We start from the raw sequence: 72,089 nt of genomic DNA, 5'->3' as shown, positions 1-72,089 counted from the left end.
TCATAGGAATGGATTACATTTTGTGAAATATTTAATTTAGCTATTTATTTGTTTAGCAATTGACTATTATATTCACAGGCTCAGGATCTTGCAAAATTAAGCAATTCTGCCTGAAATGTCAACTGTTTATTCATTTCCATATATACTGAGATCCCCCAGCATTTTGTGTGTGTTGCTCTAGGGTTCCATCATCTGCAGAATCTCTTATGTTTATGAAGCCATCTCATTTTCCTGCAGTAGACCCCTATCCTCCTACCCTTTTTAAAGAGGTAAAAGATTGACTTTAATTGTCACATGTACATCAGAACACCAAAACATACAATAAAATGAGTCACTTGTGTCAACAGCCAACACAGTCTGAGGATGTGCTGGGGGCAGCCTGCAAGTGTCACCATGCATCCAGAGCGAACACAGCACGGCCATAACTCACTAATTCTAACCCGTACAGCTTTGGACTGTGGGAGGAAGCTGGAGCATCTCGTGGTCATGGGGAGAGCGAACAAACTGCTTACAGACAATGGCTGGATTGAACTGTAAAGGACTGCGCTGACTGCTACACAACTGTGCTGCTACCCTTCTCTGTCTAAATTTCTTTTAATTGTTGTTAGTGTACTGTATTGGTTGTCACTACTACCTCCGGCAGCTTTTTCCAAGTCACTCTCACCCTCAGTGTGAAAAATTTAACCTTTGGACCTCCTTTAAATTTCTGTATTCTCACCTTAAATCCGTGCCTTCTAATTCTGGGTTTGTCTGTCCTATCCATTCCACCTATACCTCCCATAATTTTACAAGACACTTTCAGTTCACCCATTAACCTTATATATTCCAGTGACTTAAACGTAGGCTGTCTAGTCTCCCTTTATAACCACAGGCCTCCATTCCAGGCAACAGACTCCTCTGCACTCTCTGTACGGCTGCCACCAACTCCACTGCAAACACATTCGCACACTGAGCACTGCGAACTAGTCTCTAGGGTGTGAAAGCCAAAGCTTTATTCCTTCCTTCTGACAACATGGAAGAGACAAGATAGGACTGGGAAAGGATACAGTGGTGGGTCTAAAACAACAGGCTGAGTCTGCATGTTCTTCCTGGGTTTCCTGCCGAAGGACATGTGGGGTGCTGGGTTAATTGGCCACTGTGGTGTAATTAGGTAACAGAAGAATCAGTTGGATGGGATACAAGAGAGAATAGGTCAAAGGGAAGTAATTGGCAGAGTGAGACTGATGGGATTGTTCCTACAACTAGTATAGACTTAATGCACAAAATGGCCTCTTCCCATGTTTTATGAAAGTAGGAGATAAACATTAATATCAGAAGGCAGGGGAATCATTGTTGATAGATCATCCCTCACATGATCAATGCTGTTTGATGTCACTGTGCATCATAGCGTTAAATCCATAAGACCATAAGACATAGAAGCTGTCATGGTCCAGATTGGGGTCTCTTTAAATTTACTTTGTTTATGTTATGATCCGGACCGTTGACTCTCTGTTTCCCTTTGGTTCCCTGTTTTCCCGTGTCCTTCGGCTTTGGTGATTAGAAGCAATTTACTCTCGGCTGAACCAATAGTTTATAGTCTACGGCTTTCAGCTGTTCGGGCGGGAGCGTCTGCAAAGTCACCAAAGATATGGCGTGCCAATGTCATCTGGCTGGAGCAAGCCTAGACTCCACCCGAAGCGAGTGACGGTAGTTCGCCTTTCCTCACCGGAGCATTCCTTTTAAATTACCTCGCCAAAGCGAGCCTGCAAAGTTTCTTCACCGAGGTGGGTCCGTCAGTTAACCCACTGGAGGGGATCAAGAACCGCTGTCTACTGTTCCCGGGCTGAGTCGAGAACTCGCCACTACCCGGAGGCTCCAAGTCAAGTCCTGACTCCGGGGGCATTCAAGTACCAAGTCAGGTCCCGTCCCTGGCGGCATCCAAGTTCTGAGTCAAGTCCCATCCCTGGCGGCATCCAAGTACCAAGTCAAGTCCCTGCCCTGGCGGCATCCAAGTTCCGAGTCGAGTCCCAGCCCTGGCGGCATCCACGTTCCGAGTCAAGTCTTGGCCCTGGCAGTCTGTGATTCCTGTCCTATCCCCCTGTCTGAATCCCTTCTCTGCCCCTCTCGCCTCTAGCCCTCGTCTGCAGCCCTCGCCTGCACCTCGGTCTAGTTCTATCGCCAGAGCTAGATAGGTACTGTCTGGTGTTCTTTCGTGTTAGTCTTGTCTTGTCCTCGCCTCCGTGGGATAAGTCAGGCCGTCTCGCCATTGCCCCACGGGGGTCATTTCTTGTCGTGTCTTGTCCTCGCCTCCGTGGGGTAAGTCAGGCCGTCTCGCCGTTGCCCCACAGGGAGTCATGTCTCGTCATGTCTTGTCTTCACCTTTGTGGAGTAAGTCAGGCCGTCTTGTCGTTGCCCCACGGAGTATCATGAGTCCTGGCCCTATCTCCTGTACCCAAGGAGGGGTCCCAACTCTGTGTTCTGTGTATGTGTCCACGGCTTCATGTACCTGCTCTCCCGAGACTGAGGCTCTGTGTTCCCATGTTCCTTCTCTCCCTAGCCCATGTCATGTCCTTGCCCGGTCTCTAGCTCGGCGTCCATACCTAGTTTTGGGATCCGATTCCGGGTCCAAGCCCAGACCCTTGTCCCAGCCTAGTCGTAGTCCTGAGTCCTTGTCCAGGTCGCTACTTCTGCTTCTGCCTTGCTCTCCTGGTATCGAACAATAAACTAAATTTAATTAACCTCATAAGATGTGTCTTGCATTTGGGTTCACTCTTGCTCCCAATGCCCCCCACTGTGACAGAAGCAGAATTAGGCCATCTGGCCCATCGAGTCTGCTCCGCCATTCAATCATGGCTGATCCTTTCTTTTTATCTCTTCCTCAACCCCAGTTCCCAGCCTTCTCCCTGTAACCTTTGATGCCATGTCCAATCAAGAACCTATCAATCTCTGCCTTAAATACACCCACCAACCTGGCCTTCACAGCTGCATGTGGCAACAAATTCCATAAATTCACCACCCTTTGGCTAGAGAAATTTCTCCGCATCTCTATTTTGAAAGGGCACCCTTCTATCCTAAGACTGTGTCTCCTTGTCCTAGACTCTCCCACCATGAGAAACATCCTTTCCACATCTACTCTGTCAAGGCCTTTCAGTATTTGAAAGGTTTCAGTGAGATCCTCGCCTCATCCTTCTGAATTCCAGTGAGTACAGATACAGAGCCATCAAACATTCCTTGTATAATAACCCTTTCATTCCTGGAATCATCCTTGTGAACCTCCTCTGGACCCTCTTCAATGCCAGCACATCTTTTCTAAGATGAGCGGCCCAAAATTGTTCACAATACTCAAGGTGAGGCCTCACCAGTGTCTTAAAAGCCTCAGCATCACATCCCTGCTCTTGTATTCTAGAGCTCTTGAAATGAATGCTAACATGGCATTTGCCTTCCTCACCACTGACTCAACCTGCAAGTTAACCTTCAGGGTGTTCTGCAGAGGGACTCCCAGAAGGCTAAGAACAAATTTAGTAACCCGTACAACTTCCCAGCCAATGCATATACTTTATGTAATTTCGCCTTTCACTCCTTAAGAAAAGAAGAACCATGTTAAATCTCCTACCTCATTCCTTTGTCTAACCTGTCGGATATCTGAAGCAACAAGCCATCTGCTAGAGAAACTCAGTGCAGCTGTGGGAGGAGAGGAACGGTCCATGTTCTGGGCTGAGACCCTGCATCAGTATACCCACCACCAATCTTGATGCAGTGTTTTGACCCAAAGCATCAACAATTCCTCCCCTTTCACAGATGCTGCTTGACCTGCTGAGTTCCTCCAGCAGACTGTCTGTTGCACCAGATTCCAGCATCTCAGTCCCTCTTGTCTCCTGAGAGCTCCAAGAAGGTTCATTATTACAGGGCAGCAGAGGCACGATGTATCTACTTCTGGATGGATTAATTTTGGCCTGAGCCATCTGTGATCAGTGAGAGCTTAATATAGGATAATGCATCATTTTTCAAATTATAATGCAATACACTCAGTTACCATAGCCAGAGACTGAAGAACAACGGGAGGTTCTGTTTCCTGAGCATGGAACGTTATGAAATTTTCAGAGTTCACTTTGTCTCATTTATTTTTCATCTGGTTATCCAAGTTCACTCAAGAAATCTAATGCATTGTGAAGAGATAATGTACTTGGTATGTAATCTGCAGGAAGAAAGACTTGGTACACATACTCACAGAGGAAAAGTGCATTCTATTAAAGATGCATCTCCAGATTCGTTTAGAAAGCAAACAAGCTGAGGGCGAATCTAAGTTATTCTCATTAAAAAAAATTTGCAGTGTACGTAATGGTAACAGAAACATCTTTTTAATCTCCCTCCTGACACTTATCCCTGCAAGTGCTCTAAGTGCTACACCTACCCATTCACCGCCTCCCTCACCTCCATTCAGGACCCCAAACAATCTTTCCAGGTGAGGGAACTCTTCACCTGTGAATCTGCTGGGGTTGTCTGTTGTGTCCAGTGCTCCCAATGTGGCCTCAATTGGTAAGAGGTGTCGTAAATTGGAGAACTGCTTTGTCAAGCACCTCCACTCCATCCTCCTAAAACAGAACTTCCCAGTGGCCAAACAATTTAATTCTGATTCCCATTCCCATTCTGACATGTGCCAAGATAAGGCCACCCTTAGGGTGGAGGAGCAACACCTTATCTAACGGGGGTGCTGTAGTAGTCTCGTGGACTGAGCTGTATCTTGCTGAGGCCAGACAACAACTCTCAAACACCTCTTATTTATTTCTCGAAAAGGACTCCGCTAAGGTGCACCAAGTCATTGTCTCCTGCACCATCACTGACTTTATCAACTCTGGGATCTTCCATAGTCCACCATCAATCTCATAGTTCCCTTACCCCGCACCTACCGTTTCTACCTCCTACAAAAGATCCATAAACCTACCTGTCCAGATAGGTTTCTGCCTGTTCCTGCCCTATATCTGCATACCTTGACACTGTTTTATCCCTCTGGGTTCAGTCCCTACCTACATCTGCAACACTTAGACCATAAAACCATAAGTCATAGGAGCAGAATAAGCCCATCTGGCCCATCGAGTCTGCTGCGCCATTCAATCATGGCTGATCCTCTTTTTTTCCTCTTCCTCAACCCCAGTTACTGGCCTTCTCCCCGTAACCTTTGGTACCATGTCTAATCAAGAACCTATGAATCTCTGCCTCAAATATATCCAACGACCTGGCCTCCACAGCTGCATATGGCAACAAATTCCACAAATTCACCACCCTTTGGCTAAAGAAATTTCTCCGCATCTCTGTTTTGAAAGGGCGCCCTTCTATCCTGAGTCTGTGCCCTCTTGTCCTTTTCTCATCCGCCATGGGAAACATCCTTTCCACATCTACTCTGTCTAGGCTTTTCAACATTTGAAAGGTTTCAGTGAGATCCCCCCTCATCCTCTTGAAAGTCCAGTGAGTACAGACCCAGAGCCATCAAATATTCCTCTGATGATAACCCTTTTTCTCCTGGAATCACCCTGTGAACCTCCTCTGGAGCTTCTCCAATGCCAGCACATCTTTTCTAAGATGAGGGGCCCTAACCTGTTCAAAATATTCAAGGTGAGGCCTCACCAGTGCCTTATAAAGCCTCAGCATCACATCCTTGCTCTTGTATTCTAGACCTCTTGAAATGAATGTTAACATGGCGTTTGCCTTCCTCACCACCGACTCAACCTGCAAGTTAACCTTCAGGGTATTCTGCACAAGGACCCCCAAGTCCCTCTGCATCTCAGGTTCCTGGATTTTCTCCCAATTAAGAAAATAGTCAGCACATTTATTTCTACTACCAAAGCCCAATCTGCTGCTAACGGCCAGGTCTTGGGAGATGAGGGTCGATGTGGGAAGGAGGCTGCAGTTCCCGTATATGGTGCACACAACCCTACGCCTGGACATTGTACTGTGGTCAATCGAAGACAAGAAAATAATTCTGGTTGAGCTGACTGTGCTGTGGGAGGAGGGATGGGAAAACGCCCACGAGAGAAAGGCCTTGAAATACCGGCCCTTAGTGCAGGAGTGTGAAGACAAGGGATGGCAGGCATGGTTGTTCCCTGTGGAGATCGGCTGCAGAGGTTTCCCAGTCAAATCAGTATGGTGGTTGTTGTCAGATCTGGGCCTGGACGAAAGGAGCAAAAAACAAGCAGCTCGTAGGATGGGGGAAGAGGTAGAACGAGCCTCTTGTTGGATTTGGAGTAGGCGAGAGGAGGGAAGCTGGAAGCCAGGAGCAGATGGGCAGTGACTTGGCTACCACTGCCGGGCCACCAACTGGAGAGTGTCTTGGTTAAGGATCGAAACACTCGGTGAAGGTTGGGAACCACCTGATGACATCTGCTCCTGGCTGAAGGCTACGGTTACCTTATAAGGTATCTGGAGAATGCTCCCTAACAGGTGTATGTAACAAGCAAACAAGCTACTACCAAATTGTATGACTATGCATTTTCCAACATTGTATTTCATTTGCCACTTTCTTCTTGCCCATTCTCCTAATCTGTCTAAGTCCTTCTGCATCCTACCTGTTTCCTCAATACTATCTACTCCTCCACCACCAAACTTGGCAACAAAGACATCTATTCCATTATCTAAATCATATATAGAATGATTCACATGTTCTTGATCTTTTTAATGACTTCAAGTTCCCTTGCTGTGATCATCTCATTTTCACCATGAATGTCCAGTCCTATACACCTCTATCCCCCATTAGGAGGGCCTTAGTGCTCTTTGCTTCTTTCTGAACAACAGGCCAAACCAGTTCCCCTCCACCACCACTCTCCACCGTCTGGTGGAACTGGACGTCACTCTCGATAATTTCTTCTTTGACTCCTCCCATTCCCTCCAAGCCAGAAGTGTAGCCAAGGCATTTGCATAGGTCCCAGCTATGCCTGCCTATTTGTCGGCTATGTGGAACAATCCATGCTGAACTCATTGACTTCATCAACATCGCTTCTGACTTCTACCTTGCCCTCAAATTTACTTGGTCCATTTCTGACACATACCTCCTCTTTCTTAATTTCTGTGCCTCCATCTCTGGAGACAGTCTATCTACTGATATCTTCTATAAACCCACTGATTCATAGAGCTACCTGGACTATATCACTTCCTACCCTGTCACTTGTAAAAATGCCATCCCTTTTCTCAGTTCCTCCACCCCCATCACTTCTGCTCTTAGGATGAAGCTCTTCCTTCCAGTACTGATGACATGTTCTCCTTTTTCAAAAAAAAGGGGCTTCCCTTCCTCCACCATCAGTATCAGTGCTATGCTCACCCACATCTCTTCCATTTTGCGCATGTCTGCCCTCACCCCATCCACCCACCACCCCACCAGGGATAAGATTCCTCTGGTCCTCTTCTACCACCCCACCAACCTCTGCATCCAGCGCATAATTCTCCATAACTTCCGCCATCTGCAATGGAATCCCACCACCAAGTACATCTTTTCCTCCCCCTACTTTCCACTTTCCACTTTCCACAGCGATCACTCCCTCTGCAAAACTCCCTCTCCCTCTCGTCGCTCCCCAATCATCTCCTTCCTGATACTTACCCTTGCAAGCACCTCCTCCCTCACTACCATTCAGGACCCCCCAGCAACCCTAATACTTCTCATTCTCCCATGGACCACTCTCCTTTCCTGTTAGATTCCTTCTTCTCCAGCCTCTACCTTTCCCACCCACCTGGCTTCACCTATCACCCTCTAGCTTGCCCTTATCATTTTAGAAAGGAAATCAAGGCAAAAATCCTAAGATGCAGAACAGCACAGTGGTACTGCTCGTAGATCTGCTGCTATACAAACTATCTTAACCTTAGATGCTCTCTGTGTGGAGCCTGCACGTTCTCCCTGTATAGCATGGGTTTCCTCTATCATCCCAAAGACAAACAGGTTAATCGGCTAATTAACCATTGTAAATGCTCCCTGGTATATAGACAAGTGGAGGTTGCTGATGAAAATTTGGAAGATTAAAACAGAATTAATATAGATGGATGCTTGATCATCTGTTGTGAGTGAGGGGGCTGATGGCCTGAGACTGCATTATACAATGTTACAACACTTCACACATATTATAGATCATTTGGTCCAGCTCTCTGGAAGTGTAAAGCACGCAGTTCCAAACTACAGATCTTTCTCCTTGATCCTGAAATACTTTGTTCCCTCAAACTAACCAACCCCCTAGATCAGATTACCATCTGCCTCTGGGTTCCTCAGAGAACAATGGCAGAGTTCACCTTCAATACCAAGGTTCCAAGATTCACTGATCATCATTTATCTAATTGTTTCTTGGAAGCAACACAACTTGCTTCCACAGTGAAAATGAGATTGTGACTACACGTGGATAAGTAATATCTCCTGTCACTCTGGCCGTTCCACTAATCAGAATCAGAATCATGTTTAATATCACTGGCATATGATATGTCGTGAAATTTGTTGTTTTGCAATGCATAACAATAAAAAAAATTAAATTACAATAAGAGATAGGTATTTTTAAAAATTGACTTAAGTAAGTAGTTCAGACAGAAAGGAAAAAATAATGAGGTAGTGTTTATTGATTCATTGTTCATTCAGAAATCTGATGAAGGAGGGGAAGAAACTGTTCATGAAATGTTGAGCGTGTGTCTTCAGACTGCTGCACCTCTTTCTTATGGTAGCAATGAGAGCAGGGCACGTCCTGGGTGATGGGGGACCTTAATGATGGATGATGCCTTTTTGAAGCATTACCTTTGAAGCTGTCCTTGATGCTGGGAAGGCTAGTGCCCATGATGGAGATGGCTAAGTTTGCAATTATCTGCAGCTTTTTCTGATCCTGTGAACTGGTCTCTCTATACGAGACAGTGATTCAACCAGTTAGAATGCTCCCCACAGTACATCTGTAAAAATTTGCAAGGGTCTTTGGTGACATACCAAATCTCCTCAGACTCCTAACAAAATATAACCCATACTATGCCTTCTTTGTGATTGGACCCAGGATAGATCTTCAGAGATGTAGACACCCAGGTACTTGAAGCTGCTCACCCTTTCCACTGCTGACCTCTCGGAGAGGACCGGTGTTGGTTTCCTTCCTGGAGTCCACAATCAGTTCCTTGGCCTTACTGCTATTGAGTGCAAAGTTGTTGTGATACCATTCGACCAGCTGATCTATCCCATTCCTGTATGCCTCCTTTTCACCATCTGAGGTTCTACCAACAATAGTTGTGTCATCGACAAATTTATAGATGGCATTCGAGCTGTGCCTAGCTACATGGTACTGGGTGTAGAGAGAGTAGAGCAGTGGGTTAAGCACGTATCCTTGAGGTGTGCCAGTGTTAATTGTCAGCAAGGAGGAGATGTTATTTCTGATCTGCACAGACTGTCGTCTCCCAGTGAGGAAATCAAGAATCCAGTTGCAGAGGGAGATAGAGAAGCCAAGGGGAGCTTGTTGATTGAACTGAGGGTATGATTATGTTGAATGCTGAGCTGCAATAAAAAAACAGCAACCTGATGTAGGTATTATAATTGTGCAGGTTGTCACATGATTATCGCACTTTTGAAGCTGGTGGGAACCTCCGACTGCAGCAGTAAGAGATTGAAGATGTCCTTGAACACTCCCACCAGTTGTTTTGCCCAGGTTTTCATTGACCTACCAGATACACCATCAGGGCCTGACACATTGTGAGAGTTCACCCTCTTGAAAGGTGTTCTGACATCGGCCTCCGAGACAGTGATTATAGTGTCACCAGATGCTGCAGAGATTGCAAATCTCAAAATCTGTTGTGTTGGTACTTGACCTTTCTGCCCAATGAAATAGTTTCTCCTTACACCCTCTGTCTAGACCCTGTAAAATTTAAAAAACTCTTATTTCAACTCTCAGCATTCCCTGGAGTAAGAACAATAATCAAAGTGTCAGGTAACTGAATTTCTGGCTCGTTGGGAGCATCTCAATAAATCATTGCTTGAGCTTCTGCATCCTTACTTGGTGACTGGTATGGGGCACTCTGTAGTTCTATGACAAAACTCAAGTTTTAGTTGATCCATTATTTTATAGAAGCTCAACTTTTTGAAAGGAATAAGAGAGTGAATGAGACAAGTCAAGAACTAATGGTTAACCGGTTATAAGCATAGGTGCTCCTGAGACTTGTAGAAGAATGCTAAGATGAAAAATGTTCCTTAGTTCAGCAGTCCTGAGACTGGAACTAGATGAAAATTAATGAGTGCATAAAGAGAGAAGCACTTATGAAATTGTGTGTTTAAAAGTAAATCTAGAGAGACAGTAGCAGTGAAATTGTTGAAACAGGAAAGAAACGGGGAAAAATGTTGGAAGAAGGAAATGAGGAAGGATTGCTCAGCAGGTAACAATTTTGTAGGTCTGAGAGGGAGAAGTTAAAGTGCACATTTTATGAAAAATTGTTGATTCTGAAGGCAGGGAAGGTATTTTGCACGAAGTAAAAATATTACTAAGTAATGTATTCAATTACACAGAATGCTGAAGTTGTAATCCTGTTTCCACAGTTACTACGTAAACACAAGTCACATCTATCTTTATTCTCTGGAGAAGCTGCATAATCATACAAATATATTCACAGTTTTTACCCCAAATTCCATCTTCACACATCTTGCAACTTCACAGCTTCTTGGTTAAATAAATGCTACTTCCAATCAGCTTTCAATGAATCTCCAAAACTTTAATTGAAATAGGTAATCTTTTCTAATTCTGCTTGTTTCTCTGCAGATAAGGAACTTCAGGCACCTTCGTCAATACTGCCCATTCAGTGGTAACCAGGTACCCAAATGACGGTCTTCGGTTTCGATCAGCACTGCGGCCAATTCTAGACTCAGCTTCTATGAATTCTAATGAGTGGTGGATGCCTTTTATACATTGATTATTGCTTGACGATTCAATAATGATGTCTGGGGAACTTACACTGCCAATGTTTTAACAACAGCAAATCCATTTACTATCAGTTTATGCTTTCCTTACTCTTCAGGTGTCAGCTTCCACTGAATTGCCATTAAAACAAAAATGAGGAGAATTGTTATCATCCATTTCCTAACCAATCCTTATCTGAATGCCAAGAAGGAACTGGGAGGATTACTCTCATGAGGGCATAGCGACTAGCAGAAGGCGGGCTCAGTAATGTTATGCCCATTTCTATTCAACAATGACGGCGATTATACCTCCTAGAGTATTGGTATTAATACTTGTAGGTTTCTTATTGTCTCCTGCACCAAGATATAGTGAAAAGCTTGCTTTGCATATTGTTCATACAGATCAAATCACTACACAGTTCATCGAGCTAGAGAACTCGAAGATTCAAAATGTATAAATTTTACAACCTTAAGATTTACTTCCTTACAGATAGCCACAAAACGAGAAACAAAAAAGAACCCAATTAAAAAAATGAAAAGACCAACACCCAGTGCACGAGAGAAAGGAAAAAAAACTCAAATCCTGCAAACAATAAAAGTGAACAACAACATTCCAAGCCAAACAGAGTCCTCAGATCCGAACCTCAGAGTAGCCCAAAGCCTCGTTTATCAATTCCTCATATTAGCGGGCACAGAGCACAACAGCTGGGGCAGTCTTCATAGCCTCAGCGACATGGAGAGAGGAGTGACCATTGTGGAGAATGCGCAAATCGGCTCTCGTCTCTTATCTGGCTTCTTGTCTGGGCCCGCATATAAATTGATCAAACAATGGAACAACAAAATGTTCTGATGCTCTGAAGAGAGGAGTGAATATCGCGGAGAGCGAGCAAAATCAGCTCTCGCCTCCAATTTGCGCCAGTGTCTAAACAGTGGATCATACCGCACTACTGGACCTGGCTACAGAGAAGGGCTCAGAGCCTAGACCATACTGCCCAAAAACTCGCTCGGTGCCCAGATTTTGCTGCCCAGCCCGAAGCCGCTCTCAAGATCTTCAAATCAGCTTCAAATAGAATAATATAAAACAATAATAATTGCAAAATAAGGTGCAAATGCTACCAAACAAGTGCACTGCAGGCAAATGATAAAGTGCAGGCATCAAGCAAATAGTCTACGAGAAGAACCTTGACACTTTAGTGGTAGTGATTTACCAAAACATACTTTTCCAGGGATTATAGAGCAGCACCTTCAGCCCATCATGCCCGTACTAATCATCAAGACCTGTTTTTTGCACTAAACTTGTCCCATCCCATTCCAAACGCCCCACATTCCCATCAACTCCCCATTAGGTGCTATCACCCATCTATGCACTAGGTGCATGTACAGTAACCAATGAACACACCGATCTGAAAGTCTATGGGACTTCACACCATCCACTCTCCTCTGCATATCAATGGCTCTGCCATGGAGAAAGTGAAGAGCACCAAGTTCTTCAGTATGCACAAAACAGATGATCTAATCCGGCCTCACAACAACTCCTCACTAGTCAAGAAGGCACAGCAGTGTCTACACTTCCTGAGAAGATTGAGGCGTGCAATGCTCTCTATTGGAGAGTGTCCATCTGACTGCATTGTTATGTGGTATGGAAGCTACAAGGCATCAGACCACATGACACTATGGAGGACAGTAAAAACTGCTAAAAAGATTATTGGGGTCTCCCTCCCCCCATTTGTACCATTCACCAGGGAGCATTGTATATGAAGGGTTGAGGAGCCCTACACCCATCCCACAATCTCTTTGACCAACTACCATCAGGAGCTTCAGAACCAGGGCCTGCCAGACTGGGTAATATCTTCTTCCCCTCAGACTGTGCGACTATTGAATACCCTGCTACCACTGAGGTCTTGTCACTAGGACAGCGAGATACTTACCATTTACCTGGCTACACATTTTGTTTTTTTAAATTTTATTTTTATTTGGATAAGGTATTCACAAGTAATACACAAACCTTTTTTTACGTATGTAACCTTTTTCCTTTTTTATGTGAGTAAATCTATATCAATTTGTATTTTTACAAGTGCACATTAAGATAATATAGGAAATATTATACAGGGACTCAAATAGATGTTTAGAAACATAGAAACATAGAAAATAGGTGCAGGAGTAGGCCATTCGGCCCTTCGAGCCTGCACCGCCATTTATTATGATCATGGCTGACCATCCAACTCAGAACCCCGCCCCAGCCTTCCCTCCATACCCCCTGACCCCCGTAGCCACAAGGGCCATATCTAACTCCCTCTTAAATATAGCTAATGAACTGGCCTCAACTGTTTCCCGTGGCAGAGAATTCCACAGATTCACCACTCTCTGTGTGAAGACGTTTTTCCTAACCTCGGTCCTAAAAGGCTTCCCCTCTATCCTCAAACTGTGGCCCCTCGTTCTGGACTTCCCCAACATCGGGAACAATCTTCCTGCATCTAGCCTGTCCAATCCCTTTAGGATTTTATATGTTTCAATCAGATCCCCCCTCAATCTTCTAAATTCCAACGAGTACAAGCCCAGTTCATCCAGTCTTTCTTCATATGAAAGTCCTGCCATCCCAGGAATCAATCTGGTGAACCTTCTTTGTACTCCCTCTATGGCAAGGATGTCTTTCCTCAGATTAGAGGACCAAAACTGCACACAATACTCCAGGTGTGGTCTCACCAAGGCCTTGTACAACTGCAGTAGTACCTCCCTGCTCCTGTACTCGAATCCTCTCGCTATAAATGCCAGCATACCATTCGCCTTTTTCACCGCCTGCTGTACCTGCATGCCCACTTTCAATGACTGGTGTATAATGTGTGACGAGAATACACATAAAATTAAGATGTTTGCTGACCTGGGTTAGCATCAGTGACATCAGCAAGTGGTCTGCCACCTGCCCTCAGGGGAAGGAGAGATAAGGAACAATGGAGCAGCGTCTGGAGATGTGTAATGAAGGGACGGGAGAGAGAGCTGTCTGGAGCGGCTCCCCCTTTGAACCCTGAACTGTTTGAAGTGGTGGACAGGCAATGCCCCAGCAGGGGGATAAAAAGGGACAGGTTCGCTAAGGCAGGACACACGCCACCCGAGGTAACGAGACCCTGGAAGCGGTACGCCTCTCACGAGTCGGTGGGAGGTACCAGACAACGGCCAGGGTGGAAAGGTATGATCAGCGGGAACCCAGTGTGTGTCCGCCCTTGCCTGGGTGCCGGGTTCACTGCAGAGGATCGACCGCATCTGGAGGAGGGGTCACAGTCGGTGACCTCAGGTGACATCACCAAGGACCCGCCCAAAAGCTGCTTGTGAGCCATATCGCCGGTCTGTGAGTGAAGCAGTGTCTGAATGATCAGTTGTTCCTGTTCTCTCTCTCTCTCTCCCCCCACGTTGTCCATCGCCATGGCAACGATTACTGCGAACTGAACTACTAAACTGGACTGAACTTTGAGTCACTTTGAAATTTGGTCATTTACCCCTAGACAACGATAGAGCTTGATTGATGCTGTTATCTTAATTCTGTGCACATGTGTGTTTATCATCGCTGAACTGTTGCATTTATTATCCTTTCGATTACTGTGTTGCTTGTTTCTTTAATAAAACTTCCTTAGTTCTAGTACTCCAGACTCCAACTGAGTGATCCATTTCTGCCGGTTTGGCAACCCAGTTACGGGTACGTAACAAATGACACCCAGGTCTCGTTGCACCTCCCCTCTTCCTAATCGGCCACCATTCAGATAATAATCTGTTTTCCTATTTTTGCCACCAAAGTGGATAACTTCACATTTATCCACATTAAATTGCATCTGCCATGAATTTTCCCACTCACCCAACCTATCCAAGTCACCCTGCATCCTCTTAGCATCCTCCTCACAGCTAACACTGCCACCCAGCTTCGTGTCATCCGCAAACTTGGAGATGCTGTATTCAATTCCCTCATCCAAGTCATTAATATATTTTGTAAACAACTGGGGTCCCAGCACTGAGCCTTGCAGTACCCCACTAGTCACCGCCTGCCATTCTGAAAAGGTCCCATTTATTCCCACTCTTTGCTTCCTGTCTGCTAACCAATTCTCCACCCACACCAATACCTTACCCCCAATACCGTGTGCTTTAAGTTTGCACACTAATCTCCTGTGTGGGACCTTATCAAAAGCCTTTTGAAAATCCAAATATACCACATCCACTGGTTCTCCCCTATCCACTCTACTAGTTACATCCTCAAAAAATTCTATGAGATTCGTCAGACATGATTTTCCTTTCACAAATCCATACTGACTTTGTCCGATGATTTCACCGCTTTCCAAATGTGCTGTTATCACATCCTTGATAACTGACTCCAGCAGTTTCCCCACCACCGACGTTAGGCTAACCGGTCTATAATTCCCCGGTTTCTCTCTCCCTCCTTTTTTAAAAAGTGGGGTTACATTAGCCACCCTCCAATCCTCAGGAACTAGTCCAGAATCTAACGAGTTTTGAAAAATTATCACTAATGCATCCACTATTTCTTGGGCTACTTCCTTAAGCACTCTAGGATGCAGACCATCTGGCCCTGGGGATTTATCTGCCTTCAATCCCTTCAATTTACCTAACACCACTTCCCTACTAACATGTATTTCGCTCAGTTCCTCCATCTCACTGGCCCCTCTGTCCCCTACTATTTCTTGAAGATTATTTATGTCCTCCTTAGTGAAGACAGAACCAAAGTAATTATTCAATTGGTCTGCCATGTCCTTGCTCCTCATAATCAATTCACCTGTTTCTGTCTGCAGGGGACCTACATTTGTCTTTACCAGTCTTTTCCTTTTTACATATCTATAAAAGCTTTTACAGTCCGTTTTTATGTTCCCTGCCAGTTTTCTCTCATAATCTTTTTTCCCCTTCCTAATTAAGCCCTTTGTCCTCCTCTGCTGAACTCTGAATTTCTCCCAGTCCTCAGGTGAGCCACTTTCTCTGGCTAATTTGTATGCTTCTTCTTTGGAATTGATACTATCCCTAATTTCTCTTGTCAGCCACGGGTGCACTACCTTCCTTGATTTATTCTTTTGCCAAACTGGGATGAACAATTGTTGTAGTTCATCCATGCAACCTTTAAATGCTTGCCATTGCATATCCACCGTCAATCCTTTAAGTGTCATTTGCCAGTCTATCTTAGCTAATTCACGTCTCATACCTTCAAAGTTACCCCTCTTTAAGTTCAGAACCTTTGTTTCTGAATTAACTATGTCACTCTCCATCTTAATGAAGAATTCCACCATATTATGGTCACTCTTACCCAAGGGGCCTCTCACGACAAGATCGCTAATTAACCCTTCCTCATTGCTCAAAACCCAGTCCAGAATAGCCTGCTCTCTAGTTGGTTCCTCGACATGTTGGTTCAAAAAACCATCCCACATACATTCCAAGAAATCCTCTTCCTCAGCACCTTTACCAATTTGGTTCACCCAACCTACATGTAGATTGAAGTCACCCATTATAACTGCTGTTCCTTTATTGCACACATTTCTAATATCCTGTTTAATACCATCTCCGACCTCACTACTACTGTTAGGTGGCCTGTACACAACTCCCACCAGCGTCTTCTGCCCCTTAGTGTTACGCAGCTCTACCCATATCGATTCCACATCTTCCCGGTTTATGTCCTTCCTTTCTATTGCGTTAATCTCTTCTTTAACCAGCAACGCCACCCCACCTCCCCTTCCTTCATGTCTATCCCTCCTGAATATTGAATATCCCTGAACGTTGAGCTCCTATCCCTGGTCACCCTGGAGCCATGTCTCTGTGATCCCAACTATATCATAATCATTAATAACAATCTGCACTTTCAATTCATCCACCTTATTATGAATGCTCCTTGCATTGACACACAAAGCCTTCAGGCGCTCTTTTACAACTCTCTTAGCCCTTATACAATTATGTTGAAAAGTGGCCCTTTTTAATGCTTGCCCTGGATTTGTCGGCCCGCCACTTTTACTTTTCTCCTTACTACTTTTTGCTTCTACCCTCACTTTAGACTCCTCTGTCTCTCTGCACTGGTTCCCATCCCCCTGTTGTGAACTAACCTCCTCATGCCTAGCCTCTTTAATTTGATTCCCACCCCCCAACCATTCTAGTTTAAAGTCACCTCAGTAGCCCCCGCTAATCTCCCTGCCAGGATATTGGTCCCCCTAGGATTCAAGTGTAACCCGTCCTTTTTGTACAGGTCACGCCTGCGCCAAAAGAGGTCCCAATGATCCAAAAACTTAAATCCCTGCCCCCTGCTCCAATCCCTCAGCCACGCATTTATCCTCCACCTCATCGCATTCCTACTCTCACTGTCGCATGGCACAGGCAGTAATCCCGAGATTACTACCTTTGCGGTCCTTTTTCTCAACTCCCTTCCTAGTTATCTATATTCTCCTTTCAGGACCTCTTCCCTTTTCCTACCTATGTCATTGGTACCTATATGTACCACGACCTCTGGCTCCTCACCCTCCCACTTCAGGATATTTTGGACACGATCAGAAATATCCCGGACCCTGGCACCAGGGAGGCAAACTACCATCCGGGTCTCTGGACTGTGTCCACAGAATCACCCATCTGACCCCCTTACTATCGAGTCCCCTATCACAACTGCCCTCCTCTTCCTTGCCCTAGCCTTCTGAGCTACAGGGCCAGACTCTGTGCCGGAGGCACGGCCGCTGTCGCTTCCCCCGGGTAAGCTGTCCCCCCCAACAGTACTCAAACAGGAGTACATATTGTCAAGAGGCACAGCCACCGGGGTACTCTCTATTACCCGACTCTTCCCCTTCCCCCTCCTAACCTTGACCCACTTGTCTGCCTCCCGTGGCCCCGGCGTGACCACCTGCCTGCAACTCCTCTCTATCAACTCCTCACTCTCCCTGACCAGACGAAGGTCATCGAGCTGTAGCTCCAGTTCCGTAACACGGTCCCTTAGGAGCTGCATCTCGATGCACTTGGCGCAGATGTAGACGTCCGGGAGGCTTGGAGACTCCAGGGCCTCCCACATCCAACACCGAGAACAGCAAACTGCCCTCACACTCATACTGCCCCTCTCCTCAAATAACAACAGCAAATGAATGCCAAACCTTCCTCGTCTCTCTCGTTTCCGCCTAAGCCCGTTGAGCCGAAGCCCTTAAGTCTTCACTCTGCTCCCGGCTCACTCTGCAGCCCACACACTACACTGCCCGCTCTATGAGGCTCTGTTCCTTTTAAATCTGCCGCGCTGCACTACCCGACGTCACACGCCTGCGCAGTCCCGCCTCTCAGAACGCCGTTGGAGAAAAAAAATAACGAAAATTTCAAAAATGTCTTTCTTGGCACTCCCGCTCCAACTCTCAGACTTCCTTCTTCGAATCAAACCCAAAGCAGGATGTCTGCCCTTTTAAATCTGCCGTGCTGCACTGCCCGTTTATGTGCAATTGTAATTCCACTCTATTAAAGTAAATAATGATAATAGTTGTTATAAAATATTAATAATAGTGGTTGATTACTAATTTCCATATATCTCTTCTGGTCCATTTCTTTCTGGTCCAAAATTTCCCCAGATCTTTTCTTTACTTGTATTAATTCCACATTTTCCAAAAAAAAGAACAGTAAATATTCGAGCCAAGGGTGCTTGCATTAACACTATTCCTCTGTGCTACACATTTCACATGCGTTTTGAACTATATTTTATTAACTTATTTGTGGTAATAATTTGTTTTATGTGCTGTGAGTGATATTTGTGTTGTGGGTGCACTGTGGTCCTGAGGAACGTTGTTTCATTTGGTTGTACATATGTATAGTCAGATGACAATAAACTTGAATTTGAACTTGAATGCATTCAGCCAAGCCTTGTGTTTTAAACCTTTAGGAGACAACTTTCCACAGATTTGCTCAATAACTTTACTTCATTCTTACCAGATTATACTGAGCAAAAAGCTTCACCTTTCATCCCAGAACGATAAATTGGACAAAATAATTCAGAGAAGCCTAACAAAGGATTAAAATCTATTTCAAAATAGTTAAAACCTATGTATTTTTGGGTGATACATAGCTGGTGCGTAGCCAGGTGGCTACACATTGAGGAAATGGAAGTCATCCAAAAAATGAAGGATAGATCTATGTGGAAAACCATGGTCATCAAAGTCTGCATCGGATATGGTACCTAGACAGACAGACATAGTTGGTAATCTATGAGAGTAACTCAACAATGAACATTGGCATGTTTGCAATTCAAGAGGTACCAATGGTGAAATTTAATCTCTAGATCATGGGGTGTGCAGAAAAAATGCAAAAGGTGTGGTTCAGTTGGGTGGTCAAGCCTAGCCAATTACAAATGCAAACAACAGGAATTCTGCAGATGCTGGAAATTCAAGCAACACACATAAAAGTTGCTGGTGAACGCAGCAGGCCAGGCAGCATCTCTAGGAAGAGGTGCAGTCGACGTTTCAGGCCGAGACCCTTCGTCAGGACTAACTGAAGGAAGAGTGAGTAAGGGATTTGAAAGTTGGAGAGGGAGGGGGAGATCCAAAATGATAGGAGAAGACAGGAGGGGGAGGGATGGAGCCAAGAGCTGGACAGGTGATTGGCAAAAGGGATAAGAGAGGATCATGGGACAGGAGGTCCGGGAAGAAAGACGGGGGGGGTGGGTACCCAGAGGATGGGCAAGGGGTATATTCAGAGGGACAGAGGGAGAAAAAGGAGAGTGAGAGAAAGAATGAGTGTATAAAAATAAGTAACAGATGGGGTACGAGGGGGAGGTGGGGCATTAGCGGAAGTTAGAGAAGTCGATGTTCATGCCATCGGGTTGGAAGCTACCCAGACGGAACATAAGGTGTTGTTCCTCCAACCTGAGTGTGGCTTCATCTTTACAGTAGAGGAGGCCGTGGATAGACATGTCAGAGTCCCATTCCCATTCTGACATGTCTATCCACAGCCTCCTCTACTGTAATGCACATAACCTTCCAGTTTAGAGCTTCAATGGAGACATTTCCTTTTAAACATATTAAATATGTAAGATTGTTTAATGACTTAACTCACAAACTCACAACAAATAACAGAGGTTGTTTAGGTTTATTACTTGCACTTAAACTTTCTGGCCTTCAACCCAGCAGCGGCTCTGCTGAGGGCACTAACCAAGAGGTGCATGGGTCCTTTTGATTGGACTACTGAGGCAGAAGATGCTTTCGCAGAGCTCAAACAGCAGTTCATGACAGCTCCCATTTTGGTTGCACCCAACCCAGACCTTCCCTTCATCATGGAAGTGGACTTCTTGGACATCAGAATGGGTGCAGTGTTGTCTCAATGGACACCTTCGGATAACAAACTGCACCCGTCTGCGTTCTTTTCCAGGTGACCATCCCTAGAATAGGTGATTTACAACACTGGGAATAGAGAGTTGCTTGCGGTCAAATTGGTTCTGGAGGAAAGGCATCACTGGCTCATGGGGCCAAGAGCCTTTTATCTTGAGGACAGACCACAAAAGCCTGGCTTATATTCAGAAAGCTAAGAAACTGAATTCCAGGCAGACCAAGTGGTCTCTTTTCTTTAACTATCTTAATTTCATCCTGACCTACCGACCGGGATCTAAGAACCAGAAACCAGATGCCTTGTCCCGTCAGTTCGATGAACCCAAATGAGAGGAGCAGCCAACCACCATTTTTCCCCAAGCCAAGGTAATAGTGTCTATTCATTGGAGAATCGAGGTACTTGTGAGCTGCTTCCCCACAGTAATGGCAGCAACCTCAACTCCAATGCTGCAACCCCTCATCAGTAGAGCTTCTTACATGACCGATTTGCATGTTCCTGACAGGACCCTGAGCAGGAGTGATTAATCATGGTCCAAGACTGGGGCGGGGTCCTGGCTCAGCCTAGCCCTTCTTGACCTCTTGATGTAGTCCAACTTCCGCTCTGCCAGACAATTATTGAGATGAATGGATTGGTTGATCGGTACTTTGGCTGGTTTTCCCCAGGCAAGGGTATCTTTCAGTTCATCTCGGAGTCTGTGGCAGAATAGTGCGGTCAAAGTCTCCCCATTCCAGCCTCTCTCTTGGGCCAAGGTCCAAACTTCAATCATGTAGTCGGCTGCTGACCTTCCACCCAGTGGAATCCACATCAGGCTGTCGGAGGCTTGCTGACTGATGGACACCTTTCTCATGGCAGCCACAAATCCCTCCGAATCCAAGCAAATCTTCAATCTGCATTCCCAATGCGCAGTGGCTCAGGCCAGGGCTCTTCCAGTCAAAAGAGAGATAATGAAGACCACCTTTCCTCACTACGAAGGGAGCCAAGATGGCTGGAGTTCAAACACCAATGAGCACTGGATGAGGAAGCTGCAGCAAGAACCCAAGTCACCATCGAATCTCTCCGGGATCGGAAGAGTGACCGACAGCCCCACCAAGCGACTTTGGCTTCCCTCCTGCACTAGTCAGCACCCGGCAACCTGGAGGGCGGGTATCTCCAGGCTCTGTCTTGAAATATTTTCACTGTGGCTGACCACAGCTGACAAAAGGCTCCGATACCCCGCTGGGTCCATGTTGGCTCAATCGTACCGTGACGAGGATGGCTTGGACCCAAATGCTGGAATATCCGAGGCTAGGATTAAGACGCGGTTTCAAACTGGATCAAGAATCTGAGCACACAACAAGCACTAGACGAAATCATGAGCAGGGCTTAAGACTGAGCACTGAACCTCAGTTCAGCTGCTCTTTAAATGCTCAATCCTGGGCACCCAAAACATGATTGCCAATCAGCAGCACTGTCCTGAATCTTTAAAGGGGCCTCACTGGCTATTCATACTCCGGAGAGTTAGAGCATCTAAACTTCGGAAGTTGGTGCGGATGGATGCGTGTTGTAACACCTTCAGTACAGTCATGCATAGTAAAATTTTATCACCAATTCTTCATTCACTTTAGCCAATTTTTAATCCTGACTGATTCCTCAGATCCAATAGCCGGGTATGCTCAGCACACTGTACAGACGCATTGAGTTTCTGTACAATTCTATCCTCTTATATTGGCATAACTTTATCGACTACAGCTCAGCACTCAATACCATCATCTCTTCAGAACTAATCAATAACCGACAGAGTAATCAGCAGCACTGGGGCTCCACAGTCTTGTCTCCCTTTTTCTTCACCATTTACACCTCAGACTTCAACTAGTGCACAGAGTCTTGTCAGCTTCAGAAGTTTTCGGATGACTCTGCCATAGTTGGATGTATCAGCAAGGGAGATGAGGCTGAGTACAGGGCTACGGTAGGAAACTTTGTCACATGGTGTGAGCAGAATTATCTGCAGCTTAATGTGAAAAAGACTAAGGAGCTGGTGGTAGACCTGAGGAGAGCTAAGGTACCGATGACCCTTGTTTCCATCCGGGGGTCAGTGTGGACATAATGGAAGATTACAAATACCTGGGGATACGAATTGACAATAAACTGGACTGGTCAAAGAACACTGAGGCTGTCTACAAGAAGGGTCAGAGCCGTCTCTATTTCCTGAGGAGACTGAGGTCCTTTAACATCTGCCGGACGATGCTGAGGATGTTCTATGAGTCTGTGGTGGCCGGTGCTATCAAGTTTGCTGATGTGTGCTGGGGCAGCAGGCTGAGGGTAGCAGACACCAACAGAATCAACAAACTCATTTGTAAGGCCAGTGATGTTGTGGGGATGGAACTGGACTCTCTGACGGTGGTGTCTGAAAAGAGGATGCTGTCTAAGTTGCATGCCATCTTGGACAATGTCTCCCATCCACTACATAATGTACTGGGTGGGCACAGGAGTACATTCAGCCAGAGACTCATTCCTCCAAGATGCAGCACAGAGCGTCATAGGAAGTCATTCCTGCCTGTGGCCATCAAACTTTACAACTCCTCCCTTGGAGGGTCAGACACCCTGAGCCAATAGGCTGGTCCTGGACTTATTTCAGAATTTACTGGCATAATTTACATATTACTATTTAACTATTTATTACTATTTTTCTATTACTAGTTATTATTTCCATGCTATTACTATTTACTATTTACTAATAGTAATATTACTATTACTATTTCTATTACTATTTATTATTTATGGTGCAACTGTAATGGAAACCAATTTCCCCAGGATCAATAAAGTATGATTATGACTATGACTATAAGCTTCAAGACCTTGGCCTCAATACCTCCTTGTGCAATTGGATCCTCGATTTCCTCACTTCCAGGATCCAGTCAGTTCAGATTAGCAACAATGTCTTCACTGTCCAGAAGTTCCAGGGTTGAATGAAGAGCCTATGAAATGGCATCTGCTGTGGACCAGTTGTGACGGTTGGCAAATTGGAGTGGATCCAGTCACACCTCAGACAGGAGTTGATGTGTTTCATTATCAACCTCTCAAAGAACTTCATCAGAATGGATGGAAGAGGTACTGGATGATTGTCATTGAGCAGGCATTGGTATAATTGAAGCCTGCTTGAAGTAGAAGGGTACCTCAGACTCCTGAGGCAAGAAGTTAATGATATCAGTAAGCACTTCATCCAGTCTCACAGCGGCTTCAAAGAATGAAATCGCAGGGTCATTGGGTGTTGTGGGAGTTCATGAAGTTTCCTCCATGTTTGTCAGTCAAAGTGAGCATAAAAGGCATTGAGCTCCTCTGGAAAGGAAAACTTTTTGTCACATAGGTTGCTTGGTTTCACTTTGTAGGAGGTGAGAGCATTCTAGTCCTGCCATCGCTGTTGAACATCCTTCTGTGAGTCAAGTTTGGTCCAGGATTATTACATCCCATATGAGATGGCTTTCCTGGACTTCTTGATCACCAGACCTGAGTCACTGATCCAGCCCTCAGCAGCTTGCTGATATCTTGGTTCATCCTGGGCTTTGGGTTGGAGAAGACTCTGAATGATTTTGTGGGGGCACGCTTGGCCATGAATGTGTTCATAAAATCCATGACAACCATGGCTTACTCATTCAAATCCGCTGACTAGTCCTTGAACATGGCCCAGTCCACCAACTCGAAGCAATCCCATAAATACTCTCCTGCCTCCACTGACCACTCATTGTTGTCTTTACCTCTGGTGCCCTGCTCTTTAGCCTCTGCCTGTATATAGGTAAATGGTCAGATTGCCTGAAATGCAGTCAATGGATGGCATGGTAGGCTTTCCATCACTTGTTACTTTAAAACCATGAACTTACAAAATTTCTGAATTTCAGAACATATCACACTACCTTTGCTATCTCCCAAGGGTGAGACAGACTCCATTTCCTGTATGCTCATTTGCTCATCACTCCCACTAGGCTATGCTGTGATATGTTACTTGTTACTTCCCTAATCCACTAAACGCAAAGTGGTTACCCCTTATACTTACCAGCATGAATTCCTATTTTTATCCCCAGAGACTGGAATCCTGAAGGGGTAAACTGTATGTGACAAGTGATCCGGATATGGAACTCACAGCTGCTTTGAGAACACCTGCTCCAGAATGATCTGCCAATCAAAAGTAGCCAAATACATAGACAACATATAGATTATTAATAAAGAGCTAACTTCAAATAAAGGAATAGTTTAAGCAACTTGACATTAAGACAGAAGGAAATAGTCGGCAGAACTTTTCAGTGAAGGGTTCTATCAGCGGCTTACTTGCAGGATTAACTACAGTGCAGAATGACATGAATAAATCAGACTAGTTCAGAGGTTCTAAAGGTAGTCTCAGTTACTTCACATGCCGGGGAGTAAGGGAAAAATCTGGATGAGTTCTGGCATTCCCTAGTTCTCCTCTGTTTAGCGGAGCATTGGTCTGAAGATGAAGTTACCTCAAAGTTATTATTCCAATTTTCTTTGACAGATGTCTCAGTGCTTTAGTGGTCATTCGCCAGACTTAGAGAGCCAAGACAGTGTGTGTCAGCAGATTATCTGTCCAAGATTCTCTCCAAGCTGCTGCCTCCTTATACCCACGTATTTCTGAAGCAGTCATTGGTCAGTGATCAAGTACTTTGACGCTGCGATATGTGTGATGCCTATGCGACTGCATTGATAGGTTCATCACACATAATAAAGACTTGTGGTTGAATATTGATTCTTTTGAGTTTTCATAGTATTCAATTTCTTCCTGTTGGGAGATCTCTGTCCTTTATATTTATTTATTAGTTGAGGAAAGTACTTCAATTTCATTCAACTAGAAAGATTAATAGGACTCATAGTATTGCATAGAAATGCACCCTTCAGTTACCACATACCCATTAATCCACACCAATACATTTTATTCTTCCAAAATTATATAGAACATAAATCAGTACAGGCTCTTCAGCCACAATATTTGCCAACCTCTTAACATACTCCATGATCAATCTAACCTTTCCTCCCACATAGTCCCCCCCCCAACACTTTCTTTCTTTCTAACATGTACTTATCTAAAATTCTTTTAACTGTCCTTAATATATCTGCTTCTACAACCAACCCTGGAATTGCATTCCAATCACTTACCACACTGTGTAAAAATGTACTCTGACATTTCCCTTAAACTTTCCTCCATTCACTTTAAAAAAAGATGTCTTCATGTATTAGCCATTGCTGCCCAAGGGAAAGTTCTCTGGCTGTCCACTCTATCTATGCCTCTTATCCTCTTATACAGATCTATCGATTCACCTTCAAAATTACCTTCAACTTCCCCCAGATTTTGCCACTCATCTACACTGGCAGAGAATTGATCTACAAACTTGCATGCCTTCAAGATGTAGGAGGAAAATGGAACACCCAGAGGAAACCCACATGTTCACGGGAAGGCTCCACAGAGGCAGCACCCAGAATCCAACCAGGATTCAGGTCTACCATGGTGCTGCTTGCTTTTTATTTTTTCTTCTAATTTGCCACTCTATATTAGGCTCAAGCACTTCCAGGTTTAATAAAAATGAAGCCTACAATTTTGGGTTTATCCGAATTTCAACATTTGCTACATTACTTCATGGTAACAGAACCACTGTAAATGTGTGAAAACTTCCCTTTAACATAGAGATGTTGCCAACTAGTTTTAGAGCAAAATATTTCACACATCCTTTCATGAACTAGTTTGCAATAAAATCTCTCAATTTTTTAAAAGAAGTCAGCAGCTGGTAGATGTTTGAAATAAAAAAGATAAATGCTGAAAATACACAAGAAATCAGATAACATCCAGAGAGAGTGAAACAGCTTTTGCATTTCAGGCCAAAGATTATTTGTCAGAATTGAAATGGTAATTCTGTTTCACACTTTGCAGGTGCAGCTAGCATGTGTATTTCTAGCTTTTGAATCCACAACTCGGTTCTCTTTCCAGATAATTGTACATTTCATTCATTAAACTTTTGACATGGCTTCCCCTTTCTTTTTCTCAAATTTCAAAGTTCAAAGTAAATTTATTATCAAAGTACATGCATGTCTCCATATACAACCCGAAGATTCTTTTTCTTGCAGGGAGACTTGATAAATCCAGTAACTATGAGGGAATTGATGAAAAACTGCACACAACAGGGGCTAACAGCCAGTATGCAAAATGCAACAAATTGTGTCAGTACAAAAATAGATAATAATAATAATAATAAAAATAATAATAATAAATAAATAAACAATATATATCGAGAACATGAGACGAAGAGTCCTTGAAAGTGAGTCCATAGGTTGTGGGAAGAGTTTAGTGATAGGGCAAGTGAAGTTGAGTGAAGTTATCCACTCTGGTTCAAGAGCCTGATGGTTGAGGGTTAATAACTGTTTCTCAACCTGGTGCTGTGAGTCCTGAGGCTCCTCCACCTTCTTCCTGATGGCAGTAATGAGAAGAGAGCGTGACTGCTAGTACAGGTTCCTGATGATGGATGCTGCTTTCCATGACAACGCTCTGCGTAGATGTGCCCAGTGGTGAGGAGGGCTTTACCCATGATGGACAGGGCTTTATCCACTACTTTTTGTAGGATTTTCCATTCAAGGCCATTGGTGTTTTCATACCATGTCTTGCTGCAACCAGTCAATATACTCTGCACTACACATCTATAGACGTTCATCAAAGTTTTAGATGTCATGCTGAATCTTCACACATTTCTAAGGAAGCAGAGGTGTTGCCATACTTTATTTGTAATTGCACTTACATGCTGGGCCCAGGACAGGTCCTCTGAAATAATAACACCTAGGCATCTAAAGTCGCTGACCCTCTCCACCTCTGATCCCCGATGAGGACTGGCTCATAGACTTCTGATTTCTTCCTCCTGAAGTCAATATCAGTTCCTTGGTCTTGTTGACATTGAGTAAGAATTTGTTGTTGTGGCAACACTGAGCCAACTTTCAATCTCCCTCCTATATGCTGATCAGTCACTACCTTTGACTTGGCCAACAACAGCAGTGTTGTTATCAAAATTAAATATGGCATTGGAGCTATGCTTAGCCAGACTGTCATAAATTTCTTAAGCGAATGGAGCAGGAGACTAATCACACAGCCTTGTGGTGCACCTGTGCTGATGGAGATTGTGGAGCAGATGCTGTTGCCAATCTGAATTGGCTGGAGTCAACAAGTGAGGAAATTGAGGATCCAATTGCACAATGAGGTATTGAGGCCAAGATTAGTTTTCGTAGGACGATGGTATTGAATGCCGAACTGTAGTCTATAAAGAGCATCCTGATGTATACACCTTTACTGTCCAGATGTTCCAGGGTTGAATGAAGAGCCAATGAAATGGAATATGCTGTGGGTCTGTTGCGCAAGTAGGCAAATTGGAGCAGATCCAAGAAGGCTCTCAAGTAGGAGTTGATGTGTTTCATCACAAACCTCTCAAGATACTTCATAACCATGGATCTAAGAGCTACTAGACGATAGTCATTGAGATTATTGAGTCAGGTTACCGTGTCCTTCTTAGGCACCATTATAACTTGAAGTAGGTGGGCACTTCAGACTGCCAAAGTGAGATGTTAAAGATCTCAGTGAAAACTACAGCCAGTTGATCAGCACAGCTTTTTAGTACTTGACCAGGTACCCCACCAGGGCTGAAAGCTTTCTGTGGGCTCACTCTACTAAAGGATGCTCTCATGTTGGCCTCAGAGACTGAAATCATAGGGTCCTCAGGGGATGTGGATGTTTGTGATGGTTCCTTCACGGTTTGACAGTTAGAGTATAGAAGGCATTGAATTTATATGGAACTGAAACCCTATTGTCACCTATGTGTCTTGATTTCACTTTGTAAGAGGTGATAGCACACAAGCCCTGCCATAATTGTCAAGCATTCTTCAATAATTCAAGTTTAGTCCTTCATTATTTTGGTTTCCTGTGATATTTAAAAATGAATCCATTATCTGTGGATCATTTTAAATACATCTTGTGGAAATGTTTGTTTGATGATTAATGTTTGTTAGAGGGATCTAGGAATAATGGTGCATAGTTCCCTGAAGGTGGAATCTCAGGTGGATAGGGTGGTGAAGAAAGCTTTTGGTATGCTGGCCTTTATTAATCAGAGCATTGAGTATAGGAGTTGGGATGTAATGTTGAAATTGTATAAGGCATTGGTAAGGCCAAATTTGGAGTATTGTGTACAGTTCTGGTCACCAAATTACAGGAAAGATGTCAATAAATTTGAGAGAGTACAGAGGAGGTTTACTAAAATGTTGCCTGGGTTTCATCTCCTAAGTTACAGAGAAAGGTTGAACAAGTTAGGTCTTTATTCTTTGGAACATAGAAGGTTGAGGGGGAACTTGATAGGGGTGTTTAAAATTATGAAGGGGATTGATAGAGTTGACGTTTCCATTGAGAGTGGGGAAGTTTCAAACAAGAGGACATGAGTTGAAAGTTAAAGGACAAAAGTTTAGGGGTAACATAAGGGGGAACTTCTTTACTCAGAGAGTGGTAGCTGTGTGGAACGAGCTTCCAGCAGAAGTGGTTGAGACAGGTTCGATGTTGTCACTTAAAGTTAAATTGGATAGATATATGGACAGGAAAGGAATGGAGGTTTATGGGCTGAGTGAAATTCAATAAAAAATAAATTACAAAAACGAAATGAATTAGGTTCATAATTGGTACATTCCCAAAATGATTTATTTCCTCACCCTGTAGTGTAATTCATGATGAGAGTTTCACTGAAAGTCACATGTGATAGTGATACTGCTGATCAATACCTTGTCAAACATTAACTGAACTTAACTGTCTGACTCAAGGGTTCCAACGTACTGAAACTAATGGAGATAGAGATTCCCTCCCAGTTGATGAAACTGTGAGGAGATCATTGTTTTGTATGAGCGTTTTTGTACTTTGGGCAACACTAACAGAGAAAAAAAGCATTTTATGTAAAAATCTAAGCATAGCTTAAACTGTGAAAGCTCATAATTATTAAGCTTCACCTGAACGACAAGGCAAGCAGTATTATCCTTCAAAGAGTTCACTGCACCACAGTGCAACCAATAACTATCCACACAACGTACAAAATTAATTGTGTTGCTAAGAATTGCATCATGTTTTTGCTGATATTTTTTTGGCACCTTAGAAAGGTCGATACCATCCGAACCGAAAAACCATCTCCTAGTAATTACCAGATCCACCCAAGTTCACACCCAGTTACTGCCATTTTCGTGCCGTCTTATCATTTTATGGTCTTTGAGCAAGAGGCCAAAGGTTGGGTTGCCTTTATGAAGCACACAGAGGAGGGGAGAGGTAGACGGTATCTGCACTTGGTGTGAGAGGTTCCCAGTGCTCCAACTTGCAGCAATAGAAGATCTTTGTTTCCCTGTGAATTCCTCTGTGGAAGAATACCTTATTATTCAAACTGACTATGGCAGCAGCTTTTGAGATTACTGGTTTCTTGATGGGGCTAGCAGGGTGGATGCTTACTGGATCAACATTGGCAAACAGTTACTGGAAGATTTCTACTGTTTACGGGAGCGTAATTACAAGCTCACGATTGTATGAAAATCTATGGAAAAGCTGTGCCCAGGACAGTACTGGCGTCTTCAACTGTCGGATGTTTGAGACAATGCTCGGTCTTTCAGGTTATTCATTCTTAATACTTATACTAGAATTGTAACTTTTTGATGCTTGAGTTGAAGCACCGTTAAATTGCATACCAGTTTCATTTACTATGATTAAACAAAAAAAAAATGGCGGCCTACAATTACCTGCTTTGTAATTTCATAACATGATTTATCTCGGGCAGTAATTTAATTGCAATGTTAGTCCAATTTAACTAGCAAACATAAGTGAAGAATAGCATTGGCCAAAAAGCCAGGCATAATAAGCAAGATTGTTAAAAGTATTAGCAACTGTACAGGAAACTTCTTCAAATCGATAGACTTCCTTTCAAGTTAATGGTGAAACCTCAAGAATCTTGCTTTACAATTCTGTTGTTATTGCTTTCTGCATTTTTCACTGAGAGGTAATATTCTTCACTTCAGGAAATTATATTGCTTTTTGATCAACGATAAGTTAAAGCATGTAATCGAAATTTAAATTGTTAAAGAAAGATATTAAGAAATATAAGGCATTGGGAGGACGGTTGAAATGAAATGAAAGTTTTAACTCTTCTTGCTCTCCTGAAATCTTCCACTGTATTTTTCACCAAAGACAGTTTACGAATCTAGGTTTAGACAGAGATTGCAATTTCTGTTTTATTGTAAGTATTGTTATTGCTAATCTTAGAAATAGTTTAGAAGTTTTCAAGTATCTTTAAATCCAATATATAAGTATGGTGTGGAAGTTTTCTTTGACTTCTCCATCAACTGTTTTAATGTATGTGGAGTAACTCAACCAAGAAAGAGTTAGTGGTTGCATCTTACTATGAAAGTCATTGATTTATATATCAAATGAAAACCTTGTTAAAGGTCGGGATGTCCAGAATGCTATAGATTAGGACGAGACGAACGGTTAACATGAAAAACAAAATGCTTATTTTTATTGGATTAATTCCTACCAATAATATGCTTCTGTTAAGTAGACAGTCTCTTATTTGTCATTTAGGACTTAAATGCAGGTCAATGCCAATGCTGGTATGTGTTATCACAAAGTAACTATGGTCTCAACTATTATAACCAATTTTTGACAGAAATCACTTGTAAGCTTTGAAGGAACAAACTTATTGATAACAATATTATTTGTGGGAGGAAGAGTTATTTAACCCACCATTCAGGTTATTTACAAAATGGACAAAATTGCACTTGATAGCTCTAAACCACCATTTTGATCACAGGTTTCAGCAGAGACTTACAGGAGTCCTAAAACCTCACGATCAAAATGGTAGCCAAAGAAAGTCTGACCAGTACTGCAGATGTGAATACAAATCTTACGGAAGAAGTTAAACAAATATTGAAGCTAGCCTAAAAAACTGTGATCATAGTTCCCAATTTAGAAGCCTTAGGTTTCTAATGGAGTTTTATGCATTTTAACATATTCTGAATCTTTGCTCAAATCTTTAAAATTAGTTTGGTACATATTCATTGACCTCAGATTAATTCCTTCTTAGACATCTCTTATTCAAATTTAATTTTCATTTAATTAACCTTCAAGCACCATCTGAATTCTCATGTTAGGACCCTGCAGCTTAGCTGACTTATGCACTGTGATTAAACCTGTTGGGAAACACAAATGAATTTCACCAAGTATCTCTGAGCAGATTTCCATTTTTGCTACACTAAAGTAATAACAAAATTAGCTAAATTCCCATAAAAACATTAAATACACTACAGCTGTGTTACCATATATGATTTTCAGGGACAGAAATAATCCATCGAGTCCTCCACAGGGGAAGGAGACCATGTTGTCTTTTGTTCAGTTAAAACTTATCCAATACTGGAGGAGGAATTATTTATTCTTCTTATATCCATTCTTTTTCTCTTTGACCCAATAGTTTACCTTATTTTTCATCTGTTTGTCCTCCCCTTCTTGAAAATTAAGAATGAATTTGTTTTTGCACTTGGAAACAAACATCCAGATAATTAATGATTGCTGCATTAAAAAAAAACAACTTGTCTCCTTATCACTATGCTGATTACATTAATCCTGTTCCTTCTGGTCACTGACACAAGTTCCTGTATCTCCTTACTTATGTTATCAAAACTTCTCAAATATCCTATTGATTGAACACTTATACAGTCCATTAGTTACAACAATCAGCTTGTAAGCCTGAATCTCCAAATACTATGACATACTATCGGTGGGCAAGAGTTACAGATTTAAATAGAACACTCTATTTCATTTTCTTTGTACAAATCAGTGTGGATTAAGCATAACACCACTTTAAGATTTTCTGTAATTCTCACCTGAAACTTCAAGTGGGAACATTTGAAGAAGTTACTGTGGAGGCAGAATTTTTTTTTCCAGGTTTGGGGAATTATCGGCTGAGGGGAATTAGTGCAGAAGAGGAATGAGACTATTGTAGATCTGTCACAATTATGTAGAATTATGGGGTAGGCTTGTGGGGTCAAGTAACCTATTACTGCTACTATTTTCTTGTGATCTTTTGAGTTTTTTATGACATTATTTTCATTAACATTAAATGCATGTTGGTGTACTGGTTAGTTCTGGTGTTCTAAGTTCAATGACAGTGGTGGGTGTGACCATTGACCAATAGTCCTCCCGCAGACAGTACTGGTGGACAGGTTAGTCCCTCACAGCACCCCACCCTAGCTTCACTGTTCAATATCACATTCAAATAAAGAGATGAATCCAAATAAATAGGCATTAGAAATTGAGAATGTTGGATCGGACAGGTCTGTAGGGATTTTAACCAACAATCCTCCATTACCTCTGATCAGAGTCCTGTGTTATGATCTACACGTGTCTCAATAGACCAAGAATATATAAGTAAGGTAAAGAAAATTGTGAGGTCGAACATTGAAAGAGTAGGTAATCAAGGGGCTTTGTGAAATTATGTGGGATATTAAATGGTACTGAAAAGATAAAACCATCATGTTAATGCAAATAGGATTAAAGGAGATCAGTTGAAAAGTCTTGCAATTTTAGACATTTGGGAATATTGGCACTTAGAATTCCTTATTGGGTATTGTGGTCATAATCTGCCAGATCTTGTTCTGAGTTGAAACTGCTCAGCCTCATTGAAAACACCACTTTGCACGAAGCAACTTCACCTGTTTAGCAGCACAGTGGTGCAGTGGGTATTGCCACTGAATCATTACCAGAAACCAGGTTCAATTCTAATCTCTGGTGCTTTGTTTGTGCAGCCTGCACATTCCGTGCACATTGGTGGCTTGGATTTCCTATGGGTGTTCTGGCTTCCCAAATTCCCAAAAACATGCAGCTGATGGGTTAATTAGTACTTGAAAACGGTAGGATGTGGGGAGAATAAGGTGGGCTAATGTATGATTTGTGTACAGCAAATGGGTACTTCATGGTCACCATGGACGTGGTGGACAGAAAGGTCCTTTTTTGGTGTTGTAGTTTGCTAGGATTCTATGAAAACCAAAATAATGTTCCAAAAATAGAAATCATGTTCAGATTGGTCATGAGATATTAAAGTTTCATGTATAAGAATAAAGCTTGATAAATACAGGTGAGAGAGAATGTGATAGAATCTCTAGAACCTGATAACTGAGATCTGATAACTGAGCACCATAAACTGGTCATTGAAGATAGCCTAAGTTTGGTTCTCAAACTTCTCTTCAAAATCTCAACACCTGAGCTGATCATCCGGGGGATTACTCTGCACTCTCCTGCTCCCTATGGGAAGCTTTGTGTAAAGCAGGAATGAACTGGACAGCTCATACGTAGCTCCCATGATGATGTTGAAGGTCACTCCCTCCCAAAGTGGGAGCATGGGATTCAGTCACCTCTTCCTGTGTTCTTTCTAAACAATGCGGTTTGAGAAATCTTCTTTATTTTGACATCATACCTGCAAATCAAACAAAAGAACTTTGCAAAGTGTAGAAAATACCAAATGAAACATATTGCATAAATTCAGACTGTTCCTCATCAATAGGTCTGCTTACTTGCCCAATAATACGCATGTGGTTAGTGATGGGACGCTGTGTTCATGTGGATTTTGTTTAAGTTCACGATCCCACTATGTTTCCAGATCCCTTTGTGTCTTTCATCTGTCTACTTGACCTGTTCTTGTCCCTGGTCATCCTCAAAGTGAGGAAGTAGTGGTGACAGATACAATTACCATGGTTAAAAGGTGCTGTGACGAGAATACACATAGATTAAGATGTTAGCTGTCCTGTGCTGGCACCAGTGGGATCAGCAGTTGGTCTGCCACCTGTCTTCAGGAGAAAGAGAGATAAGGAAAACAATGGAGCAGCATTTGGAGATGTTAATGAAGGGACGGGAGAGAGTAACGGAAGGAGAGCTGTCAAGATCGGCTCCCCCTTTGAACCCTGAACTGTTTGAAGTGATGGACAGGCGATACCTCAGCAGGGGGATAAAAAGGGACAGGTTTGCTAAGGCAAGACACATGACACCCCGAGGTAACGAGACCCGAAGCGGTGCGTCTCCCACAAGTCGGTGGGAAGTTTTGGACGGCTGATCGCGGGATCAAGCCATAGACGCACAGGGTGGAAAGGCACGATCGGCGGGAACCTGGTGTGTGTCCACCCTTGCCTGGGTGTCAGGTTCACCGCAGAGAAACGATCGTATCTGGAAACGGAGGGGTCACGGTCGGTGACCTCAGATGACATCACAAAGGGCTCACCCGAAAGCTGACTGCGAAGAATATCGAAGGTCTGTGTGTGGAAGCCGTTTGAATATTCATTCGTTTTGCTCTCTCTTTCCTTCCCCCCACTGTCCATCTCCCACGGCAGCGATTACTGTGAACTGAACTGAACTAAATTGAACTGAACTTTGTGTCACTTTGAAACTGGTCATTTACCCCTAGACAACGATAGAGCTTGATTGATCCTGTTATCTTAATTCTGTGTACATGTGTGTTTATCATTGCTGGACTGTCGCATTTATTATCCTTTTGATTAGAGTACTGTGTTGTTTGTTTCTTTAATAAAACTTCCTTAGTTCTAGTAATCCAGACTCCAACTGAGTGATCCATTTCTGCTGGTTTGGCAACCCAGTTACAGGGTACGTAACAGTGTTTAGATACTTGGATAGGAAAAGAGTAGAGAGAGATACAGGACTAATATTGGTAAATGAGGTAAGTGTAGACAGGCACTGTGTTTGGCATAGGTGAAGTAGGTTGTAAGGTTCATATGGGTCACATGGGATAACAGAGTGCCATCACCACTAGAACAACTTCCTCACAACTCCAAAGATCTGGGTTCAATCCTGAGCACCAATGCAATCTGTGTAGAGTTTGTACAATCTTCTTGTGACCGCACGACTTTGCTCTAGATCAGTAGGCCAAATGGTTAAGGTAAAATACCCTGAGAAGCAGAAGGGATTCAGCAGGAGATTGTCTGGAATGGTGGAGAGTAGTTATGTGGGGTGATTGGATAGGCTGGGTTTATTTTCCCTGGAACATAGGATTCCAAGGGGTGACTTTGTAGAGGCTTACAAAGTTATGACAGGCATAGATAGAATTAGCGTAGGCAGATGAATCTGAAACTAAAGAGTACAGGGTTATGGCGCAAGGGAGATTTGAGGGGCAAATTTTTCACAAAGAGAGTAGTGAATATTGGGACATGCTGTCAGAGGAGGTAACGGAAGCGGATACAATTTAATGTTTAACAGGTGTTTTGACGGATACTTGAATATGAAAGGAGGAGAGGGATAGGGATCTAATGCAGACAATTGGGATTTGTGTAGTTACAGTATGCATCATGGTCTGCGTGGACGGGTGGGTTGTAATGGGCCTTTCCTATGCCGTATATTGTTGTGAGGCGGTACCCATTATTAAGGACCCCCATCACCTGGGATATGCTCGATTCTCACTGCTACCAGGAGCCTGAAGTCAACATTTCAGGAACAGTGTCTTCCCCTCTGACATCAGATTGCTGAATGGACAATGAACCCATGAACACTACCTCTTTTTTTTGCTCTCTTTTTGCATACACTATTTAATTTAATTTCCTTCTTTTTATATATTTATAGTAATTGTTAGTTTTCATTATTATGTATTGCAATGTACTGAGCCACAAAACAAATTTCATGACAAATGCCAGTGATATTAAACATGATTCCTATTCTAATTCAATGATTATTTCCTAATGTGTAGCTGAGTGGTTGATGGGAACGTGGAAGGAATAAAACGGTTTAAAGTAGGATTAATATGGTGCTTGATGGTCAGCATGGATTGGATGGGCAGAAGTGCCTGTTTCAGTGCTGTATGACTCCATGACTCCGAGTTCTCACCGCTGTAACCTTTTGACAGAATGGAATGAGCCTTGGGCAGTGGCTCATCCGCTGGTTGTTACAATAAACTGAAACCTGCCTTCTACTATCACACTGATCACTCTGTGAAAACCCTTTCCACTGTTTCCTACATACCCTGATCATCAGAGATGTTTTGAAATTAGAAGTACAATGAAATAATTTTAGGCTAATGAAATACTTACAGTAAAAAGACGTTGCAACTTAGAACCCCCTGACTTCCTCAGGGCCATCAGTTCTCCTTTCCTCCCAGAGTCATCTGACCACTAATAATCCGATTGTCACAACATTGATTTTATTTTGTCCAATTGTAGCTCCCATCCCTTCAACAGTAAACATCAACCAGGTGCAGCAGGTTCAAAGTGTTCTGCAAATATTAGGCCAGGTTATTGAGAGCTGAAGGTAAAAATGAAAGAAAGGAAAGCAGGAAAAGAAAAAGGAAATGAAGAAAGGAAGGAAAAGAAGAGTGGGATAGAAAAAAGAAAGGAAGGAGGAAGGAAGAAAGGAGGGAAAGAAAGGAAGGAAAGGTAGATAGGGAGAGACAAAGAAAGAAAAAGATGGAGGAAGGAGAAGAACGCAGGCAAAGAACTGAAATAGGCCATTCAGCCCCTCAAGCCTGCCCTGCTACTCCATATGATCAGTTTGATCAACCCTGGCCTCAACTCCTCTTCTGTGACAGTTCCACAATTCCATGAGTGTTCAAACATTTATGCAATTGCTCTTTAAGTATCTTCTATGATCTTGCATCCACAAGGAAAGAAGGAAAAAAAGCAAATAAGATGGAAGGCAGAAATAATGTTTATAAACACGAGAAAGTCTGCAGTTGCTGGAAATCCAAAGCAACGCACCCAAAATGCTGGAGGAGCTCAGCAGGTCAGCAGCATCTATGGAAATGAGTAAACAATCAATATTTTGGGGCAAGATCCTTCTTCGGGACTGGAAAGGAAGAGGGAAGATGCCAGAATAAAAATGTGGGGGGTGGGGAAGGAGGATCGTGAGAAGGTGATTGATGAAGCCATGTGGGTGGGAAAGGTAAAGGGTTGGAGAGGAAGAAACATGATAGGAGAGAAGAGTGGACTATAGGAGAAAGGGAATGTGGAGGAAACCCAGGATGATAGGCAGGTATGAAGAGATAAGAGGCCAGAGTGGGGAATAGAGGAAAAGGAGAGGCAGAGGGAATTTTCTTTTTACTGGAAGGAGAAATCATTATTTATGCCATCAGGTTGGAGGCTACCCAGATGGAATATAAGGTGCTGCTCCTATACCCCGATGGTGGCCTGACCTTGGCACAAGAGGAGGCCATCGATCAACATGTCAGGATGGAAATGGAAATCGGAATTAATATACTTGGCCACCAGGAAGTTCTGCTTTTGGTGGATAGAGAGGATGTGCTCAACAAAGCACTTCCCCAGTTTACAACAGGTCTCACCAATGTAGAGGAGGCTGCACCAGGGGCACTGACCACAATAGACGGTGCCAGCAGATTCGCAGGTGAGGTGTTGCCTCACCTGGAAGGACTGATTGGGGCCCTGAATGGAGGTGAGGAAGGAAGTGAATGGGCAAGTGTAGCACTTTGGCTGCTTGCAAGGTTGAGTGCCGGAAAGGAGATTCCTGGGGAGGGACGCATGGACAAGGGAATCACGATGGGAGCAATCCCTTTGGAAACCTGAGGGGGGAGGTAAATATGTGTTTAGTAGTAGGATTTCTTTGGAGATGGCGGAGGTTGCAGAGGGTGATGTGTTGGATGCAAAGTCCCATGGGGTAGTAGGAAGGGCAAGAGGAATTCTATCAGTGTTAAGGCAGCGGGAAGATGGGGTGAGCACAGATGTTGAGGAAATGGAGCAGTGGGTGAGGACATCATCAATGATGGAGGAAAGCAAACCCCGTTCTTTCAAGAAGGAAGACATCTCTGACATTCTGGAAAGGAAAACCACATCCTGGGAACAGAGGCCGAGATGAAGGAACTGAGAAAAGGGAATAACATTTTTACAGCAGACAGGATGGTAAAAGGTATTGTCAAGATAACCGTGGGAATCTTGAAAGTCGACAGTTTGTCTCCAGAGATGAAGACAGAGAGATTGAGAAAGGGGAGGGAGGTGTCAGAATGGACCAAGTGAATCTGAAGGCAAGGTGGAAGTTGGAGGCAAAGTTGATGAAGTTGACAAGCACAGTGTGGGTGCATGAAGCAGCACTCGAAGAGTTGTGGAGGATTACCGGGGAAGGCTTCAAATATGGACTGTTCTATACAGCCAGCGAAGAAGTATAGCTCAGGGTCCATAGGAGTGCCCATGGCTATCCCTCGAGTCTGGAGAAAGTGGAAGAAAGTGAAGGAATAATTGTTGTGAGTGAGGACATTTATAAAGTAGCTTCTCTGATACCAGGAGATATCCAAATAATTCATGTCGATAAAGTACTTTTCAATGTAACCACAGTGTGACATTGATTGTAAATAGACTGTCTGCAACTTTTTAAATCTGCAGATAACTCATCATCAATAACCCCTATTGTTTCAGCTATCCTCAATATATATTTACAGTTAAGCTTTGTTACTCACTTATAATACAATGGCAATTTATCTTGGTTAATTCTTATCCCAATGTACACATACACACACAAACACATTCACAATCACACATACCTATCTTGAAATACATGTAATGCATAGATATGCATGCTATTTTTCAAATAGATAGTTAGGTAGATACTTTATTGATCCCAAAGGAAATTACAGTGTCACAGTAGCATTACAAGTGCATAGATATAAATATTAGAAGAGTAGTAGAAAGAATAAACAAATAAGTTACCACAGGAAGTCTAACAGGATGGGGTCATCACTTCTCTGACTGTAGTTTGACTCATTATAGAATCTAATGGCCGAGGGTAAGAATAACGTCATATAGTGCTCTTTGGAGCAGCACAGTTGTCTTAGTCTATTACTGAAAGTGCTTCTCTGTTCAGCCAAAGTGGCATGCAGAGGGTGAGAAAGATTGTCCAGAATTGCCAGGATTTGCCATAGGGTCCTTTGTTCTATTACACCCTCCAGTGTGTCCAGTTTGACTCCTATAACAGAGCCAGCCTTTCCAATCAGTTTATTGAGCCTGTTGGCATCACCCATGTTGATGCCAGTGCCTCAGCACACCATTGTATAGAAGATTGTACTACAGACAACAGACTGACAGCTCATGTGATCATGTGAAGCAACCTGCATACTCCAAAGGACCTCAGTCCCCTAAATGTTTTACCATTGAATGATGAGATATTTCAGTGAATAGATTAATAATAAATTCTTCCAGCAAGTTCACTTGGAAAATAAGATGATACAAATTAAACTAGAGATAGTCATGAATGAATAAAGGCAGAAAATTCTGGGAGTGTTTAACAAGTCAGACACCATCTATAGAGAGAAAGAGAGTGTTGACATTTTTTCTCTCCTCATAGCTGCTGCCTGACCTGCTATACATTTTCAGCTTTCTTTTCTTTGTTTCAGATTTCCGGCATCTATAGTAATTTGCATCTGGGTATCCATTAAGAAACATGTTTCCTTGTTACTCTCTTTTCCAGAAAAATGACTATGAATTAAAAATACCATGGAATTTGATGAACCATTCAAATAGCCTAATTAGAAGAATTAGTTATTTAATTCACTAGTTTCCTTTGTAAATAGTATACAACATTTAACTGCAATGTGATCAATCAATTTGTGATAGACTTAAATTGTCCAATTAAAACTGGTTTTAGAGAGGAACAATTGACACTTATCCATAATGTTTTCAACATAATGATCAGATGAAGTTTTAGATTACAAGATGGAAGAGAAACTGACAATGAGAGAGCCAAGAAATTCTACAATTGCAATAAAGGGTTCTTAGTATGAACCACAAGAACAACAAAGCAGTTAGTAAACTTCTGTAAGCAGATCTCAACTTTGAGGACATTTGTTCCAAGGCTAGATGAAAATTAATAATGTTTTTCATTCGTATTGTCCTAGGTCATTTGTGTTACAGAAATATCTCTTCCTAACCCAATGTATTCCGAACTACTGGCGAATTTTAATTTTCAGAGAAAACCATAGCAAAGATGTTTTCTATAATGACAGCTACCTTCAGTACCAGTTTCACATCTATGTCCTGAGTTTAAAATCCCCGACCTGAATCCTTCAAAGTCATGTAAAAATGTTTTCTATATTTCAAGAAACATTATTGGCACTGATAGAAAAGGCACAGCACACAACACCAGCAGTATTGAGTGAGTGTTTAATATCCATACCAAAGAAAAGAATATACTTGCTCTAGAAGGAATATAGTAACCAGTTTAGAAGAATGTGAGGAGGTTTTATTGAAATATATGCACTTTGATATATAATACAGATAAAGTTGTGAGGGTGTTTAGTGTGATTTTGACATGCAGAAGAAGAGGTCACAAACTTAAGACTGGTCGAAGCCTGAGATAAGAAATGAATTCACTCGGAGGCTGTTGAATCGATGGAATTTTCTACCTCAGAGGTTGTGGAGGCCAAATCACAGAATATCGTCAAGAAGGTTTCTCGCAACAAGCATCCAGGAGTTTAGGGGGAGAATTGGAATACGGTAATGAGAAAGAAACCAACCATATTGAAGTCACACTGAACAGTAGAGCAGGTGTGTGGAGCTGAAGGCCCACTCCTGCTTCTATTTTTCTATGTTTCTATGATTTTATCGATAAAGAATGATGCTACAGAAATGGAGCGTCAACTATGAACACTTCTGTTATCTAATAACATTTTCAATAGATATTCAATTTTATTAACTGTTTCTAGTAATCAATCCAAAATTTAATAATTCTTTTGGAGAACACTTGGCTGAATCACATTACTCACATCTCTTTGTGAAATGATGTAACATTTCTGCAGGTTATAGGCTCTGTAAATGGGGAAACTCTTAGTTGAACAATGTCCTGTAACACTTACAGTAAGGGAAATGAAATTGACCTGTAGCACATGTTCCAGCATTTTCAAGGATGAATCGATTATTCTCCTTCCCAAAACCACTCTTTCCCAAGATTCCTGTATTTCTTTTAGCCTTTTCAAAATACAGATCTGAGTAATCCTGCAATTTTAGAAAGTCTGAAGAATTCACTTCAAAAGTCCAGATGTACTAATGGAGATGTTCTTTCTATTACAACAGGATAGGTTGTGGACTTTGTAAAGCAATAGTCAGTTTAATTCAGTAAACTTTCATTGTCTGCATTGCTAGAAGCTGGGGCTACCTAACACTAATCCTCAAACTTATGCTCCCTTTGAACAAGGCTCAACTTGGAGTATGACTTTAGGGTAATAATCACTTTCAAGGCTAGTGAATATAGGTACAGTACATTAAAGAGAGGCATAACTAGCTGTTCTTGCAACTATGTATTCTATGCTGGGAATGGCATCAAGTTTAGACAAAATGTAGGTAAAGCAACAGCGGGAATAGCTTTTCTGTTTGATATCAGAACACTCAGCTGGATTCTGTATGCAGGGGAGATATGCCAGGATCTGTGTGGAGTTCATAGTAAGCAGGAGATTCTATGAAGGGAAATCTTCATCGCGCCCTGCTCTCAATCTGCCAGATCTGGTAATTACGGTTGTAAAAAGACACATAATGGAAACAGCCCCTTTGGCCCATTGAGTCTGCACTGACCATCAAGCACACATATGTATTCATCCTACAATAAAGGCCAAGTTTTATTCTCCTCACATTCCCATCAACTCCCCCCAGGTTTTAACCACTAGTCTACATTCTAGGGCAGCACAGTAGTGTAGTGGCTATCACAACGCTTTACAGTATAGGGGACATGGGTTCAACTCTCTCTGTAAGGAGTTTGAATGTTCTCTCAGTGAGCGCAGGAGTTCCCTCAGGGTGCTCCAGTTTCCTCCCGCAGTCTGAAGACGTACCAGTTGGTAGGTTAATTGGTCATTATAAATTATCCTGTGATTAAATCGGAGGGTTGCTGGATGGTGCGGCTTGAAGTGCTGGAAGGTCCTATTCTAGGGTTGCCAACTTCCTCACTCTCGAATAAGGGACAAAAGTAGCAGTCAAATACAGGACACTTGTGGTTACCCCGAGAAAGACTACCATGACCATGAAGCCTCGCGCAGGCACCTGTGTGTGCATGCGTGACGTGCACATGCGCGTACGTGCCAATTTTTTTTTCCTCAAATCGGGTTTGGCTTAATCTTCCCGACTATACTGTACGTACATTATTTCTACTTTATATAGGCAGTGTATTTATCATATCATTCCTGCTTTTACTATATGTTAGTGTTATTTTAGGTTTTATGTGTTATTTGGAATGATTTGGTAGGTTATTTTTTGTGTCTGGGAACGCTAAAAAAGTTTTCCCATATAAATGGTAATTGCTTCCTCGCTTTACACCATTTCGGCACGAAAGGTTTCATAGGAATGCTCTACCTTAGTGGGGGAAATACAGGACAAGGGCGGTCCCATACGGGACAAACCAATTTAGTCCAATATACGAGATGTCCCGGCTAATACGGGACAGCTGGCGACCCCAGGTGATGTCTCTCGATCAATCAATAAATAAGTACTAGGCCCAAGTTATAGAGACCAATTAACCAAACAACCCGTGTGCCATTAGGATGTGTAAGGAAACTGGAGCACCCAGAGGAAATCCACCTGAGCACTGGGAATAGGTACAAATTCCACACAGATAGCACCTGAGGTCAGGATCGAAGCCAGGACCTTGGTGCTGTGAAGCAGCAGCTCTACCTGTTACACCACTGTGCTGCCACCAAGCTTAAGAAAGGAGGACATTCCTACTTTTGGTACTTGGGCTCAATTCTACCACTGGACCACATTACCTTTGAGAGAGAATATAGCTCTTAAGCACATCAATAAGACTGTCACCAGTTTTCACAACTGCTAATCAGGAGATGGAACAAGGCCGTGTAAGTGTGAGCCAGATACAACATGCAAAAAGCACAGTGTGGGTTTCTATTCCACTCAGCATAACATGTCTTTTCCCACCACAAGAACATCGGTCCTTTCATCGATCATTCCTGCTGCAACACCGTGCTATGAACTTGAGGGTTTGGCCACTAACCTGGCACACTAGCCTTCTAGCTACTTAAAGGTCAGATCAGCAAATATATCTAAATGTGCATTTCAAGATTGCATGCAGGGGAAATATTTGCCCTGTGCAACAAACACAAAATGCCGGAGAAAGTCAGAAAGTCGGGCAATATCTACGGAGGGGAATAAACAGTTGAGATTTTGGGCTGAGACCCTTCACCAAGACTGTCCAGATAAGGTGTCTCACCCCGAAACAACAACCGTTTATTTGTCCTGACGGAGGGTCTCAGTCCAAAATGTCGACTGTTCATTCCCCTCCATAGATGCTACCTGACTTGCTAAGTTCCTCCAGCATTTTGTGTGTGTTGCTTAAGATTTACAGCATCTGCAAATTCTCTTGAGTTTGAAATATTTCTCTTAGCTATAGTGTCTGGAACTTGTGGTTATCATCTCAGATTATCAAGACAAAGATTTAGAACTGAGATTAGGTCAAAAATCTTCAATCAGAGGCATGAGAAGTTGTGGAATTTCCCAATAGACAAGGCTGCTGGAGGTCAAGCTGCTGAATATGTTTAAGAAGGAGACAAATGGATTTCCAAATGTGTAAATCATGTGGGACGAAGACTGTGATTAAGTTATTAAGATAGCTGAACAGCTCTGGTTGTGTTGAGGTGTGAATATGCTCAAGGGAATAAATGATCTATGGCTGTTTTGATTTACTATCCAAACTCTTCAGATGATTTTCCTGCAGTAGAAGGAAGACTAGAGTTCGCAATATAGTGCAGATGTAAACCATCATCCGGAATGACACATGCTCATTGGGGTAATAGCTTCCCCATCATTAGTTGAATGGTCTAAGTTGAATGCTGAAACTAAAACATCTTTATTTTCCCTTTGCAGCGTACATCCAAGCATGCCGTGCTTTGATGATTATTGCCATCATTCTAGGATTTATTTCCTCAGTAGTGACACTGTTTGGCCTGAAATGCACCAGCATTGGGAACATGGATGAGGCAGTCAAAGCGAAGATTGCAGTGACAGGTGGAATTATCTACATCCTTGCAGGTTAGTAAATTAGTGGTCTATCCAATTAATGAACAACCAACTTAGCAAACAAATGCCTGTGACCAGCAAATTCTTCTCAAGTAATGGAGGTACAGACAAAGAGATGTGAAAATTATTGGCTGTAGATCCACAACATGCATTGCCAATGCATGCCCATGTAAAATAGTTCACATTGAGTCGGGAGATAGTATTGGCTGGGGTTCAATGCACTACCTTGCACATCCTTGAAATAATGCCTTGAATTGTCTAACCGAGAGAGTAAATTCATTCTAAGCAACCTCATGTGACATTGTGGTAATCCCTCAATACTGCAGCAGAGCCTGATGAACTCTGTGCTCAGGTTAATGGTCCAGGAAACGCGTTTACTTCAAAGTATAAGGCTATACCTATGATTGACTGTTCCTGGTTAAAGCTATCAGCAAGCTCCATCAAATATTCAAGTCACATCAGGTCCTGTGCAAAACAGTTATTATTGTAATAAAGGAAATTATATCACAGGTAGCTCTACTGAGTTTTTCTATCTTGAAACCTACCTAAGAGGGAATCTTGTTCTTTGGCCTCTGGTATTGTTGAGAATTTGCCTCCCTTGTTGGCTCTATTGACTGCGGGAGTTGAATGTATTGAAGGTGAGTGCACCCAGATTTTAGTACTAGCCACCAAAGGTGAGAAAATCATAAAATCATGTATCTATTTATCTCATCATGTCTGCTTACCTTATTTGTAAGGCTATCCAAATTATAATATAATAGGTAGAGGCACTTAAAGACCACAATTTTTCTCCCTAACCCTAAAAATTCCTTTTAAATTTTGTATCTTCTTTTTCTGAAGGTAATGCCAAGGCCGGTTCCACTGTCCATTCAGATAGCTTTTTCCAGATAATAAGAGTCCCTGTTAAACATTAACATAACCAAGTCCCAAGCATGAGAGAAGGACGGAACTCAACTTCTTACTCTTCCCTGGGTTGGCTGATTTTCAAGTATCAATCACTCAGCCCAAGAAGATGAGAAGATAGGAAACAGAAGTAGGAGTAGGCAATTCCTCTCTTCCTGCCTGCTCAGCCATTCAATGTAACAATGGCTGACCTTTTACCTCGGTGCTGCTTTCCTTCACTAGCCTGATATCCCCCCATTCCCTTCATATCAAATGATCTAACCATCTCTGCTTTGAGTGACAATGGCTTTTGAGGCTGTGACCAAAAGCAGTTCTTAATACTCTTAAGTAATATTGTTAGTGCGTACAGAGTCTATGGGGTGTTCAGTAGATGTTAACCCAAAGTTCAAAGTTCAATGTAAATTTATTATCTAAGTACATAGATATCTGTGGTGTGTTTCTATTTATACATTGAAGCACATCAGTCAGCAAAGGTGGATAGATTTTAGATAGTAGGAGAATCAGGAGATATGAGATTTATACAGGAAAGTCTCACTGAGGTAAAACACCATCAAGGAATGGCAGAGGAAGCACACATGGCTGAACGGCCTTTCTTGCTTCTCTTTCTCTATAAATCCAATGAACATTTAAATAGGTAATAGGAATAGATTTGGTCATAATTGATTTGACTTCAACCTCAACTCTCCATCCATGCCTACCTACTTCATTTCATCCTCTTGCATATCGGTAGTATTCTTCAAAAATCCCAGAAGGGGATTTATCCTATCACTAATCTGATTATGATGGTACAACAGGGGCCATGGGGCTCTGCAATACACATAAAGGGTGCTGGATCATGAAGGGTAAAATTGGAATTCTCGGTGCTGGCCAGAATTCAAAGATTTCTATTGCTATGTGCAGGTATCAGATGAGGGAAGAATTAGACTTGGCTAGTGTGCCCATTATGGATACATGATCTGGTAGCATTCTGGTTATAAGGTCAAATAGCCTAGTATGAGTTTGCAACTACAGGAGGGAATGAGTTTGAGTGTGGAAAGGAGTTTATTATGGCTAATGATAACAAAGTGTCTCCAATTGAACTGGCTTCAATAAACAAAAGTGACCCAACTCCAAACCTGAATAAGTTCAAATCTAAATATATAGAGCATTAGAGGTGATTGTTTCAATGTCAATCATTCATCATTATTCCATATCTATTGATGCATTTACCTAACAAGATTTGATTGACCCTCTTAAGCACCTTATTTGTCCCAGTAACTACAAACTGCTCAGGGTGAGAGTTCGATACGACTGCATTCCTTCAGACTAGCTTGAAGGAGCATTAAGAATCAGAGATGCCACCGAATGAGGCTTTAAATGCCTTGCCTGTGCTCAGGCAGATGATTGGCTTACTCCTGCTTTTATTTCTTATGTGTGCATATGGACATGCATTAGAAGTAGGAGAAGACCTGTCAGTACACTTTGATGTTTGGGAAAACCCATGCCCTGTTTAAAATTACAAAAATGCTTCCTGCATTAAAGCACTAACACTTTTTCAGAATTGTACTTCATTGGCCATAGACCACTTTGAAATATCCTAATGCTTAAAAAGGTGGTATATAAATGCAAGTTATTTTATTCACTTGCTGCGCCTATGTTCCTTGTGTAGACTGGATGAGCATTATCCTCATCTGACTCATCTGTAGGAGGATCTGGCTATCCACCCTATTGAATCCTCTCAGAACATATCTCACACTTTGGAAAACTTATATTCATCATCAGGTATATTGTTGTCCAGTAATTACTCAGTATTCTTCATTGGCAGGTCTATGTGGAATAGTACCAGTTTCCTGGTATGCCTACAACATCACCATGGAGTTCTACAACCCGATCTACGCTGGAACTAAGTACGTATGGAGAATTTTTACTAAGTAAAGTAATATTGCCCCAAATATCAGCTTTCACATCCACAAAATAGTTGTGGGGGTTTTGATTGTTTCCCAGCATGAATTCTGGCTTGTCTGGGATGGACAAGGCCTGACAATGTGTGCCTTCAAATGTTGTGGGAGGCAATTTGCAGGTGACCTGGCAGAGGTATTTAAAACATACTTAGCATGGATAATGTGCTGGAGGATTGGAGGATGGCAAATGGTGCTCTGTTGTTTAAGAAAGGCTCTAAAATAGCTGGGAAATTGTAGGCGTGTGAGCCTTACATCAGCAGAGAGTAAATTATTAGAAGGCATTCTATGGGACAGGATATATAGGAATTTGGATACACAGGGCCAGATTAGAAATAATCACCATTGCTTTGTGCATTATAGGCCATGTCTAACACAATCTTATAGATTTTTTGAGTAGGTTACCAGGAAAGATAATAAAGATAATACGGTGCCCATTGTCTACTTGGAATATAACATAATCTTTGACAAAGTCCTGTATGGGAGTATGGGAGGCTGGTCAAAAGTGTCCAGTCATTTGGCTTTCAGAGTGAGGCTGTAAATTGGATTCAACATTGGCTTCACAGGAGAAGACAGACAGTGGTAATGGTAGTATGAATAGAGGCCTGTGTGCTGCAGGGATCTGTGCTGTGTCTGTTGTTGTTTCTCATCCATGCTGATGATCTGAGTGATCATGTGGTAAACTGCAAAAACAGATTTGTGGATCATACCAAGACCATATCAATGATACCATACCAAGATCACACCAATGAGAAAAGTGATTAAAGCAGGATCTAGACCAGCTTAAAAGATGGGCTGATAAATGGCAGATGGAGTTTAATGTAGACAAGTGTGTAAGTGTTGCACTTTGGGAGAACTTACATGTAAACAGCAAGGCATTGAGTGTAGTTGAACAGATGGATCTGGGAATACAGATTCATAGTTCCTTGAAAGCTGAGTCACAGGTAAATAGGTTTGTAAAGAGACCTTTTGGCACATTGGTTGTCATAAATCAAAGTATTGGGTATAAGAGTTGGGTTGTTATGTAAAGTTCTATAAGACATTGTTGAGGTCAAATTTGGAGGGTTACATATAATTCTGGTCGCTACCTATAGGAACGATAAGATTGAAAGAGTACAGAGATGTACTACAATGTTACTGAGACTTCAGGACCTGAATTATAGAGAAAGGTTAAACAGGTTTGGACTTTTCCCTGGGGCATAGGAGAATGAGAGAAGATTTGATCGTGGTGTACAGAATTATGTGGGTATAAATAAGGCAAATGAAAGCAGGCTTTTTCCACTGAGGTTGGCTGGAGCTAGAACTTGAGGTCATAGGTGACATATTTAGGAGAACCTGAGGGAGAACTTCTTCACTTAGAGGGCAGCGCGAGTGTGGCGTGAGCTGCCAGCAGAAGTGGTGGATATGGGTATGAATGCACCATTAAAGGGAAGTTTGGATAAGTGCGTGGAGAGGAGTGGAGGGCTATGGTTCAGGTGTGGGTCAATAGGGTGAGGCAGATTAATGGTTTGGTATGGACTGGATGTGCAGAAGGGCCTGTTTCTATGCCGCAGTGGTCTATGACTCTATAACTCTATGACTGATCCCCTATAAACGTTATATTCCTTATCTTAAATTATGAGCTCTGGCCCTAGACACCATGTGGGAACATTATTTACTATTGATGCACTCTGCTTCAGGAGTGAATCCATGGATGAGAGGGCTAACCTATTGCAAGCAGCAAAGTAAATTAGATATAAGTTATCTGGAGTTCAAAATAAGTTTAGAGGAGTGATCTTATCAGACCCTGGGTGGGATGGGGCTGTTCATTTTAAGCTGAGGGGTGAAAGAATATATTTTTGTAGTGTGTGAAGAATCTTTGGAATTCCCTGTCCTGGAGCATCAAGAAGGCTACCGAGTATTCGAAAAGGAGATCATTAGATTTTTGAAAGATCCTAGAACTGGGAGGATGGCAACTTGCACAGATGAGGCGTTGAAGGCTGAGCCATGTTTGTATTGAATGGCACAGCAAGCTCGAGGGGCCAAATAGCCTATTCCAGCTCATAGTTTATTTTGTTTTATGTTATTTGTAAGTTATTTATAATGACTACTAGGGATGGGAACTGGTAAATTTTGTCCACGGTAGCAAACCTTAAATTTGTTATTCTTCAATGAAACAGAATAGACTTGAGGCACTCCACAGGTTAGATAGCACTTGAAAAAAGGGAATCTCAGGTACTGTTTCAGGCTACTGATGTCAACAACAGAAAACATGATAAGTTCAACAGTTTACAAGTAGATTCAGTTGAAGGAAAAAGTGAGGGATGAGGAAAATAGTGGGTGATAGAGAGGTGGGAGAAGTTATGAAATGGGAAGAAAGAAAGTGGGTGGTGACTGGACCCAAGAAAAGGGGCAAAGGAGGTATAATTGAGAATACCAGAGTCACTATAAGAGTTGCTGCCTGCAAAATTTGGGAGGAATGCTGATCCAAAGCTTCTAGGTACAATGTTGTCAATGCAAGGTTCTGAAGTGTCTGATTAAAAGCTAGTCACAAGCTCAAAATAAATGCTGCCTAGCTTATTTTACTAACATAGTGTTGCTTCAAAGCTTGATCTGGGAATGATATCCACGTGACTATCAGCTTTAATCCTATTCAAATAGACCTTGGCAGTGATACATCCATTTATTATCCTTGCCTGGGGAAGACCCGTCTAAAAAATTGTCCCTTCTTAGGTTTGAATTTTAACACATTTCTGACAGTGAATACAAATAGCAAAATTAAGAAAATTGTTTTCTTTTTAATTCAAACTTTATATTTGAATGCATTATCTTTCCACCTCATACACATGATCACTTGAACCAAGTGCAAACCATCCTCCTGGGTCACATGTGAAGTTGGGCAGTTGGTGCTACAGTCACTGGATTCATTCTCGATGCCATGTATCTGAGATTCCCTTTTCCATGCTCACAGCTTCCACGCCTGGATCCTAATCCCTGGAAATCTGGCTATCTGCAGAGTGCAACTCAAATTCTGCCTCTTTGTCCAAGCTTTCTTCTGAAGCTCCCTTATGAGAATTTTCCACCTGATACCATCCTGAAAAGCACTTTGAGATATCTTGCTCAAATGCATTGTGTAAATAGAAGTTGATGTTGCTGATAATTGTGTCATTAACCTTGCACTGAGAATGATTAGACATGTCTGATTCTTTTCACATTGTCCAGAAGATCATGAACTGTAGAACCTCAGATGATATCATCCAGAGATTCACAGTTTACCCATGACTGTCATAACCCAGCCAAGTTAGTAACACAGAGCATAGAACTATGCACAGGCCCTTCGGCTCATAATATTATGCCGAAATAATTAAATGCCTAACTAAACCATATTCTGCCTTCACAATGTCCATATTCCTCCAGTCTCTGCACATTCATGTGCTTGTATAAGAGCCAGTAAACACATCTATCATATTCACTTCCACTATCACCCAGCAATGCAATCCAGGCACCACTACTCCCTGTATAAAAAGACTTTCCCCACTCATCTCCTTCGAAATTAGCCTCTCTCACCTTAAATACATGTCCTCTCATATTAAGTATTTTGACCCTGGGAAAATGATACTGGCTGCCTGTTCTACTGACGATTCTCACAATCTTATAAACTTCTACCTGGTTTCCCTTCAGGCTCTGCCATTCCAGAGTAATCAACCCAAGTTGTCCAACTTCTCCTTGTAGAACATGCCCTCTAAACCAGGTGGCATCCTGGTAAAGCTCTTCTGTACTCCTTCCACAGCCTCCCTATCCATCCTAAAATGGAGTGACTAGAACATCATCAGAGTTTGGGTTGATTATAACGAGCCAGAAAATAATTCCATTTGAAAACGTGTGAGACAAACGATGTCTTTGCTTGCAGGTATGAGCTGGGATCTGCCCTGTACATTGGATGGGCTGGGTCTGCTCTCCTTATCCTGGGAGGTTCTTTCTTGTGTTGTTCCTGCAAAACAGTCAAACAGAATGAGTAAGTGTTTTATTTTTCATTGAATATTTTTGCACATGTCATCTGGTGGCTTAAATCACTTAAACATATACATTATTTATTGAGATACAGCATGGAATAGGCCCTTCGAGCCCCACTGTCCAGCGACCCCCTGAGTTAATCTGAGCCTAATCCTGGGACAATTTGCAATGACCAATTAACCTATCAAATGGTACGTCTTTGGACTGTGGGAGGAAATCAGAGCACCCGGAGCAAATTCACGCGGTCACAGGGAGAACGTACAAATTCCTTACAGGCAGCAGCGGGAATTGAACCTGGGTCACCTGTATTGTAAAGTGTTGTGCTAACCACTAAACTACCGGGCTACCCTTGTGATAAAAAAATATATACTTTATGTATTTGGCCCTAAAAATTAACCGACCAGGCGTGTTTGAATTTCAGTCTAGAGGGATGGAATTTTAAATCTTTCCCACCAAGAAAGGCATAAAACAAGGTCAAAATATTGAAGCAACACACACACACAAAACAGCATCTGTCTGGCCTGCTGCTTTCCACCAGCATTTTGTGTGTGTTGCTTGAATTTCCAGCATCTGCAGATTTCCTCATGTTTGCATTTCAAAATATTGAAGGCATATTGCCAACTGCTGTATCAACCTAAAGTCAATAGATCACTCGTCTAAATTTCATCACTGTTCTGATTTTTACAGTGTGTGACGATCAATTTAGTGACATAATCCACAATCAGAGAGTTAACTCAGCAATATAAAGTAAATGGTCAGCTATTAACTGTCTAATATCACCTGATATTGAGGTATTTTGTTTCAGTTTGATTAGTCCCCAGGCTGACCTCAGCATAAGAAGAGGGGATGCAGACCCCCGTAATAAATGGGATCCATGATGACTACATGTTAAATAGAGTATTTATTATGTTTGTACTTTTCGTGCTGCATGCCTCATTCTAAAATGTACAAATGCTACAACATGTGGACAATGAGTAAGATTCCCACAGAACCCACATTAGGTCTTAAGTTGAATTTTAGTTAGAGAGTCCTACAGCTCTTTGACCTCTTCAGTCTGTACTGGCCATTAATGAGCCATCTTTAGGCTAATCCTACATTAACCCATGTTAATCTCCACACATTCACATTAACTCCCCAGATTCTACCACACTCTTACATACAGGCAGCAATTTTCTGTGGCCAGCTAACTGACTCGAGGGAGGAAACCAGTGTGCACATGGGGTGGAGGGGGGTGGGGGGAATAATCCACATGGTTACAATGAGAACGTGAAAACTCCACACAGATCAGCACCAGAGAGTAGAATTGAACCTGGATTTCTGGGCTATGTGTCAATGACTCTGCTGGCTTTGCTTGTGTGCCACTCTCAGTTTGGCTGGAAATGGACCTCACTATGATTAACATCCATTTGTGGCTAATGACTAGGATACCTACCAACCTTTTACTCTTCCATTAGTAAGGAACACCTGTTGACAACATAATTGTTCATTGCCATCTAAAATAGACACAACCAGATGGGCCAGCTCCCAGGGCAACCCATGCTGCAGATGTTAGTCCATTATTCGGGATGGAAGTTTTGCCACGGCACACTAAAAGACCCTTCGTGATCAGTTTTGTACTGCTTCTTCTCTGTGTATTGCTTCAAGAGCCACTTGTCTCTTTTGTTCTCAAAGGAATGGGAGGGAAATGAAACATTCATTGTGTGAAAACAAAGGAGACAAGGGCATTTTCAAAGTGGTAGAACTAACTGAGAAGTGAGTGGATAGGTCCCTGCACAATTACTGATGACCATATGTTTTCTTTCACAGAGGCTACAAGTACTCTGCTGCTCAAGGTGGGCAAAGAATTTACACAAAGACAGAATCAGCCCAGTCAAAAGCCTACGTCTAAACCAGAGACTGTCAAGGAAAAATGCCTTATTTTTATGTTACTCAGGTCTTCAAATGTCTTTCAAGAAAAAGAAATGTGTTTTCAGTCCAATCATTATGGCACTCCGTGAAGCATCAAAATAAGTAAGACAGATTGCTGAAAACGCAAGAGACTGCAGATGCTGGAATCAGGAGCAATAAATAACCCGCTGAAGGGAATCAGCAGGTCCAGCAGCATCTGTGGGGGAAAGGAATTGCCAATGTCTTGAGTCCTGGCTCAGTGTGAAACGCTGACAATTCGTTTTGACCCACAGAGTTCCTCTAGCAGGTTGCTTGTTGCTTCAGGTAGATTTCTACATTGTACTGCTGAATGCTTTGAGTGTTTATTTGTGACAATGCCAGAGTTATTTTGTTTCAGTTTGCCTGGAGAGCATGAGTTCAATACATCCAGCATGGGAGTGCAGAGTGATACTCCTATCTCAGTGTGACTTTAGCATTTGGGGTCCAATGGGAATCAGTGGACTAGGAATCAACACCCTTGAGGTGAGGGAAGGGAGAGAAGAGCTTGCAAGAATATTTAACACAAATAGCTCTCCACATGTTTGGTTATCCCATGATTTAAAGAGGCAGTCAGTGCCTATTGGAATGGTAGTTGCTGCAAGAAGCCTCCAGCAACCGTGTCCACCTTCACCTTCACCTCTCCCTCATGGGTCCTGCTTCCTCTTGTCTTGTTTATTTCCATCTAATAGCCACCTACCCCTTTTTTCAGCTCTATACTTTCCCCTCACCCACCTAGCCTGATCTGCTCCTCATCCTTCAACCACCCCCCTCAGTCTACTGATGACCTCTGGCCCCTGCCCCAACACCCCCAATCTTCTCTTTCTATTGGCCATTTCCCAAGGTTTTGACATGAAACTTCAACATTTCAGTTCCCTCATGGATGCCGCTCAAGCTGATGACTTTTTTTCCCAGTAAATTCTTTGTTACTCCAGATTCTAGCATCTGCACTCTGTTATTTTAAGGGTTTATCCGAGCTTTTCCATTGTTAGGGGCTGTTTTGACTTTTCTGTGGTTGGGATTGACACATTTAGATCAATGTGAGTGTCTTGAGTTTCAGCTCCATACAGGCCTCACTAGAATTAAGTTCTGCACTGGCCACTGAATGAGTGGAGTCTGTAAGGTCTGAGATTGGCTTGGCTCCACATAAGCAGAGTATTTAGATTCCATCACTGAGCAATTACAGTACAGTTATATTAAAAGCTTTGACTTGTCTCCCACAAAAGCTAATGAACATAATATGCTGAAGTCCGTCAATAATCTATTTCAAGTCGGGAGGGAGTGTGGCTTCTGCCTTTGTTTTGACTGGCTGAACTAAACTAAACAGATTTCCTCATACGTTTAAACATTGTGTGACTGCTGTTTAACACACCACTGTTACCTGTTAACATGAGTTACAGAGACTCAACAATGCAGGTTCAGTTCAGCAGAACAGAAAGAAATTGAGGGAAAAGTTGAGCAGCCCCTAGAACCTGTTCTTCTATTCCATAATTTCATAGCTGACTGTGCAACTTAACTGTACTTTCTGGTCCAATCTTGACTCTCTTAATAATCAATGATCAGTCAATTGTAGTGTTGAAAATACATAGAGACTGAGCATCCACAACCCGATGGGATAAAGGCTACAATTCATCGATCATTGATTATTAAGTGAATCAATATTGAACCAAAAAGTACAGTTAAGTTATACAAAATTCAATCTCCCCTTATTCATTTATGACCAACACCCAATCTGGGCTATAACCCTAATTGTCCCAATTAACCTTTTGCAAAGAGGAAAATATGACACCAATTAATTTTGCAAGCCTTCCACTCTCTGTAACACTAATAACTGCTACTAATAAATCCATGGAGAGAGGGCTAGCTGCCTTATAGCTCCGGATACATAAAGGTTATCAGGAAATTTCATGAAATTACACCACAGTTGGCAAATTTAACCCTTCTTTATTTCTTGCAACGGATAATCCATATAGTTCAACAGGTCATAGAAATAGAAAGCGAAAGAAATATTAGTAATTATTAAGGCAGTCCTTTCACTCAATAAGAAGGTATTTATCAGATAAACATTTAGATATTGAACCCTTTTTAGTCTTAAAAGTGTCCACTGCATTTTATCATCTTTGATTGAGTACAGGAAGTGGAATGTTATGTTGAAGTTGTACCAGACATTTCTGAGACCTAATTCGGAGTATTGTGTTCAGTTTTGGTCACCTACCAACAGGAAAGATGTAAATGAAGTTGAGAAAAAACAGAGAAAGGATGTTGCCAGATTTGGAGGACCTGAGACTTTTAAGGAGAGATTGAATAGGTTAGGACTTTATTTATTGGAACATAAAAGATTGAGAGGAGATTTGATAGAGGTATACAAAATTATGAGGGATATAGATAGGGTAAATGAAAGCAGGCTTTTTCCACTGAGGTTGAGTGGCAGTACAACCAGAGGTCATGGGTTAAGTGTGAAAGGCCAAAGGTTTAAGGGGACCATGAGGGGAAACTTCTTCACTCAGAGGCTCATGCAAGTGCGGAACAAGCTGCCAGTGAAAGTGGTTCAACGTTTAAGCGAAGTTTGGATAGGTACATGGATGGTCGGGATATGGATGGCTATAGTCCTAGTGCAGGTCAATGAGAGAAGGCAATTTAAATGGTACAACACTGACTAGACGGGCTTAAGGGCCTGTTTCTGCACTGTACTTTTCTTTGACTCTATGACTCTATGTTTCATATCTCAGTGAACTAGAGCCTAGGAATTCCATCCTGGGAATCAGACTCTTGGATCAGTGTGGATTTGTGGCATAGCCACACAATTTGTGAGGAGTTCACCAGGAAACAAAAAAGACTCTGGCTTTGCAATGCCTGACCACTCAATTCAGCTCTTCAGAATCAGGACTACAGAATGACAGTAACTAGGAATAAACACTCAGAAACAATACTTAGAGACAGAAATAGGGCATCAATTTCAATTTCAACATATTGAGGACAAAATCAGGTGTATTGTCCCTAAACTAACAGAATAAAGTCAAGGTGAAGGTCTAAAAATATTTGGCCTGACTTTATTTTATAATGTGGAGTGCCATGGACATCCAAAAAAACTTGTATTTTTGGTTTTCTGTTATTTATGTACCGCTAATGACTTTAATGCAATGTTATAATTTTCATGTATTCCAACTTATAAAGAAACTACTGCTATCAATTGTCTTCAATGAAACTTTATATCATCAGGGGAGTAAACGAGCAGCAAACACTATGCCATTTGTCTAAAGCCAGCAAGCATCTCCTAACCTGAAGAGTTCAGATGCCAGGTTTGGTTGTGTGGGAAATAAGACTATATTATAGCAGGCTATTGGGCAAATAGAAGATAAAGTCTGAAGTGCCTTTAGGTGATCCAGCCCAAAATGCAATTACAAATAGTGTCTCAGAACCAACATCAAAACAAAACAGCTCACAGGAAGAATGTGTCTCCAGAGCTTACCACATTGGTTAGAACCCTGCTGGAGTTGAGGTCGTTTTGAGCACCACATGTTATGAATAATGTCAAGGCCTCAATAAAAGGCAGAGTCCATTTCAAGAAATTGAACGGGCTAAGGAGCTTCAGCAATATACAAAGAGCTGATGCTGAATGTATTCAGCAGATCAGGCAGAATCATGGATCTAGTTAATGTTACAGGTCAATGACCTTGTAAAACTCAGTGATACTCATTCAAAATTAAATCGGCATGGGCCAGAGCAGGGGGAGGGGAGAAATTGGAAAGGACTAGGATTTCCTTGACCTCCATGCAGATCTCACACTGTGGGAGCCCTGATGATTGAGAGGCAAGGGTGTAACACTCTAAATCTGTTCACTCTGATTACCATTCATTTTTTTATGCTTTTATTCTGGAGTTTACATGGTTGAAATTACAGAATTGTATAGGCCGTTCTTTGTTATGTATGCATTTTTTTTTCTTCTTGCTTTTAGGTAGTTGTTAACAAGATTTACAAAAAAACTGTTCCTAATTATTACATATCAGTATGTGCTTCAAAAGAATTTGAGTTTTGTTCTTATTGGAATTTAGCCTAGATTTTAATAAAATTATTGGCAGACATTGGTTTATTTAGATATTGTATGACTGAGAAGACCTTCAGGCCTCGCTGGCAGAGCTGTCTCATTGGTCTCGTTCTCTCTCCTTATACAGTATATCCCTATTATCCCCACAGCTCTCTCCTTCTCTCACACACAAATCAACTCCCATTTGATTCCTTTGCCTCTTACCTATATCCCTTAAGGTTGTTATAGCCGGGGTTGGTAATGGGGACAAGCTCCCACTACCTATTAAGTGCTCCCAATGGCATACACATCAAATAGCCTCTGACAACCAAGTTCATCTCCTGGCCTTCACGTGTGGCTTAGCTACTAAACTCGGCAGAACTGTTTCTACTGACAGGAGAAGGGGCAAAGGCGAAAAACTGGCACCTTAAAACCGGTCGCTTTGGGCAGATTAGGAATGTCAGCCGCAGCTGCCAGCCCACCTAGGAGAAGGAAAACTTTGACCTCAAACCTCCATTGCCTTGTGGTTATACCTACTCACAGGGAAGGCTTCGGGAGTAAGTCCTGAGGGAAACATCCAGAGCTGGGGTCCGTAAGGCAGCCCTACATTGAGTTCAATGCTGACTGGCAACTCCTGCGAAGGCACTGGTACCAGACTGTATCGATCTCCAAACTGGATCGTTTCTTTTGGGTTCATCAGATGCATGGAGAAGGGAGCTTGCTACATGGGAAACAGCTTGCTCTCCATATCGTACTGCCCTGGCTTGCATATCTAGACAGCTAGGACACATCCATAGTCAACTCTGACTGACAGATGCCTCATATTAAAAGTGAAATTTACAACAACTAATTAACCTACTACATGTCTTTGAGACGTAGGAGGAAACTGGAAAATCCAAGAAAAACCCAAGCCAACACAAGAGAATGTTTAAATTCCATACAGACAAAACCCAGAGATCAGGATCAAATCGAGGTCCTGGAGCTGTAAAGTTGCTGCCCCAGCTGCTGTGCCAACTTCCAGATGTGTAGTACGGAGAGTTACCTTGAAGCTGTAATCTTGAGGCACGTTGGTCTTTGTTTGAAACACCAGCCTCCTGCAGAGAGGTGACCTCTCTTCTATCCTGTGAATTGGAACCTCTAAGCTCAGGGCAAAAGCGCTTGCAGTGTACAACACGGATCACACTGAGCATGCTGATTGTGGGCATGGTTCCACACTCACACCACCCACTGAGTGAAGAAGTTTCTCCTTACGTATTTCATCTTTCACTCTAAACGGGTGACCCCGAGTTTTTGTCCCACCCAATCTGAGGGGAAACAGCCTGTAAGCCTTAATCCTAACTATACCATACATAATTTTGTTTTCCTGTATCAAATCTCTCCTCATTCTCCTACACGCCAGGTAATGAGGTCTTAATCTATTCAATTTTTCCCTATAACTCAGGACCTCAAGTCCTGTCAACATCTTTGTCAATTTTCTCTGCACCCTTCCAAGCTTGTTGATATCTTTCCTGTAGGTAGGTGATCAGAACTGTGCACAATATTCCAAATTCAGCTTTACCAATGTCTTATACAACTTCAACATAATAGCCCAACTCCTGCACTCAAAGCACTGATTTATGAAGGACAATTTGCCAAAAGTTTTCTTATGACTCTATCTACCTGTGATGTCACTTTCAAAGAACTGTGGATTGGTGTTCTCAGAACCCTTTGCTCTGCTGCACACTTCACTGGCCTATCAGTCACTGTGTAAGTCCTACCTGGTTTGTCCTCCCAAAGTACAACACCTCATCCGTGTCTGCATTAAATTCCATCTGTCATTTTTCAGTCCATTTTTCCAGACGGTCCACGTCATGCTGTAAGCCTTGATAGCAATCCTTGCTCACCACTCAGAGACACATTTGCTGATTCAGTTCACCGATATTATCGTCTACATCATCAGTATAGATGATGAACAGCAAGGGACACAGCACCGATCCTTGTGGCACCCCACTGATCTCCAGGGCTCCAATCAGAGAGGCAACCATTTACTACCATTCTCTGGATTCTCTCACTAAGCCAGTGCAGAGGCCAATTGACTATTTCATCCTAATTCAAAGTAATTTAACATTCTGGACCAACCCACCATGTGTTACATTGTCAAAGGTCTCGATAAATTCCTGGTGGGCAATATCTACTGCTTTTCCATCACTACCTCCTCGAAAAATTCAGTAAGTACCACACAAGCTCATCACAAACAAGAGAACATCTGCAGACGCTGGAAATCTGAGCAACACACACAAAACACTGGAGGAACTCAGCAGACCAGGCAGCATCTATGGAAAAGAGTGCAGTCGACGTTTTGGGCAAGACCCATCAGCAGGACTGGAGAAAAAAGATGAGAAGTAGAGGTAAAAGGTGGGGGGAGGGGAGGGAGAAACACAAGGTGATGGGTGAAACCCGGAGGGGGAGGGGTGAAGTAAAGAGCTGGGAAGTTGATTGGTGAGAGTGATAAAGGGCTGGAGAAGGGGGAATCTGATAGGAGAGAACAGAAGACCATGGACGAAAGAAAAAGGGGCAAGGAGCACCAGAGGGAGGTGATGGGCAGGCAAGGAGATAAGCTGAGATAGGGAAAAGGGGATGGGGAATGGTAAAGGAGAAGGGGTGGGGGACCATTACTGGAAGTTCAAGAAATCGATGTTCATGCCATCAGGTTGGAAGCTACCCAGACGGAATATAAGGAGTTGTTCCTCCAACCTAAGTGTGGCCTCATCAAAAACACAAAATAATCTGCAGATGCTGGGTTCAAAGCAACACTCACAACACGCTGGAGGAACTCAGCAGGTCAGGCAGCATCAGTGGAAACGATGAGTCGACGTTTCGGGCCGGAACCCTTCGTCAGGACCGAAGAAAGAAGGAGGGGGAAGGATTTGTAGAATGCTTGTAGGTTCAGTTGAAAAACCAATAATTTGAAAGACAAAGGGGTGGGGGAGGGGAAGCAGGGGCGTCATAGGCAGGAAAACAATGGCTAGTAGAAGAAGGAGGTGGAACCATGAGGGAGGTGATGGGCAGCTGGAGGAGGGGGCAGAGTGAAATAGGGATAGAGGAAGGGAGGGGGAGGGAATTACTGTAAGTTGGAGAATTCTATATTCATACCAAGGGGCTGGACACTACCTAGACGGTATATGAGGTGTTGCTTCTCCAACCTGAGTTTAGCCTCTTCATGGCAGTACAGGAGGCCATGTATGGACAGATCTGAATGGGAATGGGAAGCAGAGTTGAAGTGGGTGGCTACCGGGAGATCCTGTCTCTTGTGGCGGACAGAGTGGAGGTGCTCGATGAAACGGTCCCCCAATCCGCGTCGGGTTTCACTGATGTAGAGGAGGCCACACCGGGAGCACCGGATGCAATAGTCTGTTGGGGTCATCTATTACATCCGGTGCTCTTTTCCATAGATGCTGCCTGGCCTGCTGAGTTCCTCCAGCATTTTGTGTGTGTTACACACAAACTCCTGTTGGTTATCCATAATCAGGCCCCATCCTTTCAAGTACTTATACACACTGTGCTTTAGAATGCTTTCTGATAATTTACCCATGATTGACATCAGACTCATATACTTATAATTTTGAGACTTATGCTTAGTGTTTTTCTTAAACAGACTAACAACACAAGCTATTCTCCAGTCCTCCAGTGCTTCATATTGCCTCTTATTTCCTCGATCACCACTGACACCTCTGCCACATCTCCTGACCACACCTCCAATTCATGCTCGAGCCATTCATTTGCTCCATCTGCACTTGATCACCACTATACACATCTGACCTTTCACCAACGTAAGCTTGGTTAAAACCTCATTTCCTACCCCACCCCACAACCTGTTCACTCACACCACAAGCCTCCAACTAATATTGATCCTTCTTTGAACAGCACTTGAATATCAACTCACTTTTTATAGGGTAGAAGTAGGCCATTTGGCCCATTGAGTCTATACTGTATCACACATCAACCCATTCTCTGTAACCTATTTGCCCCACGTTCTTATCAACTCTCCCCAGGTTCTACCCCTCGCCCAACACACCAGGGGCAATTTACGACCGACCAACCCACATAGCTTTTGGGATGTGGTAGAAAACTGTAATACCTGGAGGAAATCCATAAGGTCACAGAGAGAACATATAAAAGCCACACAGGCAGCACCTGAATTCAGGATTGAAAAGAAGACTGCCGGAGCTGTGAGCCTGCAGCTCCATGCACAGCCTCACTGTGATTAGTTTAGATTAGATTAGATTATGAGGACACACAGTCCTCTTTTATTGTCATTTAGAAATGCATGCATTAAGAAATGATACAATATTCCTCCAGTGTGATATCACAGAACACAAGACAAACCAAGACTGAAAAACTGACAAAAACCACATAGTTATAACATATAGTTACAACAGTGAAAGCAATGCGGTAATTTGATAGAAGAACAAACCATGAGCACGGTAAAAAAGATCTCAAAGTCTCGAAAGTCTCAACATCTCATGCAGCTGGTAGAAGGAAGAAAACTCTCCCTGCCATGAACTTCTAGCGCTGCAAACTTACCGATGCGGCATCCTGGAAGCACCCGACCACAGTCCGACTCTTGAGTCCGTCCGAAAACTTTGAGCCTCTGACCAGCCTTCTGACACCAAGCACCGAGCACCATCTCCGCCGAGCACTTCGACCCCAACCCCGACTGCCAGCAACAGGCAAAGCTAAGAATTTGGGGTCTTCCCCTCCAGAGATTCTCGATCGCACAGTAGCAGTGGCAGCAAACTGGGCATTTCAGAAGTTTCTCCAGATGTTCCTCTGTGCTTCTCACGTCTGTCTCCATCAAATCAGGATCGTGCACGACCCCCTATTTAACAGATACGATATCATTTCACCAGAGAGGCCGCGCGCGCTGCGTCGCACTGCCATCTTCTCCTCCCTCCCATGGATTTCCTTTAGTATGTCATTACCAATCACAAATTGTCTCTTCCCTCATCACTCCTACCTCTCTAACAACCAGACCAGTCCCGTTGAAGCGGCTCGAACCGAAACATCAGCTGACCATATCCCTCCATGGCTGCTGCCCGGCCCACTGTTCCTGCTTTTTGGGTGTCACTCTACTATTAACTGAGCTGGTAAAGCTCTAAGTTTTGAAAGCTGATTAACTAACCTCACTATCTCTCTATTTTGAAGACATATACAAACATACCTCTTTGAGCAAATTGCTGATCTCCCCTAAAGTCCCCTTGTTGCCCAGTGACAAAGGGTGTTTGAGGCATCCTGTGAAGAGCTATGAATATTGTATTTTGATAATACAATATTTGGCCACATGTATGATGGTCTGGCCATCAATAATCGTGGCTGAAGGTTAGTTGTACTTGGGAACTGAATGTCCAAGGCTATATGTTGTATCAGAGGGATAGGAAGGTAGGCAGAGGGGGTGGTGTGGCTCTACTGGTAATGAATGGCATAAATCAGTAGAAAGATGTGACATAGGATCAGAAGATGTTGAATCTTTGTGGGTTGAGTTAAGAAACTGCAAGTGTAAAAGGACGTTGATGGCAGTTATATACAGGCCTCCCAACAGTGTCTGAGGTGGACCACAGGTTACAACAGGAAATAGAAAAGGTGAGTCAAAAGGGCAATATTACGGTAGTCATGGGAGATTTTAACATGCAGATCGGTTGCAAAAATTAGGTTGGTAATGGATCTCAAGAGAGTGAGTTTGTTGAATGCCTAAGAGGTGGCTTTTTCGAGCAGTCTGTCGTTGAGCCTACTTACTTGCAGCAGCTTCACAAGAACATAGATTCCAAGAACAGCACACGGAATATAAACTGAACATAAATTTTGTAAACACAAGAAGATCTACAGATGCTGGAAATCTAAAGCAACACACGTAAAATGCTGGAGGAACTCAGCAGGCCAAGACAGGCAGCATTGATGGAAAAGAGTAAAGAGTCAACGGTTTGGGCTGAGATCCTTCTTCAGGACTGGGAAGGAAGGGAAGAAGTCAGAGTGAAAGGTAGAGAAAGGGGAAAAGATGTACAAGGTGGCTGGTGATAGGTGAAACCGGGAAATGGGAGGGTTGAAGTAAAAATCTGAGAAGTTGATAAAGAGAAAATGAGTTGGAGAAAGGAGAATCTGATAGGAGAGGACAGGAGACCATGGAAGAAAAGGAAGGGGGAAGAGCCCCCTCTCTCAGCTTATCTCCTTACCTGCCATTAGCTCCCTCTGACCCCTCCCTCTCTTTCACCACTCCCTACTCCTGTTTCCCTCTCTCTGTTTATCAGCTTACCTTCCCATCACCTTCCTCTGGTGCTCCTCCCCCTTTCTTCCATGGCCTTCTGTCCTCTCCTATCAGATTCCCGCTTCTCCAACCCTTTATCTCTTTCACCAATCAACTTCCCAGCTCTTTACTTCACCCCTCCCCCACCTTCTTATTCTAGCTCCCCCCCCCCCCCCCCGCCCTTCCTTTCCAGTCCTGAACAAGTGTCTCGGCCTGAAACGTCAACTGTTTATTCTTTTCCATAAATTTTGCAAGACCATAAAATAAAGACAGTGCAAGACAAGACATCAATTTAATAAACACAATCAGAGACAAGTCCATGGTACTGTATTTGGTGATCCCTAAGGTTCCATTGCTGCAGTAAGATTAGGATTATACAGTTTGGATTAAGAATTTGTTGGTTGTAGGAAAGTAGCTGTTCCTGAACCTGGTGGTGTGGGACTTCAGACTTCTGCACCTCGTGCCCAATAGCAGCAGTGAACCGAGAACCCGAGACAGATGGTGGGTATTCTTGATGATAGATCTGCCTCTTGAAGCAGTGACTCATGTAGATGCTGTCAATGGTGGGGAGAGCTGTGTCCATGATGGACTAGCTGTACTCACCACTCTCTGCAGCCGTTCTGTTTCTTCACATGTCTTTCCTCGGACCCCGCCCGCTTACTGCTGCCTGCATCCTGGAAGGTGTAAGGTCATTGCAGAGAGGGTGGTGATGGTGGGGGTTTGGTTTGCTGGTTTAGATATAGTGTAACTTCCACATGGACAGAGTTGGATTATTGCTCTTAAAAACCGATCCATTTTCAAAATGTTTACCAATGACCTTCTGGGAACACAGTTTGGCTAGACGGAACAACACTTGCATCATCTCTGTGCAAACAAATACCTCTGTGCTACTTGAATCTGCTTGACATATGTAAGAATACCAGTTTAATATGTGAGCAAAGGTCATCGGCAGATGGAGGTTGTGCTCTGCCAATGATCCATTGCCAATGTGAGGACAAGAATATGGACCCCATATGTTTTGAAGCCTAGAGTAATCCAGTGTAGCAGTAGAGCAGTAGTCATAATCTAAATGAACACTAGTTGAGGCTCAAAAGGCAAATAACCACATACTTTGAATGTTCCAATGTACACCCACGACCATTTCTGCACTTGCTACCACTTCATGCTTCAGAAGTGTTCCCACTTGGAGAAAGAAAGAAGGTGCATTCTTACAGCAACTTTCATAATCACATGGCTTCCCAAAGCAGATGTCCAAACAATGAAACATTTTTGAAGTACTATCACAAATGTGATAGTAGAAATCTTGAGAGCAGCCTGGTGCAAATGTTCCTGCACAATAATATGAAAATTCATTCATGATATTGGATGAGGAGGATAAATATCAGCCAGAATGCGTGGGCAAACAACCTACTGCTGAGAATTAGTGGCTTGTAAGAGGGTAGAAGTGTACTTGGTCTATTACTTTATCAGATACACAAATACTGGCTATGGGCACTCGCTCCATACTGCATGGGAGTTACTGCATCTCAGAGCTAACAGTGTGACTTTGGAATGAAAGGGTATGCACTGAGTCAGAGCTGTTGCTTCTACAATGCACTTTCATACCAGGTAGTATGTAAAGCATCTAATAGTCAGAAGCAATTACAAGACTGTAAATGGTGACTCACATATATGTGCAAAAGCTTTGTTTCCATCAATTATTAGGGCTATTAACTTTCCAAGGTCATCATCTGAGCTCATATACTGACAACAGATAACAAGTGGAATCATGAATAAAAATACTATGTTTCCATTTTCTTCAGGCACTTTTATGTGTGTTATTTATGAAATCACTGGATATGGATGAAACACTTTTTGAACAACAGTTATCTACTTGTGTACAAAAGAGCCTATTGGCTTTCCAACTGGTATGAGATTGGCCAAGGACAGAGGCAACAAACATTCTGATGACGTCATGAAGTGGGGTGCTGGGAGCAAGGGTGGACCCAAATGCAAGACACAAAAACACTATGCTCGTTGCAAGGAGAGCAAAACAGAAGCAGGAATAGCGTACTGGACGAGGACTCAGGCCTTGGACCAGGCTGGGACTAAGGGTCTGGGCTAGGGCTCAGAATCACAGACCGCTGGGGCTAGGACTTGGTACTTGGGGCCGCCAGGGCCAGGACTCATTACTTGGGGCTGCCAGGGTCAGGACTTGGTACCTGGAGCCGCCGGAGCCAGGAAATCTTTTTATTTACAGGGCAGACTCAGACATAAGACATAAAACGCTGAGCCAGGAATCCTCCTTAGACACAGGACAGAGTCGGGACTCTTCTTGACACAGGGTCAGCACCCTTCCAGGGTACAGGGCCGGGACCTCTTTTAGATGCACGACATGGATACGGAGACCACACAACGATGGACAGAACTATAATTGGGCTCAAGTACGCTCCAAGCTGCGGCGAGCTCTTGGCTCACCACAGCGGGTTAACTTTGACTGATCCGTACTGACAAGGGAAGGTGGCTTGCTGGAACTTGCTTAGGGAGGAGACTAGGCTTGCTCTGGCCGGATGACATTGGCTCGCAGTAGCTAGGGTGACTTTGTTGACGCTCTCGCGCCGAACGGCTGAAAGCCAGAGACTTATAAACTGCCGGTACAGCCGAGAGTAAATTGCCTCCAATCACCAAGCCCAAGGGACATGGGAAAACAGTGAACCAAAGGGAAACAGGGAGTCCACGGTCTGGATCGTAACATAAACAAAGTAAATTTAAAGGGACCCCAATCCGGACCATGACAGATGAATCATTCAATCAGAGTTGGCATGTCAGTTGTACAAAATGGATCAGTGTTCAGTCCATTCCCATCTGCAAAGTTCAAGCTTTAACACCTTGTAACACAGCAGAGTGCAGGTTTTATTTTTATTTAACAGGATATGGCCTTTGCTGACAATACCAACATTTATTAGCCATCCCTAATTGCCTCTGAACTGAGGGAACAGTTGCGAGTCAAACATATAGTAGTCCTGGAGTCACATATGGGACAAACAGGAGAAGTGTGGTAAGTTTCCTTCCAGGAAAGAAAGTCATAGATGGGTTTTTAATCCATGTCATTTTACTGAGCATAGTATTAGTTCCAAATTCATGTAATCGTTTGAATTTAATTTTGCCATCTGCCACACTTGGATTTGCTCTTGTATCTCCAGTCTAGAAATCTAGTTGCTAGTTTAGTAACTTAAGCCAATAATTCCTTCCTCAGCAATATGGTTACAAAACTGCTTCTACCAGAAACATTGCGGGTAAATACTCATTGCTCTTTTGCATTGCGTTCCCAGAGTGAGATTACTGACACATTCCTGAGATTTGCCAGCCAAATAGAGCTTTGGATCAGTCTTCTGAAATCAGGTAAAAGCCCCAGAAATAAAGTTGCTAACACGGTATCTAAGCACTGGTTCACTGTCTGCATTTGTTCTGCCCCTCCTAAAAACAGGGCCTGTCATTGAGTCCTGAATGTGACAGGAAGTGTGTCTTCCTGGTGGTGTGATGAATCAATTATGGACAGGTGCTCATACCGTCATCATCGCCAGGGTCATATACAATGTTGGTGTAGTCACCCACAAGCCCTGGAAAGATGGCAAAGTAGCTATCATTGTCAATAACAGCCTGGGTTGGGGGCTGAGTGGTGAACTTACGCCAGCAGATAACTAATATTACATTGCTGCTCAGTTAAGCTAGTGAAAACCCTGCACTGATTAGGACCTAGTACAGTCAGTGTCAGTCTGCCTTATTGCTGAAACTCAGTGAGCAGCAACAGATCAGACAGCCAAGGACGTCCTAGAGTTTCAAAAGAGCCTGCTGACTTACGCACATTCCCCTGAGGAGCGATGTTTCTAACAGAGACGATGCATCGTGCATAGCTCTGAAGCCAGCCCTACCACTGCTGAAAGGGCAAGCAGGACACAGAGTAAAATGTGCAGTCAATCTGCTGAGACAAGAGGGCAAACCAATCCCTAACCCAGGCCACTACTGGTGATGATGAATGCGGCCGCACAGCTGTTGTTTTCAGACGGCTGGTTGAGGGCACCGACAATTTCAGATCGCTGGATTTATTGTCATATGTGCAGGTGTGGTGATGACCGGGTGCAATGAGAAAACAGCTTTCAGCAGCATCACAGGCATGTAGATTCAAACAACAGCACACAGAACATAAGTTATACCTGAATTATCCATAAGTTATACCAGACCGAGAACAAAAGAACTGTGCTAAACAAGACACTTGTGCAAAATAAAGAGAGATATGTCCATGGTGGGGCAAGAGATGGTCTGTCGTGCTCCATTGCTGAGGTAGGGTTAGGTTGTGCAGGTTTGTTCGTGAACCTGTTGGCGGTAGGAAAGCAGCTGTTCCTGTAGCTGGTGGTGTGGAACGTCAGACTACTATATTTCCTGCCTGTCCATATGAGCGAGATGAACACCTGAGCCATGGTGGGGATCCTTGATGCTAGATGCCACCTTCTTGAGGGAACACTTCCTGTAGAAACTGTCAGTGGTGAGGAAGGCTGTATGCACGACAGACATTTTATATTAACCCGAGAATGACGTTGTGATTATCTGGCCATAAAGGATTCAAAACACTGCCAAGAAGATTTTTGTGCTGGGATCTTTACAGAGCCCCATGGAGTTGGCTGGATGGATTATTTTTGGAAGAGGAAGGGCCCATGGCCAAACATGCTGTGATCGCTTCGTTGCTGCATTTGGCTCGGCCGGTGGGATCATGAGGTATTTGGCACAGGCCCTTCATCTCCTAAAAATAGCCAATCAAACCAATGACATTGAGCACTGCATTCTGTGTAGGGCAAAGTCATGGCAGACGGTTAACTTGATCTGCCTCATGTTAACAAAGCTGCAGTTCTGAATCCCTATTTGTAACTCTTCTGAATGTTTGATTATTCAGGAAAATAGCCGGTGAAATGCAACACACAGGTTGTGCCCACGGATCAAACTCACATTCTACATTCTCTCTTTGTATGAGACTATGCCACCTACTAACCACGTTTCCACAATGCCCTCACATTGCAGACCTTCAACAGCAAACTTCCAATTCAGTGCCAAACAAGCTCAATATTAATGATGCCGAACTGACATGTGCCCAGTGGCACCATGTTCCTGCCTGCTGATCAACTCTTCTTCTCATAGGATGCCATCCAACAATAGCCCACAATGGGGGCTGTGGGGAGTAATGCCACTAAGCGTGGTAGATGACGAGAGTGGGCCAGAAGATCTGAGTTTCACAGACGTAGAAAGAAATGATGCAGGAACAGGCCCTTCAGCCCACCAAATCAATAGCAACCTTCAACCTTCCATTTACAGTAATTGTATATTAACCCCACACTTGAGCAGCATACAGCAGATAACTAATCTACCAAGCTGTGTGTCTTTGGGATTTGTGTAGAAACTACGAGGGGTGATTGATAAGTTCGTGGCCTAATGAAGAAGAAGTCAATTTTAGAAAACCTAGCACATTTATTTTTCAACGTAGTCCCCTCCTACATGTACACACTTAGACCAGTGGTCGTGAAGCATACCGATCCCTTCTTTGTAGAAGTGGTCCACAGCAGGGGTGATTGATAAGTTTGTGGCCTAAGGTAGAAGAGGATGAGTTATTAACTTCAAACTTTCTGCATAATCACTCAAAGAGTTGAACTGCATGTGCATGTAACGAGAGCGTCTTGGACCTCCAGGTGGTCCACAGCAGGGGCGATTGATAAGTTCGTGGCCTAAGGTAGAAAGAGATGAGTTATACAGCTCTCATTACATGCATGTGCAGTTCAACTCTTTGAGTGAAAATGCAGAAAGTTTGAGGTTAATAATTCATCTTCTTCTACTTTAGGCCACAAACTTATCAATCACTCCTATTGTGGACCACTTCTGGAGGTCCAAGACGCCAACTTCTATAAAGAAGGGATCCGTATGCTCCACAACCGCTGGACTAAGTGTGTAAATGCAGGAAAAATAAAAGTGCTAGGTTTTCTAAAATTGATTCCTTCTACCTTAGGCCACAAACTTATCAATCACCTCTCGTAGAGTACCTAGGAGAAACCACATGGTCATAAGGAGAACGTGTAAACTTCACACAGCGGCACCTGGGGTCAGCATTGAGCCCATGTCTCTGGAGCTGTAGGGCAGTGTCTCAATAAGCTGACCACTGGACCACCCACATTTCATAAAGCAGATACCTCCTTGTCCTATGAAATTCCTTCTAAAGAGCAGAAAACATCCCTTTCTGGACAGGTGGTCCTCTGGTGGTCCTCTGACTTATTGTGAAGCTTCTCCATGCTTGCTAAAGATGAGATCACAAACTGGTAACCATGACTTTGTCAAAAGAGCTTCAATTTGCAGATAAGAACATTAGGAACAGGAGTATGTGCCCGCTCTGCCATGCAATATGATAATAGGTGATCCAGCCTTGGCCTCAATACTACTTTCTCTCACTCCCCCACACACCCCCATGTTCTTCGATTTTCATGCATTTCAAATACCTGTCAGTCTCAACTTCTGATAGCATCAATGGTTCTCTGGGGTACAGATTTCCAAAGAGCCTTGACTCTTCAAGAGAAGAAATCCACCATCCTCTTATCTGGCATGGGTGGAATTGTGCCTCTCCATTCCAGGAAAACATTCTCTCAAATTCTACCCTGTCAGTCCCCATCAGAATCTCATATGTTTCGAAAAGATCATCTCTCATTTCCCTGATCTTCAATGAGTGTGGACCTGACTTACTCGGGCTTTTTCATACACTAGACTCTTCTTTCCGGTTAAAGTTCTCTTCATTGCCTCCAATGGGAGTACAGTATATCATTTCTTAAACAATGGAGGCCAATACTAACCTGCTAAAAGCTTCCATTGTGATATAGGTCAGCATACTCTTAGACTTTTGTATTATTTATAAAGCTGTCTAAATCTATTCTCCTGAGCCTCCACTTAAAAGCCAACTGAATACTAATTTATGTGAAGAAATGGATCCGGTTCTGCTTGTTGACTAGTTTTTGAGGTTGTATTTTGGAAGTCCCTCTTATTCAGAACTCTGCCAAAATTGAGATCTTTTCAGGGCACCACCAGTTGTGAATGATCTCAAAGCATTGAAGAGAGTGCAGTGGACATTTGCTGCAACTGAACCACCTATAAGGAATGTACATAAGTAATGTGGAAAAAGTAGCAAAGGTGAGGTTCTTCTCCTTAGGGAACACAGAAAAAAATATTATAAGGCTAAGAATAGCTTTAGCGGAGAAAATAATATTTCCATTACCAGACAGATCAGAGAGTAGAGAACAGATTTAATTAGCAAAGAAAAAAACAAAAGATGAGGAAACTTTACTCACACATGGAGTTAATATCAGTAGAACACATTGCCTAAAAGATTTTTTAAATCTTTTTAAGTCAATAAATACTTAAAGGAGAGAAAATTGCAAAGCTAAAAGTTAAAGCAGACAGGATTATTTAGACAGCCATACTAAAGAGCTAGCATGAATAGGGTAGGTCAATGGCCTTCTGAGCTGTAACTTTGTATCATTCTAGAATGACATTTACAACTTTGGACACAGTAGAAATGATGGAGTGACCTTTAGTAATATTACCATTTCCTCAATGGGAAAGCAAGGGAATGTTAGTTTGTGGAATTCAACTAAAGGCCAAGGTACATAAGCTGGAAACTGGTAAAATTTGCCAGAAATCAGATCAGTAGGCAATAATTTATTAATACAATGAGTGAGTGGTAAATGGTTATGGACTCATGAAGAAAATATGGAGAACACCTGGTTAGGGAGACAAATGTTTGAGAAGATTGTGAGTTAAAGAGCAAATAACACATGACTTAACGTATAAATCAGGAAAAGATTCGAGTACTGCATATTAAAATCTTCAGATACCATTGCTACCAACTAACATGTGTCAAATGCAAAGAGGCAAGAAAGGTTGTAAGAAGAGACTTAAAAATTGGAAGCTTGAAGTAACAATAGGTGTTTCCTGAGTTTAATTTCATAATTAATGAACCATTACAAATTGTTGCTAAGAAAACCATTCTTTCATGCAGGTTCACATGAGTGGCTTAAAAAAAATACATTGGTTCTCTTGCTCTACAACCTTGTCACGACAAGTCCTTTGGTCAAACTTTTCAACAACAAATATGTTCCATTTCAATAGTTCTGCAATGGCACAGGGTGTTAAAACCTAACCACAAGCAATGGTAGAACCACAATATCATGACTCACTGTGACCAGGTACAATCTTAATAACAAATATTTTTTCAGTGAACCTGTGAACAAAATAAGGCTTCATAATTGACTACTTGCAGTATTGGGAATTTACACTTGCAATATCAGTAAAGCAGATCTCAAAGTAACTATCTCAATTCAGGGACAGGAGTCTTTCTTGAAGTATTCATCCATTGGCTGAAGAAATAGTCCCACTCTGCCTGGACTGAAGCTCACTTTCATACCTTTGAAGTTGGGCCCAGAAGCCTTCGTTGGGCTCCACAGATGGCCTTACTGATTTCAAATGCTGCAAAAATAAAATACAGAAACACAGCTAAGTAAGTTAGCTCAACTGGAAAGTAACAGAGATTTTACAACCAGGAAGGCATCTGGATTGTTTGATTTTCAGTTTCTGCCTGGGATTATCTGCATATCCTTTGGCATTTTCTTTACCCAGAATTCCTACAAAAAGTAGTGGATATGGCCCAGTCCATCTCAGGTAAACCCGCCCCACTATTGAGCACTTCTACATGAAAGGCTGCGTCTATCATCAGGGACCCCCACCACCCAGGACATGCTCTCTCCTCACTGCTGCCATCAGGAAGAAGGTACAGGA

The 72,089-nt window shown here is 42.7% G+C and overlaps 2 protein-coding genes across 2 annotated transcripts in view; one reads left to right on the top strand and one right to left on the bottom strand.

Annotated features, from left to right (window-relative positions):
• The first annotated feature begins 29,468 nt into the window (after window positions 1–29,468).
• Window positions 29,469–57,048, top strand: LOC134345456 (claudin-15-like). Its single transcript, XM_063046146.1, has 5 exons — window positions 29,469–29,815; window positions 44,042–44,206; window positions 46,902–46,983; window positions 50,924–51,028; window positions 52,834–57,048. Exons 1-5 carry the CDS (start codon window positions 29,599–29,601, stop codon window positions 52,913–52,915), a joined length of 651 nt encoding a protein of 216 aa, XP_062902216.1. The 5' UTR covers window positions 29,469–29,598; the 3' UTR covers window positions 52,916–57,048.
• Window positions 57,049–70,582: 13,534 nt separating this feature from the next.
• Window positions 70,583–72,089, bottom strand: part of dusp28 (dual specificity phosphatase 28) — a 6,002-nt gene continuing 4,495 nt past the window's right edge. Inside the window, exon 2 of the mRNA XM_063044989.1 lies at window positions 70,583–71,780. Coding sequence (XP_062901059.1) covers window positions 71,661–71,780 — 120 coding nt within the window. The 3' untranslated portion in view covers window positions 70,583–71,660. The remainder of the gene's footprint in view (window positions 71,781–72,089) is intronic.

Source organism: Mobula hypostoma, chromosome 4 (assembly GCF_963921235.1).
Source record: "Mobula hypostoma chromosome 4, sMobHyp1.1, whole genome shotgun sequence".
NCBI lineage: Eukaryota > Metazoa > Chordata > Chondrichthyes > Myliobatiformes > Myliobatidae > Mobula > Mobula hypostoma.
The sequence above is the reverse complement of the archived record's forward strand: the minus strand, read 5'-3'. Positions and strand labels throughout refer to the sequence as shown.

Coding starts and splice junctions, on each gene's coding strand:
- LOC134345456 (XM_063046146.1), top strand. CDS start 29,599: ATGGCAGCAGCTTTTGAGATTACTGGTTTCTTGATGGGGCTAGCAGGG. Junction 29,816..44,041: donor GACAATGCTCGGTCTTTCAG/GTTATTCATTCT, acceptor TTCCCTTTGCAG/CGTACATCCAAGCATGCCGT. Junction 46,984..50,923: donor CCGATCTACGCTGGAACTAA/GTACGTATGGAG, acceptor CTTTGCTTGCAG/GTATGAGCTGGGATCTGCCC.